General features: G+C 35.9%; 8 protein-coding genes across 9 annotated transcripts in view; 5 read left to right on the plus strand and 3 right to left on the minus strand.

The window, feature by feature from the left end:
• Positions 1–4,032: 4,032 nt before the first annotated feature.
• LOC132185635 (transcription factor HHO2-like) lies at positions 4,033–6,570 on the plus strand. The gene is made up of 5 exons (XM_059599396.1): positions 4,033–4,672; positions 4,809–5,095; positions 5,217–5,547; positions 5,669–5,745; positions 6,113–6,570. Exons 1-5 carry the CDS (start codon positions 4,534–4,536, stop codon positions 6,482–6,484), a joined length of 1,206 nt encoding a protein of 401 aa, XP_059455379.1. The 5' UTR covers positions 4,033–4,533; the 3' UTR covers positions 6,485–6,570.
• Positions 6,571–13,903: 7,333 nt separating this feature from the next.
• LOC132185816 (uncharacterized) lies at positions 13,904–18,350 on the minus strand. The gene is made up of 8 exons (XM_059599607.1): positions 18,025–18,350; positions 17,846–17,939; positions 17,625–17,750; positions 17,341–17,499; positions 15,733–15,851; positions 15,363–15,554; positions 15,178–15,268; positions 13,904–14,237 (listed from the first exon to the last, which is right to left on the minus strand). The coding sequence occupies exons 1-8, from the start codon at positions 18,177–18,179 to the stop codon at positions 14,145–14,147; spliced, it is 1,029 nt and encodes a 342-aa protein (XP_059455590.1). The 5' UTR covers positions 18,180–18,350; the 3' UTR covers positions 13,904–14,144.
• A 1,193-nt stretch (positions 18,351–19,543) lies between these two features.
• LOC132184389 (uncharacterized) lies at positions 19,544–23,926 on the minus strand. Its single transcript, XM_059598013.1, has 6 exons — positions 23,558–23,926; positions 23,312–23,479; positions 22,648–22,909; positions 22,392–22,558; positions 22,154–22,303; positions 19,544–20,506 (listed from the first exon to the last, which is right to left on the minus strand). Exons 1-6 carry the CDS (start codon positions 23,600–23,602, stop codon positions 20,159–20,161), a joined length of 1,140 nt encoding a protein of 379 aa, XP_059453996.1. The 5' UTR covers positions 23,603–23,926; the 3' UTR covers positions 19,544–20,158.
• Positions 23,927–26,627: 2,701 nt separating this feature from the next.
• LOC132183812 (mediator of RNA polymerase II transcription subunit 25) lies at positions 26,628–40,506 on the plus strand. The gene is made up of 15 exons (XM_059597247.1): positions 26,628–26,894; positions 29,140–29,170; positions 29,603–29,666; positions 30,662–30,792; positions 31,776–31,985; positions 32,121–32,186; positions 32,561–32,771; positions 33,419–33,486; positions 33,572–34,426; positions 35,321–35,374; positions 35,597–35,625; positions 36,191–36,259; positions 36,379–36,463; positions 39,236–39,322; positions 39,671–40,506. The coding sequence occupies exons 1-15, from the start codon at positions 26,797–26,799 to the stop codon at positions 40,187–40,189; spliced, it is 2,577 nt and encodes an 858-aa protein (XP_059453230.1). The 5' UTR covers positions 26,628–26,796; the 3' UTR covers positions 40,190–40,506.
• A 1,235-nt stretch (positions 40,507–41,741) lies between these two features.
• Positions 41,742–45,085, plus strand: LOC132184445 (lysine histidine transporter-like 6). The gene is made up of 8 exons (XM_059598086.1): positions 41,742–41,887; positions 41,962–42,107; positions 42,302–42,685; positions 43,751–44,144; positions 44,237–44,342; positions 44,476–44,567; positions 44,658–44,726; positions 44,805–45,085. The coding sequence occupies exons 1-8, from the start codon at positions 41,864–41,866 to the stop codon at positions 44,901–44,903; spliced, it is 1,314 nt and encodes a 437-aa protein (XP_059454069.1). The 5' UTR covers positions 41,742–41,863; the 3' UTR covers positions 44,904–45,085.
• A 2,982-nt stretch (positions 45,086–48,067) lies between these two features.
• On the minus strand, positions 48,068–53,562 carry LOC132184999 (GDT1-like protein 4). The gene is made up of 13 exons (XM_059598806.1): positions 53,063–53,562; positions 52,875–52,943; positions 51,947–52,006; positions 51,790–51,837; positions 50,776–50,864; positions 50,634–50,670; positions 50,509–50,556; positions 50,151–50,219; positions 50,022–50,066; positions 49,869–49,930; positions 48,977–49,049; positions 48,784–48,875; positions 48,068–48,292 (listed from the first exon to the last, which is right to left on the minus strand). Exons 1-12 carry the CDS (start codon positions 53,078–53,080, stop codon positions 48,804–48,806), a joined length of 690 nt encoding a protein of 229 aa, XP_059454789.1. The 5' UTR covers positions 53,081–53,562; the 3' UTR covers positions 48,068–48,292; positions 48,784–48,803.
• A 5,270-nt stretch (positions 53,563–58,832) lies between these two features.
• On the plus strand, positions 58,833–60,625 carry LOC132184151 (protein ASPARTIC PROTEASE IN GUARD CELL 1). Its single transcript, XM_059597664.1, has one exon. It carries the CDS (start codon positions 59,147–59,149, stop codon positions 60,605–60,607), a length of 1,461 nt encoding a protein of 486 aa, XP_059453647.1. The 5' UTR covers positions 58,833–59,146; the 3' UTR covers positions 60,608–60,625.
• A 2,440-nt stretch (positions 60,626–63,065) lies between these two features.
• LOC132184580 (uncharacterized) overlaps positions 63,066–64,036 on the plus strand; it is a 6,048-nt gene continuing 5,077 nt past the window's right edge. For both annotated transcript variants that reach the window (XM_059598268.1, XM_059598267.1), the window contains exon 1: positions 63,066–63,407. Coding sequence is in view for 1 of the 2 variants with exons in the window: in XM_059598267.1 (XP_059454250.1) it covers positions 63,342–63,407 (66 nt within the window). In the remaining variant the exon portion in view is untranslated. The remainder of the gene's footprint in view (positions 63,408–64,036) is intronic.

Genomic DNA, 64,036 nt, shown 5'->3' on the forward strand with positions numbered 1-64,036 from the left:
TATGAAAAATTGTCAAATATTTCTTATGTTTTTATTATAATTCGAAAAGCTAGCTACAAGAAAGAGAGAGACGGTGAAGATGAGCAGCTAAAGAGGAAGAAAGTATTTGAAAATAAAATACCTTCGAAGGTGAAAATAAGATCCAATGTAATTGCATGCTCATATTCCTTGCAATTTGGATTGATAATTGTGAAAGTACCCTTGATGGGCCCAATTGGGCAAGTGTTCGGATAGTCCGAGATTTGCTAAAACAAGGAGGTCCCATCTCACAAGTACCTACTCCACTGCCCGAGGGTGTGGGAGAGCGGTTAAAAAATGGTTTACAGTAAATATGAAAAGCACAAATCATTTTACTTCTTGCAAATGTTATTTTATCTTTTTGTTAACCAAAAAAATTTTCAGGTTAATCAATATTTTAGGCGGAACCAAACACCAAAAAAAAATTAAGAAGACAGTAATATAAATTAGGAAAAACACTAGTGAGCTAAAAGAAATGGTTGGTGGGCCATTTCTTTGATTGGAAATTGCCCGAATCTCAAATCTTTGATGGATTGCTCCTTAAACCATCCTGCTTCTTCAAAGGGGAAAAAAGGCTGGTAAAAAGTACAAGATTTGCTCCACTTTCGAAATGCTTAATAAGATCTATAATTAAGAAACCAGCCGGATAACATCATTAATTAAGGATAATTATATTTGCAGGAACAATGATTTTGCTCTCTCTCTCTCTCTCTCTCTCTCTCTCTCTCTATATATATATATATAGTATAGCTTATTCATAAATTCGTGAAGTAACTCCACTGTAATTTGTAAAAACCAACCTTGGTTAAAAATTAGGCCATGAGCTCAGGCAAATGCCTGAAGAGTGAAGGCACTCGAACTTACAACCCAAAAATAAAGGAAGGCAAGAAAGGAAAAGGACACAACTGTTGTTGAAGTGCATGCACTGAGGTCTGAGAAGAAAGTGAGAGAAAAGAAAAAGAAGAAAAAAAAAAGAAAAAAAAGAAAGGAAACTCTTTACTCTTCTCTCCCTCGCTCCCATTGAATAGTGTGTCCATTAATATTTAATTTATAATGAACTACATGTGGTGAAAAAGAAAGTACAAAAGCAACAGTAGCTCATGCATGGCTTGTTTAGTGAATTTGGTATATGAGGTGAGCTGAATATGGGAAAGACAGAGATAAGATTTCCAATTCTTCGTCTTGTACGAGAAAGGAAACTTGGAAAAGCAAACAGTGCCACCTGAGATTTCATGGCCGCCCTCCCCATGATAGGTCATACGGTACTTACTGTGCATCACTGCCACTCACCATTGACTCTCATTTTCCTTACCCCTCCTCTCCCCTCCCCTCCTCTCTCATTTTAATTCAAATTATCGCTTTCTAGTCAAGATTTTTTGTTTGACCCGAATCTATATGAGAATCACAAAACATATTTTTACTTTTTTTTTTTTTTTTTGTTTAAGAGTTGGGTCGTCTTCAAAGAGAGTTGCTGTGAATTGTGATCATGGAATCTTTCTTTGGTTTGATTTCTAAAATTTAAAGTCCTGCAGTATTTTTAAGATCACTGGTTTTGGGAGCTTTTTAAAACTAGCTAGGCTTGATTAATTACGTACACCAAAATCTAAATATATATGTTTAAATTCTTAAAGAAAATGAAGACCCAAACGTACACTAGATTTTATTTTTCTCTAAGGAAGTTGCTATTTTTTTTCCCCTTCTTCGGAGGCTATTTTTTGAGTAATGCTATATAATATTTACACCCATTTATCACATTTATTTTATATCGGTTTATATAACATGTGTTTATGTGGTTTTTTATTTTTAAGTGTTTACATGGAAAATTACTTACAATATAGCTAGCATTATTCATTTTTCTCTTATTTTTGGGGTCATATATATATATATATTCAAAGTAATGCTATTTTCTGCCAAAATAAATGTGAGGGAAAAACAAAGAAAGGGAATTATTAAAGTGCATGGACTGAAAACTAGAAAAGTCATGTTGCAATTGGTAACTGGACCACTTTTTGCATAAAGCGAGCCCAAGATAAGCCCACATATAAACTGATGAGGTGTAGCCTCATAGTTTGTAACACCCTGGCCCATTTTATGCCGTAGGATCTTCATGCCATAAGACGCCTGTATATATGTAGTCGTTATTTTTTTTGTTAGAGAATCCGAGTGTTCGTGTCGTTACATTTGATCTCACAAATATTATTTTTAAAAAATAATAATGTTATAAATTATATTTTTATTTCATAATTATTCTATAATGTTAATGTAGCAAGTTCAACCGACTCTTATATTAGTTCTTGTTTGTATCTCGAGGTAAACAAAAGTCGAAATGAAGGCCGTGTTTTTTTTTTTTTTTTTGACATGTTCTTACAAAAGGGAGAGGAGAAATTCAAACTAGTGATCTCTACTTCATACGTCGTGATTTCCAACTGATTGAACTACTAAGAAACAAGGTCGTGGATGTTTGTTTCCCCTTTCGTGTTCCATAGGCATGAGATTTCACAAACCATTTTGGTGGGCTTTTTTTATGGTTTTTTGGGCCCATGTAAATCCTGGGCATGTTCATCAATCATGATTGTTTTATGGAGCATCATCAAACTTGTCCCCATGTGAGGCGGTCCAATGCGTGGATTTTCGCGTGCTTCGTCAGACCATTTTCATGATGTCGATCCGCATGGTAGAATAATGTGGAGACCTGCCGAACTTGTATCTCATTCTTTTTTTTTCTTCTTCTTCTTCTATTATGCTGTTATTATTCAGTATAAACTATAAAGTCACAAATTATCAGTTGGGTAAAAATATCTACCATGTCTGAACAGGACACTTCAAAGCAAAACAAGAAGGTTTCCAGAACCATCCGATCGAACTTATGTCTAAATGATAGTATTCAAATGCATTAGTTAGAAGTCCCAATATTTATTGGGTTGGTTAAAGTCTGAATTCCAAAAGAATTGCTACTGGTGGTGTTACTTTGCTCAGACTCACGGTTGGACATCTTTTGAACGGAAGGAAGATTGCACCTAGGCTACTAAATTACACTCATTTTGATGCATAGCCTATATACTCTATTGCTTGCACTTTCCCTCGTTGATTTAAGCATCAGATGTGGTCTTTTTGCTAGTCTCATTAGCGAGCCTCTCTAACTTTCTTTCATTTTTCTTATAAATCTTTTGAATCTGTCGTTGGCGTGTAGCACCTGTATTAACATATTAAAAATGTAAATTCAAATTTGATTGGTTAAGTTGACCAGATGGGTAAAGTCACGAGAATTGTGGGGAAAAAATAATAAATAAATCTAATGATGAATGTGATAATCTTTTCTTTAATTTTGAAATGCTAAGGAAAATTGTTAAAGATATACATAAATTGTTATTCAGCTTGAGGCGATTAAAAATAACTTAAGATCATTTATAGACTTATAGTTTAAATGGACAAGGAAGATTATAAAATTGAAGGAGAGCTGGATTAGAATGATGAAGGCTGAGGTTCATCTCGCCATCTAATTAAATCTTAAAGAGGAAATCTATAGTTAGGAAAAATGCTATAAATCCTAATATTCTAATTCTAAATAAAGAGCGAGTGAGAAGGATGAAAATCATGAAATGATTACCCAAAGAGTAAACATACAATATATAGGGAAGAGTGGTGGCATAAGAGGATTAGGATTAAGATTAGGATTTTGCGATTAGATTAGATTAGGTAGATTAACTCTTAGTGAGCGTGAAAGGCCACCATTTCATTTGTAAGACTTCCCTTAAGAAAGACCTAATCATACGCGGCGTGGGCATGCGTGTGCACGCTCGCGAAGATTCCCTTCCCCTGGAACCCCGAGGAATATTCGATGGAGATGACAAAAACTAAACCCAATCAAATTCGTTTCTGTCTTCGACAAAACACCAGAGACTCAGAGAGAGAGAGAGAGAGAGAGAGAGAGTTCTCTTGATCTTATCTGATAGACACACACTAATAATAAAGCGTGTGTGGGTGTAGGCTGGCGTCATTGCCAGCCCACGAACCAAAAAAGAATCACCCTCTCGAATATTCAACCCCCCTCTCTCTCTCTCTCTCTCTCTCTCTCTCTTGAGGATTAACATATATAAAGATAGACCCATCAGAGATTCGTTTTGTACGCGACGCCGCGACTTTGAAATCTCCCCCAGAAACTCTCTCTCTTCTCTTTGGTGTCTTCTGCGCCCTCCGATCTTTTTACCAAAGTGTCCGATATTCGTTCTTTTTCTTTTTTCTTTTTTTCTTCTGTTGTTGTGTTTGGTTCTGCGAGTTTATTCCGTTTGGTGATTCTATTTAGATCCCAGATTCGTGTTTGAATAATATTACACAAGTCCATCATCTTCTCCCTTTGGTGGGATCTATAATATTCTATGTGCTCTGGACAAAATAGCCTTTGGTCTTGTTATATTACTCGCTTCCCTGCTTCTATTTCTTCTTCCCCTAGCATCTTCAATCGCAGACCCATAGAGCCTAGGCTCTCTCTCTCTCTCTCTCTCTCTCTCTCTCTGTATGGAATATTACACTGAGAAAATGCAGCATCATGGTGGGTTGGGATTCCGTGAGTATGTGGATGCTCTAGAGAAAGAGCGCACCAAGATCCAGGTGTTTGAGCGCGAGCTACCTCTCTGCCTAGAGCTTGTAACCCAAGGTATATATTAGCTTCTTCTTCCTGTTCTTCTTTTTCTTTTTGTTGGGTTTTTCTTTTTTAAGGTTGAATTAATGGTATTTGGTGATATCGATTTTTGATTATTTGTGGGTTTTTGGGTTTGTGCGTGTGTCTGTAGCTATTCAGACGTGTCGGCAACAGTTGTCGGGGACGACAACGGAGAACAACTTGCATGGGCAGTCTGAGAGTTCGGAGCAAACGACGTCGAACGAGGTCCCTCCTCCGGTGTTCGAGGAGTTCTTTCCGATAAAGAGGTCTACTTCATCAGAGGATGATGAGGAGGAGCAGCAGCTGTCACACAAGGCCAACAGAGAGACGATGGTCAGCAATGATAGTAAGAAAAAATCGGATTGGCTTAGTTCAGTTCAGCTGTGGAATCCAACCTCAGATCCACCACCCAAAGAGGTAAGCAAGGACCAAAAAAAAAGAAGAGCTTTTTTGTTGGACTTTGTAATTTTTGTCTGGTTACTGAGAAAATTTTGAGAAAAAGGTATGGGAAATTGAAGTTTTTGTGGGTGTTTTGCAGGATGTACCGAGAAAGGCAACGGTGATGGAGGTGAAGAGGAATGGTGGTGGTGGAGCTTTCCAGCCTTTCCAAAGAGAGAAAAGCGTTGGAAAGGGTAATGCATCAGTGGGCAAAGCGCCTTCTTCTCTGGCACCGGAGCCGGCGCCGGCGGTGGCGGTGGCTACGACGAGTTCATCAGCGGAAACAACCACCGTAGGGAATGGTGAGAGTGGTGGAAGTGGCAGAAGAGAAGATAAAGAAGGGCAGGCTCAGAGAAAGCAGAGGCGGAATTGGTCCCCTGAATTGCACAAGCGGTTCTTGAACGCCCTTCAACAACTTGGTGGTTCACAAGGTGTGTTTTTGAAAAAAAATTTTGATTGCTTTGAAATGAAATTTTTATTGTGATTTTGTGGGATTGGGTTGAATTGAATATGGGGTTATTGATATGAAGCTGTGATTGGGTTATATCGCAGCTGCGACACCCAAGCAAATTAGGGAGCTAATGAAGGTTGATGGGCTTACTAATGACGAAGTCAAAAGCCACTTGCAGGTTTGTAATTGCTGATTATCTTTTATTCGCGTTTATATCTTTGATTACCTTGTATTGGCATTGACCCAACTGGATGAAACTTCTGTTATGGGAAATTAATTTGTTTGAGGAAAACAGAGCAATTGGACAATTTGCATTATTGAGTTCATCATCCAAAAAAAAAAAACATTCTTGTTTTGCCTTTTTAGTAAAGTCTATTAATGTTGGCAATAGATCTAGCGTTTAAGAGAGAAATTTTGCCTAGTTGTCATATAAAGTTTATTTGGATTTCTTCTATGTTGAGACATTTATGATAGCAGAACCATAAACATATTTATATGCGTTGGAAGGATGGTCTAAAATCTTCATCATCTGTTGTTTGTATCAGAAATATCGGTTGCACACAAGAAGACCAAGTCCTGCAAGCCACAATAATGGCAACACGCAGGGGCCACAAGTTGTAGTTTTGGGGGGCATATGGGTGTCAGCGCCCGCGCCCGAGTATGCAGCGATGGCAGCAACGACAGCATCAGGAGAGGTAACCAGCGTTGCTGCAGCCAATGGAATCTATGCTCCAGTAGCTGCACCGCTGCCTACAGTCCAACATGCATCGGCATCGGCATCTTCATCTCAAATCCAAAGATTACAACAGAAGCAATCTGAAGAAAGGGTTTGCCATAGTGAACAGAGAGGCACTTGTTCTAGTTCCCCTGCTACATCCTCCTCCACCCACACTACCACCAATTCCCCTGTGTTTTGATTTTCATAGCATTACAATGATGTAAAAAATTTTGTAATCAAGTCTTGATAGAAAGTACTATGACATATCCTCATAATTCTGACTTCTATCGCCTTGTTTTCCTGTTGTTTCCGGGCTGTGTAAAATCTAGAGGTCATTGGATGCAAGGGATTGGTGACAGACAACATGTTTTAGCAGTGTATTAGAGAAATGTTTGGGGTCGATAACTTTTCATATTTGGCTCATATTTTTTTTTTATAAATTATTAATTATTAAATTTATGGAGTCTATTATTGACTCATGTGGAATACACATAAGTCGGTAAATCTAATGGTTTTAAGTTGTAAGATGAGATTAACCAAAGAATATTATACCCTAGTCTTTTTATAAGCCGATAAATCTAATAGTTTTGATTTGTAAGATAAAGATGACCCAAAGAATATTATACCCTAGTATTTTTTCGGTATATTATTATTATATCCTGGTGCTCATTGTTCATTCAATAATTGAGTGCCAAGGGCATATCTGTCGCAAAGGTTGAACGGTAGGTGCTCGGTTAGACTGCTAGAGAAGGTTCAGCTGAATAAACGCAGCCGTTGATGGGGAAATCATAGATGGTAAATTCCAAATATTGCTCTGAATGTCAACGAATCAGATGCTCATCTTGTTGGTTCTAATTCCAAATGAATCAGTATAATAGGAAGCGAAAATGTTTGGATTATTGCATTTTTATTGCAGTTTCTTTATAAACTGACATGATAATTGATGTGGTACTTATAATATTAATGAAAAATGTTAGGTGTTCTTCTAGTGTTCTCTCAATTGTGAGGTGACTTTTAAAATTATCGTTGAATTTGAAATTATCATTATTGACTTTTAATTTATTGGTGATTTTAAAAGCCACATCACAATTGGGAGAACACCATAAAAACACTAGAAGAACACCTACCATTTCCTAATATTAAATTACAATTAAATTTAATTGTTTAGTAATTAATTACTATTACATGAACTTACAAACTGACACGACAATTCATTTAACACTATCACTTGTCCCTAAGAGGTAGCTCAATCGGCTGGGACCACACTTAATGAAGTGGAGGTCACTAGTTCGAATCTCCCTCCCCCCTCTTGTGCGGACATGTCAAAAAAAAAAAAAAAAAAACTATCACTTCACCCATAACAGAATGCTTGAAACTAAATTTTTATTTTTTATTTTTACAATTATCTCATTATGCTAACGTGATAGTCTCAATTAATAATTTTTATTTTTTATTATTTTTTTCTAGTAATGTGAAATACAACCTATCCTATTGAGCTAATGTAAAAGTACTCATCAACCCTTGAATCAACCATTGTTAAGGAGAACAAAAATCAAGGATTAGTGGACATTGCCACATTAATAAAATGTGATTGGGGGGTGTAGTTTTTTTTTTTTTTAAAAAAAAAAAAAAAGCAGAAGAATAACGAATACAAGGATTGATTGGGACTGACACGTCAACATTATGAAATAATTGTAAAATAAAAATGTAGTTTCTATCATTACTCTACCCATAATCAGTTTTAATTATTTAGTAACCCAGTATTAGTTTATAAAAAACTTACAACAAAATAAAGTACTTATAATAGAAGCAGTAATATCCATTACCAATAATGCAACATAATATAAATAATGGACCCAAAACCATCAACCTTAGGAATAGTTCATGAATATCATGCTTGCTGAACCAGCCTGGATAGTTTCTAAAGTGGGAGAATATCCTAAATATCCTTGAGAACATTCTAAATCACACAATTTCAAATTTTATCAAAATGCCCAATGATTCCCCCCATCCCAATCGGCAGAGACTTCTGTGGCAAGGTTTGGTAAACAGGATTGTCAATTTGTTGTTGGCATGTTGTGTACTTTGTGGGATCCATCCACCTTTTCTTTACTCACAAGATATCTAATCAAATTGCTTCATCAAGGAACCAGTCCCAAGTTATTATCTTCTTTCCTTTTGGTTGTATTAATATGACACTCACAAGGATCTTGACCCTCACAAATCTTCCTGTTCAAGAAAATGTGCAACTATAGGTTTGATACCTAATGCATTCTTTTCTCAAACTTATCCCAAAATAAGAAAATTTTTCCTATTCCCAAAAAAAATACGGAATAAAAGTACTGAATTGGACAGCTATATTACACGGAATAAAAGCATAAAGTTGCAGGCAAAGTTAATGATACAAGTGTCCAAATTGTAAACGTGGCAGCGTGTTGATTAAAACAAGAAGACGCTTGCATGGCGGTCAGGATGTCCACATATGTTTGTTTAAACCCGGCGGCCTTTGAGAACCTTAGTACAGCAAGGCCTAAGCCAATTCCCAATTAGAATATGAGTTATGTCATTATGTCAACACAAACCAGTAACCACATAGGACAAAGGTTGTGGTTGGAACAATTTGTTTAATTACTAGAAGAGAACGACATAATAAATACAGTAAAAGGTATCAGAACCGAATATTCCATCTGCCCCTGAGGCATAATCTGAAATGAAAATAATATATATTAATGGGGCATTTAAGCAATCATGTAAATGTGCTGGCTAGCCTCTAGTATATTCTCCATTTGTTTAGGTTATCTTTGTAGGTAAGGAAGAGAGAGGGAGATATTCTGATCCCTTGAATCCGACCTTGTCCAAGATTCCTAAATCCTAATACACAGTATAAACAAACCCAAAGAAGGGGGGTTGGGAGGATGGGGAACCCACCATGCAATTTCGTGTAATAAAAGTTGTACTGCAAAGTTTATTAAAACTTGTAGTGCAAAAGTTTATTGTCTCCATATGGGTTTTTGATTAATATATATTGATCCTCTATTAAAATCTTGGCTATAATGTCCATCTGCCACGTGTACAATCCATTTGCAAGGACGACCAACTTATTATAATTATGTGAAATATTTAATTGAAATGAAAAAAGAAATGTGTAAATAAGAATTAAATTCAAGACCTTTACTTTGATACTATGTTAAATCGTGACTTATTCCAAAAGTTAAAACTTATAGAGGATGATGAATTTAATCACTTAATTTACATTTTAACATTCCTTATTATGTGGGACTCAAATTTCTTCTTATAACAAGTAAAGTCTGACACGTAAAATATTTTACTGAAATATAGGTGAATTGTGGAGTTAGTGCTTGAATGCATAGGACAATTGGTAGATAAAGAACAAGTTTCTAATTTTGAGTCTTGAGTTTTGCTTGAGTGACAAATAGGTATCCTCGTCAAATTTTTCTTCTTGTTTTTAATAAAAAAACTTGCCACATGTTATATTGTTCATGTCAAACAATTAAAATTGTGACACATGTATCCAAATACATGTCAACTTGTCAGATAGGCAATTGAATTAAAATAATAATAATAATAATAATAATAAGTGAAAGACCGTCTTCAAGGGGTAGCTCAATCGGCTGTGAACCACACCTCATGAAGTGGAGGTCACTAATTCGAATTCTCCCTCCTTTTCTCTTATGTGAACATGTCAAAAAAAAAGAAAAAAAAAACTGAAGACCCACACATTGCCACCCTCCATCCCATAGACAGAGGTGGTGAAAGGTGACTCCACCCCCTACAAAGGTGCGATAGGGGTGGCTCGACCCACCACTTCATAGAGGGGGCGGTTGCAGCATGTAGATGTGGTTCTCCACCCTTGTAAGGGGGCGAGTGTGGAACAACCTCCACCTTTTGATAATTTTAATTAGCAAAAGTAGAAACTCGGGTCTTCGTCTATAGCATAAACAAAACTCAAAAAGAATTATTGGTACAATTTCCCTTTTTATTTTAATTAAAGTGATTTGATTCTACATCTTTATTAAAATGACAAAAAATATAATCAACTAGCTAACCGACACGGCGACACGCAACACATTCTTATTCTTTTGAAAAATAGTTTCGATACCAGTTGTTAATAGCAATTAGTATTTCGTTTGAGCCAGTTGACTCTGTTAAGATAGACATAGATCCATGGATGGTGGAGCTAATTTGACTCGGGATTTTGTTTCTTTCTGTTCTTCGTGGAGGAAGAGAGTATAGCAAACGTGTCCCTTCAGTGAATCTAAAAGCCGAATGGCTCTTGCAATCCCTCAAAACTATCCCGATGAGCTGAGTCAATTTGACCAATATTAATGTCACCTTTGGAACTTGGGGGGAATATTCCAGCGATCTACTATAAAACTCTTTGGAAAAAACAAAAGCCAAGAAAAAAGACAAATATGGAAGAAAAGAAAATCAAAACTCTCAATTCTCAAATCTTAGATACAAAGACGTGTGTGACACCTGTAGTCAACATCATTTATCAATATTTTATTAGTAATTAATCTCTCCTTGCAATTCTGAGAGGCCTTCAAGTAGGTTTTACTGAGGATTTCTTGCAATTACTTGTTTGATTGCTATTTGCTGGGCATGCAAATGTTTGGAAAAGTATATATCTAGTTTTTAAGGCATTTTAGTACACTGTATTAATCGTTGATATACTATGCTCCCATTTCATTTAATTGATCATTTTTATTGCTTCAACATACTATTAATATAGTGGATAAATGGATATGCACACACACATTCTTTTTCTCTATTTATTGTATTAGACTGATGTGACAATGCTATAAGCCCTTGGATTAGGCCTTATTAAAAAAAAAAAAAACTCAAAAGTTGATAGGCAATTGAGTACTTCTACGTCAGTTCAATCGAATGAGATTATGAGAGTAATATGCAACATTACTCTTTATGCTATTTATAAAAGCATAAAGTTTTTTTTCAAACTTAATCTATTGAACGGTCACATCTCTTATATGCATTTTGAATACATATTTGTTTAATAGATTGAATTAAAAGAAGTTCTCTAACCCAATTTAAAAGAAAACTTAGCCAATATTCAATTGCCAATGTATTTGCTTTTGCATTTTTTTTTTTAATTTGTTCTAAGAATGAAGCATGAAAATTGAGGGCGGTATCTCTTTGCCAACTTTGACCTTAAAAATTCCATAATATATATATACATTTTTGGGTTTGAAAGGACCCAATGGGCTAAACTATATATAAAGAGCTATGTTGACTCACTTAATTTTCAATTACGTTTACTTTGTTATAATTGTTACAAGTAATCTAATCATCTCATTAATTACGTACCCATCTTCATCATAAAATTAGAAAAATACTAAAAGCAATCTAAAATCAAAGGAAATAGATTTTTGCTCCTTCAGTCAATGATTATCTTCTTCGGATTTCGATCTGAGTTATTTTTAACTTGAAAAAGCTAGAGCAGATCCATTTCACTTGAAATAGAGCGGATCCATTTCACGATTCGAATTATATTTTACAAATCTAATAAATGGCGACATTTTCCACATACGACTGAGTCAGCTCCTTAAAAGGATTCCAACTCATTCAAAGTCATCCTTGAATAAAAGAATCCGCATGAAATATCCACAATCGCAATGAGCCCATTATCGACGGTAAGCTAATTTCTTCTTTTGACAAGTACATGAGCTAATTTCTTTCATCAGGGCTGACGAATATAGCTTGAGAGTAATATTTAAAGCCAAAAATTGAGTCCCTAAAGGCCAGCAAGTCGTCCAAGTTCACTCATGAATCTTTCTCCCAACTCCCTTGATTATAGTGTATGGATCCTTTAATTATAATATTAGCACGTACAATTACAAACCCTAAATTCAATTCTTTCTTTTGGCAAGTAGAAACCCTAGAATTGAGCCCATTATAATAGATTGATTTCCTAGGAATTGAGCCTTCCAATCCTGAGATGAAGCTGATAGCATTTGACCAATCCTGTTTCTTCTTTCTAATTGTAACTTTATAGGAGAAAGCTTCATTCAGTTCCTAGACGCCAATTTGGTTAAATACATTCATGAATGCTTTTTTTAACAAATACAACAGTTATTAGTTAAATTTTTTATTTTTTGTTTTACGTTCACAAAGACAAAAATATTAACCAATAATAATAAAAATCACATTTATTTCACTTTAGAACACATTTTTAAATTAAAAACAAAAAAATAATATAAAAAACACGTTAACAAACAAAGTCGCTATTATTATTATTTTTTTTTTCCAAACAAGCAAGAGAAAAATGGGTTACATGATGAAACAAACACAAAAAGGGAGGACACCCCAACAACAATGCTTAAAAAGTAAAATGCAGTACAAATACAAGAACAAATTCAGGATGCAGTCCAAAATGACCAAACAGCAGGCAATGATGATTGCTAATGGTGCCAAAAGAACCATAAGCAAACCGAGTCTATTCTAGGGCCGCACAGAGTGGTTCAAATTGCAAAGAAACTCCGTGAAGAGTACGTTGCGATAAAAGCAACAACAAACAAAGTCGTCGCTATTGGTGTGTGTGTATATATCCACTAATTATAATATTTAGAATTTAGGTTTAAGAGCATTGGATATTTTTATATGAAAACTGACACTTTTTTTTTTTTTAATATTTTGATAAGGAAAGGTGAGAGAATATTAAGGAACATATTCCATATGATCGTAAATTATTGGTTTTTTTTTTGGGTGCAATGGCTCAGTTGACGCAACTCGGATCTCCCCATTAACCAAGCACCGACCCATCAAATTGGGGAAAAGGGAAGTCCGATCAAACCATTTTGTCATTAGTCTCCAAGGGACGCCAGCTCGTCTAAATTCATCCATGAATTGTTTTGCAACCATGCGTCTATACCAAATGCATTTCTTACATCAACCTAAACATATTTGTTCACTTTCATGAAAGGGGTGAAAACCACCCCTTTTTTTATTTTTTTTATTTTCGAAGAAAGGTGACTTGAATGGTTCGGGTGCGATGAACTATCAGTATTACATGTAATACAAGCAATTTATGTAAGGGAGAACTTGGACCTCACTTGATCAAACAAGTATTTGGAGAATCCGAGTAGGTGTCTCAACAAGTGGAGCCCAAATACTCTCTCACATAAGCTGCTTATATTGCATGCAATATAGATAGCTCATTGCACCCTATCGAGATTCAGATGACTCAATATTAAGTGCAACAACTATGAGCATTCCATTTATTATTGTTACTATTATTTCTTTGGATTAATGTTTGTGTAACAAATGAAATATAATAGCCTTATATTCTCTAATACAATGTCAAAAGATTTAGTTATATGCAAATATGAGTTGGCATAAAAATAAATGTTGGTTGTCGCCCTCAAAATGCCTTAAATGAAGGTTGTTGGGGCGACCATTTGTTTTGTAAAATCAAGAATTTTATTTCAAACCTTAATTCTATCATGTATTCCTCATTTCAATTAAATATTTTACACTTCTATACAAGATCATGATCAAGTGCTTCTATGGATTGCTTGAAATTGCTTCCATAGGTAACTATTGGAAACTCACGATTTACCTGCTGCTAGATAAATGCTAATTCACATAATTGGATCTCGGAATATTATCATCTTCATTTCATTTCAAGTGAAACGAAAAGGATCAATTTCATGATCAAAATTTTGTTTTGTTGCATCCAACGATATATATAGTGCCATGTCATACAAGTGACTATGGAAAAACTATCTGCATACTAAAAAGAAAGGAGACAAAGGATTTGGTATGTATATAGTTTGAATAAAGAGTAGTTTCATTTATACCCCCAAAAATATAAAGACGCACTAAGGGAGATCGGAAGGTGCCAGGACTTCTAGCGGTACACCAGGAGTAGGCTCTAATACCTGAGCATCTGGTAGTTCCTTTGACAATAGCTCCTGCATTAATAACCCGTTAAATTCTCAGTTGACTCTCACATTTGCAGGATAAACACGTCTAATAGTGCAAAGCTATAAGCAAAACACAATAAATAAGAAAATAGGAGAGAAATTGCTGCAATAATCAAATTTTGCGGCTGCATTTTTTTGGTAAGTAATATTAAAGCTTGGGGGGGACGGGGGGAATAAGCATTCTCAACCAATCACAAAAAAATCAGCAATTTAAAAATTAATTACCACACACAATGTCACCAAAATTAATCAAACACATAAATTTCAGTGACGAAATGGAAACTTTTTTTAAGAACTCTTAAAATAAAACCATAGCCAAACTCAAGAAACTCATCCACTATAGAAAAATCAAATTACACACTCCTAAAAAGGAGTCGCACAAATAAAACAGGAAGTCCAGAATTGGATAGAAATTTGGGCAAAGACAACTTTGAAACTCTGATAAATGGCATTAACTCTCAACTTTCACCAACTTGGCAAGCTTATCAATCATCTAGGAACACGAACTTGGCAAGCTTATCAATCATTTGGGAAGTCATATATACAACCACAAAGCACGCTTTGAAAAGAGGTTAGAAAAAGTTTCCATTGCTATTATGTCCAGGGCACCATAAAAGTTTCTTCTTTTTTTTTTTTTTTTTTTTTTTTTTAAAAAAAAAGAAGCAATAATATTGTTTAAAAGCACATACTACACTACACTGGTATAGTTCACCAAATTAAGAAAATGATTACCTTGGTACTGTGCAAGAATTTAAAAAGGGGAAGGCTATGCCAGTAACATTCACCTCATAGTATATGCATTACTTTTATGGTGAAATCAATACCATATGATGGATCTCTGTGATTTTCCATATGATATACATGTATATTAAAAAGAAATTATGCCTGTGAGTCATCTGTTCTTCAACATGAGTAAAAGAATGCAGACCTTAAATGATTCTAATGTTCCCTCAGCTTGTATTATACTAGCAAGAAGCCCTTTGCTATCAAGGTCCCCATTTTTCATTGGCACGATGAACCTACAAAATAAGGGAAAAAAGCCAATAAAAAAGGTTAATCACTAAAAGCTTATAATTTATAGCTGCCACCAAAGTTTAAGCAATTATTGTGTACTTGGCATGCAGAACCCTTGCAAGTTGAACTGCTTCTTCTTGTCCTGAAACCAAAGTAAATTTGGGCAAAAGCTGCTTTATGACTGGTGTGATGACAATGTCAGCCCTTTCCTTTTCCAGAAAATTCTTGTTGTATACACAGTGGGGTTCATAGTAAAGAGTCAGTTGGCCCTGCGGATAATTGACAAGATACCTGGCCACAAAGTACACCAAAGAAACAAACTTCTAGTAAAAGATCCACATAGTTAAGGTTAGAAACCGTATTAGAGGAAAGGGCATACATATAAAAAAGTTACAATTTCTTTGCAATCAAATCCAGAAGGTGTAACATTTGCATTCACAATGTCAAACTAAAGCACGACAAACTTTACCCATTCTCAGGTCGCTGCCACGGAGGACCTAGAACTGGTCCTGCAGTGGCCTGAACTCCAACTTTAGAACCATTTCTTGCTTCAATGACAGAGCTCTGACCAGGTTCTAGGTATGTGACCTGAAAAATTCTGAAACTAAGTTTGGAAGTGAAATGGAAATGCTTTGATGGATCAACACAGGAGCATGTACAACAGGAATGTTTATCCCATACTTTAGTACGACGTATTAAATATAAATTCACATTCAGACAATGTTGAAATAATCATGGTTAATGTTAATTTGGTCGGTGACTATGCTGTAAAAACAATTTTGGTATAACATTTGAACAAAATTTGGTCCACCATCTAAGTGTCATGTGTGATCAGCAAACTGGAAGATGACTTCTGATTAGAGGAGGACAAGGAACTCAAGCACAGACAAAAACCAAAGGCCACAAGTATAACCATCATCTCCGTAAGAAACACAATCATATATCCTAGAGAAGAACTGCAAATGTTGGGCGACAAGGTATGGCTCCTGTAATTGTAGCATACTAATCGCAAAAGATGGCAACTGAAACCAAATCAAGGGACACACCTAGCCTCTGACTCACTTGGGAAGAGAAGGCACAGACACACACGTTCAGCAGGCAAGTGCATGCACATATTCATACATGGAAAGAAAGAGAGAAAATATCACAGGCACTTCTAGATGGGAAGAATGGTCGAGTACCTTATCAATAGCATGCAATTTGCCTTACAAGTACCAATAAATATCAGTCTCTTGAAACTCCAATGGGGCTTTCTGAATGGGAGCTGGTAAATGTATTTGCTTGGTAAAAATTTGCTCTCCCTATACTGATGTCCAAATCCACTGGCATGGTAAGAAGGATCTTTCCATTTACCATCAGGAAGGATATTCTATGGCATAAAATACACAGACAGTCACTTTGCTTAAAATTAAAATTGCCTAATCACTTATGACTTTCATTGGCCAAGTTTCCTGTGAAAATAGCTGGAAACATTTTGGAAGAAGATGAAAGAGAATGGACCTAGAAAGTTTTCAGGGTCTTCATCTTTAACATGAAAAGGAAATCAAGAAACAAACCAAAATACTGCCACAGGGAACACTAGTTTTGTTTGGACCTTTTGCCTACAGTCACAGGCAGAGGGCACAGAATACAATGGCTGCCTCTTTCTGAACACTGATCCCCAATACACCCCTTGAATGGGACTACAGACAATAACCCTATAACAGAGAAAACAAAGCCCAATGCTACTGGGTCAGCTACAAGACAGCGCAATGAAACCTCAAGAATAGCAGTAAGCCTAACTCTGCATAGCACGCTGATGCTGTGGCTTCGATAAAGAAGGGTAGAGTTCAAGAAACACCACCAAAACAGGCTAGAAAAAAGCCAAGTTCAACAATTTCCAATATAAAGGATGACCAATTAAGTTTAACAAATATAACCTAGAATCATTAAGCCAATGTCCATGTGCTAATTTCTCTTAGGGCATCCACGAAGAATGTTCAATTCTTCACACAAAAATTAAACAAAATATGAATGAATATTGGAGAAACAACCAGCATTCAGCTGGCAAAAAGACCAAGATTGGATATATACATACATTTCTAAATAGAGGATCCAGCAGTGGCTTAGCATTGGGAGTTGCTATGACTCTAAGGTTTGGGGACTTTTCAGATAGCGGCTTCAAGGTCTTCAAATGGCAGTGATCATCAAGGCTTTGTGTAATCAGTAAGCAATCGATTTCAGGAAGATCACTAAGCTGCACTAAGTTGCATACCAATCAGAACAAGCTCATCAATGCGCACAGCAATTCTACAAAGAGAAAAGAGGACAACATATACATAACTGAAGGCACACACCAGGTACTAACTATTAAAAAAATACCTGGAAAGTCTTCAAAAACTTCTTGGCAGCATCATAAAGCCAGGGAATTCCAAAATCCAAATTACCCACCAAGATTGGATCTACCAGTATTTTCAACCCGGCAACCTCCCACAACCAACTATTCCCCTAAACAGAAAAAACAAATCTACATGTATATGTTAGCAGAACCTCTAAATGGAGCAAATTTATGGAAGGCCCAGATCAAGAAAACCAAAACCCACCTCTAAGTAAGTGAGTTTGAACACTCCAGTGCCAGAAGAACTCGACCCAACTGCGTTCTCTTCAGAAACCACAGCAGAAACAGCCCTACTCAGCCTGCAATTAAGCGTCACTGCTTCCACAGCTCTCAGTATAAACTATAAAGCTACACACGCATATCAGAGAAGAGAGAGAGAGGGACCTTGGGGTAGAAAGCTTCAATGTCTTGGAACTTGCACAAATCGGACTGCTCACAGTTGAGATGAAACGGATGTGTGAAACTGGGGATAAGGGTGGTTTTCTGGTTCTACATGGATTGCACAAGCTGTGAACACAGTTGCACTGAACAACGGCCATGGTAGTTAATCGTCCGAGTCTTCCCGCGAACGAGAGTGAAAGCGTCTTTGTGATATTTTAATCACCCAAGATTCCTCACCATGCATACCCAATTTTTTTGTTTACTTGAATAGATTTTGATTTTGCCACTTGGAACATGCTGACCCACTAGTTCAATGCGCTGGATTGAGGTTTCTGGCACTTCCTTGGAGACCTGCAATTCTAATCATCTAATAAACCGTTCATTCATTCAAAATGAACGGTCTAATTTAGCCGCATAAGATATAATAAATAAATAAAATAAGAAAAGTGACGGTAAAACCACCTATTAAGGTTGGCCATCCATTAAGTAATACAGCTAGAATTTATTGTTATGTCACTTTTGTGTCTCTTTAAATGATATAGTTTTTAAAATCATTATTGAATTTGTGATTGATTACTATTAGACTTTGATCAAATGATGATTTTAAAAGTCACTTCATTTTTAGAGTGACACAAGGGCGACTTTTAAAATTTTTCTTTATTAAGAGCATAACCAACTATCATTTTCCCTTTTAAGAGATAATAGGATTGGTCGATCACTCTCTTGAGGTTTGAGAATGGTCGATCACTTATTGAACCTTTGATTACCTCAAAAGTTCAACTCGAGTGGAGCGGAGGAGATTCCAACCACTGCCTCAATAAGTATCTTAAGCCACCTTGTTACCTATATTTTACTTATTTTGTAATTTTTTTTTAAAGGCTTATGTGATTAAATCCAAATTGTTCATTTTGAAAATTGTTAGGAATTGCAGGGAGTCGGGTACCTCAGTCCCAATGAGGCAATGAGCCCATATTTCTGTTATCTATCCTTTCGGCTTTTTCTGTTTCTCGAACTAGAGTTGCTTTGACATTGCTAGTTTTCCAATAACATTTTGCTCTATCCCAAGGGACGGAGCATTGGGAGGAGCGATAATCATGCAAAATAGGCTTTGTTGCTAAAATAATGCTAGAAAGAAGATTCACTGTCTTTTTCTCTCAAAATTAAGACAGATTTTTAAAATTACTACTAAATTAATGGAACTATAAATTGCGTGTCAGTTTTGTTATTCCTCCAATGGGTCATTGAGTGTCTAGTTGAAAAGATTGCGTAACTTTTTGCGATGGGTTTGTATCCTTACACATGATATGGATTCGATGGCTGAAATTGAAATTGATTCAATATTGGGAAATTCAGAAGGAAATAACCATCTAAGAAATATCAACGTTTCAACATCGCTTAATCACCGTATATCAATATAATTGAAAATAAAAATCTTTTGAAAACAAAGTTGATTGTAAGAATGCTTATAATGTGTTAGATAAGGAAAGTATATTTTACTGGATAAAATAATAGAATGAATCAATTTAAAAAGGTAAAAAGCTGCTTCTCCCTTTTGTTGTCTCTTTTCAAAATAAAAATATTAACAAACAATCTAAAAATAAAAAACACTTAAAACTACTCTCATGTCTCACATCAAAACACTTTCAAACAAAAAATATTAACAAACAAAATTTGCCGTCAGAAACCCCGCGCGTGAAATCCCTTCTAATAGCCAATGATGGTTTCATCATCTGCCACACAATTTTTAACAGATTCTATTCTTCAAAAACCATAATACATCAACAGTTGCAATTTGCATAGTCTTAGTCCATACAACTCCATGACCAAGCAAAGCCTTAGACCTCAGCCCCTCTTTCAATGAACAGAGACTCGAGAGAACATGTTTAGAGAATTAGAATGAGAAAGCCAAGAAGCTTGATAGGCTTCAACAGGGAACAAAGACAAGTATGTGTATAGAGTAATGCTGCATACCACATTCCTATTCTGCTAGCGTGGCAATTCTAACCAACCCATGAATTAATTTTTGTTAAAAAAAAAAAAATCCAAGAGATGGTTAGGACTGCCACGTCATTGTGTGATAGTTCAGGTACAAATGTGGCATATGGCATTACCCATTTGTATCACTTACTCTGTACATTTATATCTTGAAAGCAAGTTCTCTCTCCCATCTTTTGGGGCGGTACGGTATAATGCTCACAATTTTATTACCTTGGGGTAATGGCAACTCATCGCCCGAAGGGATCTTCTCATGCCAGACGAATTCATTCTCATACTCGAATTTCCTGAGCATTGCAGAAGCATCATCAATTTCCTTTCTGAACACTGATTTCCATAATTCTTCCCCTGGCATCGATTTTTTGGCATTGATCAGTGCTTGACCAAGAACTCCAACTGCAACCCCAACTTGGCCAGCAATCTTCAGACTTTCAGCAAGATATTTTTGACTTCTTAACTCATGTAATGATTTGCAAGACAATATAAATTCCTGCACAGACCAGAAAGAGTATCCATGAGAATATATTAACTAGATAGTGAAAAATATTACACAGTCTCCGCATCCATAAGAGGAGAAAGATCACACATATTGCTGTCTGCGTAAAAGGTTCTCTAATGTGTTTGTGTGCTCTAAATATAAGACCATGTGAATTCCACCTACAAAGCCAAGAAGTTTGTGTCTGAAAAGCATAAAGAGACTGCTCTGCCCCAGTTACTTTAGTAACAAGATTATGAAAATAAAGCACTGCTACTTTCATATGGATGATTAATACTATCTTCTTATTGGCTTCAAGTATGGGTCCAGCAATCAAGAAACAAAATCAGCACATTCAAAAAACTGTAAATTAAAAAAAATAAAACTCTCCCCTGATTGGCTTCAAGTATTGATCCAGCAATCAAGAAACAGAATCAGCACATTCTTAACAAATGAAAAACTAAAAATATTGAAAATATTAGAATCATCCCCCATGTGCAGATCAGAGCTTGTAATATGGTCAAAAACTAAATGGGGCTTTTAGTAATAATAAAATTCACGCAACAATATGTACCAAAGAGACGGATAAATCACCTAATAAATAAACAAGCTTGTAAGAAATGATGACTGAACATTACAGTCATTCTCATAAAATGAAATATATGCGATAATTTGAAGAATACTTTGCAGACTTATTTCATGGCACTGGAGTACCAATTTATCAAGTAGAAAATTCATTGCCAATGACGGTCTAGAGATTGTTATGGCATGATAGAACAGATACCAAGACCATCAACTTCCAATTTACACGTAACAAAGTTTAATGACAACAAACACCATGTATATAGGAAAAGCTATCCCTGCTTTCCATGGTTTTACTGCTTCCATATGCCAATGTTAACCCCTTTTTTTTGTTTATAAGTGCAAATGTTAACCTTCAAAGTTCTCCTTATATCCTACTAAAAGATATGGAATCTAGTATAATGCTTTAGGAATTGTGTAACCAGAGTCGGTGTAAATGCGATAAGTGTCAATCAGTGAAGACACACAATGACAAAGAGAATGCCAAATGGCGCCAGTAATATTCTATTTTAACCCACAAGGTACAGATCAAAACAAATCCAAACAAAAGTTGTTATCATAAAGTTCAAGTTTAAGCACTCCAGGTTATCATAATTTAACCATTTCTTGTTCTGGCTCATTCAATTCATAAACATCAACCCATTTGTCCAAGACTCAATATCCTTGCTCTCTTTCTTGCAAATCCAAAAGAATAGCACCCAGAGAATTCAAATCTAGGATATCTATATAATACCAACTGTTCGTATGGTCTATCATTTACTTCAAATTTTACATGTTTCAGTATGGATAGTTCCTGTCTTTATAATTGTGTTAAGACTTTGGTGGAAAACAGATAGCTTATAGTTACTTTGGACATTGCCACTCTGCCACAGTTCCTTCTGATATTAATCACAAGGTAAGGAAGCTAATTCTTTTTTGATCATCTTATTTATTTATTTGTCTGAGCCAGGTGCGGAAGACCATCTGAAAAATTAAGCTAATTAAAAACTTCTTCAACTGTGACACAAAAAGCACATAACCAATTTTCTGCCAAACCAAAACTAAATATAGCCAAGAAAACCGCTCAATATACATTCGTACCACAAAGCGTAATGAAATATCTCTGTACTCTCTAGTTGCTGTATTTAGAACGCCATCAGCTTCATCAAGTAACTGCATAACACCATGGTGCAACTTTGCCAAGAGGCCTATAGCAGTGCCTTTTTCTTCAGCCTTCCTTATAGTTACTGCCTATTAAAATTGTGCAAGAAATTTCCATCAATGATTCTCTGATGGATATCCAACAAGGCAAACAATAAGTGACAATGGAATCACTAACCTGGGCCTCTGCCAAACATATGAGGCTCATGACAGTGGACACAGATGAGATAGCTTCCAGTGGCCTGTCTGCAGGCAATGCAGGCAATAAAGAGGGGAGAACCTCATTAGCTAGATGATGATAAACTCCGGCAGCTTCTCTGAAGAAGGTGGCAGATTGCACCAAATCTATGACAATGAAAGTAAAGGAAATAATTAAAATACTATATACTGTACAAGTGTAACTGCAATAATAAGGTGAACAAATTATTGCATACCAGTTGGCAGAACTTCCAAAGCCCTCTCTCGAAGGATTGCACCATAGAGAAAAAGGGTCATACCAAGCTCAAACCGCAAGTTATCAATTTGATAAAATTTTGGACCCCTAAGGTTAAAGAAAGAGGATGAGCTCAACACACTAATCCATCGTATCTTCAGATCCGAAGTCCACCGTACCATCCGGCCATTGCTACTAATCAAATCCGTATGGAAAATCAAATTTTCCAGTAAAGGCAGATACTCTTCTAGCTTTTGAAGGTCCTGATGCGTTTAAAAAATAAATAAACAAACAAGTAAAATACAAAAAGTAGCAACCCACATAACTCTAGCAGAGACTAATTGATTGTCATCGCGTGCAAATCAAGCGAACAAATATAGAGTAAACAACACTAAATCACACAAAATACATAAGGTAACATTACCCCATTGCCTTAAGAGTCTAGGAAAATGGCTTAATAGACCTACGACAACATTAACATGCAATCACAATAGAAGGGATTTGGTTCCAAAATACCATTTCAACCAAAATGGAAGTTTATTATCATGTAACGCAGGGTCATTGAAAACGCCAACAAAACCATCAAAAGCATTCATTCAAAAAATCAAGTAGCGACACGAAAATGTTTCGAATACTATGTGCACAAATTACTGAACAGAATTTACCTGCTGAAGGTGAGATGTCAACCCTCCAGACATTTCTCTCGCAATAGCATCCGTAATGGAGCTGCTCTCATTGATGGAATCCTCGATCACTCTCCGCTTGGAGCTCAGCTCCTTCATTTGCTCAAGCGTTGCCGAGTCACGCGCAGCATACACCTCCTCAAACACAATCTGTAACCATTCATTCAAACAAATCCTAATCAACCATTCGTTTTTACCAACACTCACAATCACCACAATTCAATCTACCTTCTTAGTTTTCAGCTTCATCGGGTCCGGAAAACGCAGCATCATCTTTCTCAGGCTGACCTTCGCGTACGGAACGCCAAACGGTCTCTGAGGATCCGATTTTCTTTCTCCGCTTCCCGAATTTCACTTGGAATCGGTGAATCCAGACACAGGAAATCAAATTCCAGCGCTGTGAAACTACGAATTCCACAAGAGTTCCAACTCGGAAAAAGTTTGTGACCAATCCAAACAGCAAACGGAAACTTGTGAATTCTGAGCCCGAATACGGTTCCACTTCTGTGAGTATATCAACATCATTATTATTTTTTAATTATTATCATTTGTGTTTTTTTTGAATTTCGTGTCGTTTTCAACAACTTGCTTCTTCGTCGTTGCCGCTTCCTTCTTCACTAAGGTTAACCAGGATTCAGGAAGAGGGATAGATAGATCAATATGGGCCCGGCGGGCCGGGCCATGTCGATGAATATTTTTTAAAAAGTAATGGTATATGCAACATTTTATTCTACAACCATCATAAAATGCTAAAATACAATTGCTAATTAATCTTTGATTTTTTATTTTTATTTTTTACAATGACTTATTTAATAAGTTCTTCGATTATCATTGTAAAATTATTATAAGATATAAGTATTATTTTTTAAAATGTCTAACCATAAGGAATTTTCCAACCAAAACTCTCCAATCCCAAATAAAATAGCATTAAATGCTGTAATAGTTCTTTGTTTGGGACCATTTAATATTTAGTGGAATAATTCTAATTTGGACCGCATATTTTAAATGAACAACTTAAATAGGTGGCTTAAATTAAACTCTCTCCTTATGGTTGTCGACCCTTAGGCCTCGTTTGATTTGCAAATTGTCTAGTCCCTTTGAAAAATGATTAACTATCATTGAGAATAGGAGAGAGTGTACTAGATTAGTTATTCATATTTCTTTGTTTGATTGTAACGCTGTAATAGACTAACTAATTTTGTTCCTTCGTTTAGTACAATGCAATATGTTGGTGAATGGAATCGTATTGTGATCTTATTTCCTAAAATACCCTTATAATACAAATACAATTTATACTATTAAGGACCATTTTTTAAAAAAACATAAACAACTATACTATAATTTTATTTTTATTTTTAATTATGTCTGTGGGCTTTTTTTTTTTTTTTTTATATATATATAAAAAAATCACATATCATCATATCAAATCTGGTCCAAACTTTACTAAAAGATAAAATCTAACAATACCCATTTAGTTTTTCTCGAGCAAAACAAATATAGTTGGAGAAAACAGAATCAAACTAAATCTTAAATTCTAATGTCAATTAAACTCAATCAAGAAAAGTAAACGGTTCAAAAATTAAAAAAAAAAAAAAATAGAGACACGAAGAAATAGAATCAAAGAGAAACGTTATAGAGAATCAAAATAAATAAAATAATAATAATAATAATAAAGAACTAAGAAATGGTACAGAGAAAGAGAGACGGGGAAACATAATCAAGAAAAATAAACGGTATAGAAATTTAAAAAAAAAAAAAAAAACAGAGAGACGGAGAAACAGAATCAAAGAAACGTTGCAGAGAATCAAAAGAAATAATAATAATAATAATAATAATAATAATAATAATAAACTGAGAGAGAATGAAAAAAAAAATTAAGAGATAACGAAACAAAAAAACAAAAAAAAAACAAAGACTTACTTTGAGAGATGGAGATCGTAAGAGCCTCGTGAGTGTGAGAAGGATAGGTTTTTTTTGGCAATTTTACACGTTAATTTTAATCCCACAGTAATGGATTAGCTAAGTCACTCATTTTTTAGTGGTTTAGTTAACCCTGTGTGTATGAGATTAGTAGTCCCATAAGAATAGACTACTCACAGGAATAGAGTATTACCAAATAAAAGACTAACTATACCTAGTGCTAACTGATCCAATCAAAGAATCTAATTCGCGAACTAAACGGGGCTTTACTTTCACCATAACCACCGTCACTGCTGATCTCATAGCCACACTACTACCACCATTTTTTTTTTTCTCTCATTGTATACACAAAGAAGATGGTTAGCCACTCCTTAGACTACTTTGAAAATAAGCAAATCATTTCAATGAATAAAGGAATGGTTGGATCACCCTCAACCTTACCTTCACTCTTTTCTTATACAACAAGAGATAAATTTTTGGTGATAATGTAGTAAACGGATAGTAGCAATCTGCAATGAAGGTGGCGACGGCAATGATTATGGTTGTCGATAGTTGGAAATGGAGGGAGTCCCGATTAAACATATTGCAATTCATACAATATCTTAATTAAGTATTGCATGGGATGTCAACCCCTTCCTTGGCCAGCTATTAGAAATCGGTTTTATGATTTGTCACACATTAAAGAGAATCTCGAGGGAATTGGTAAGGAATTTCCCTGAAATTCCTGGAACTTTTCTTAAGGAGAATATTGGAGACCGGCGGACATTCTAACGTGCTAGCGGAATTTCTTGGGAAACTCCTGTGAAAATGTTCTGGTTTAATATTTTTCTCATTCTCGCATTTTTATTGTCCTAATTAGTAATTATATAGTATCAATTACTCATTAATTGACTATACCACCCAATTATATGACATGATCCTTCAAAACATTTTGTGAATAAAAATTAATTTTTTTTATTGGAAGTCACGCAACATATGTTTTGGGATAAACGGGAAATAAGAAGTAATATATAGTATTACTCTTTTAAATTACTCCAATTTAATAAATTGAATAAATTTGAGAAAACTTTGTCCATCAATTAAATGAAAAAATAAAATTTACTGATGGTGGTAAATGCTATTAGAAGTCGGTATCTAAGTTGGGCGATGATATCTCTATTTCATTTGAAATATATAGTATGTATTTTAAGATTATTATTAAAAATATACTATGCTGGTAAATGCTATTAGATGACAGCATCTGAGTTTAATAAGGGTATCTCCATTTCATTTGATTTTATAGCCATGATTTAAAGTCGGTCCATAAAATGATGCACATTATTTAATTTATAAAAAAAAAATGTCAGCAGTGACATAATTTATATATTTGCATTTTTAAATGAAATGGTATTCCTTTGAGTAAGAGTTCAGAAGAACCCAGTTGATAATCAAGAATCAAGATTATCATAAGCGTTACCATGTAGCTGGAGAGAAGCAGAGTCAGATTAAGAGCATCGGGTTTTGCACGATATCAAGATTAGTCACATCCTCCAATCGCGAGCGACGCGATGGCGGAGAAGCAGCTGATCGTGGCCGTTGAAGGCACTGCGGCTATGGGCCCCTTCTGGCAGACCGTTGTTTCTGATTACCTTGAAAAGATCATTAGGTCTGATTGCCTCGCTCCCATTTATTTTATTTTTGCTTGTGCTTAATTAAAATTTATGGCTTTTAATCGGTTTTGAGGGTTTTAATTTGCAATATTGCGTAGTTTATTTATGATGGAAGTTTTGCAATTCACGTAGGGAATGAAATTGGTTTGTTTGATCTGATAGTTGGCCTTACGATGCGTTTGATATCGCAAAATTGGAGTTCAGTTTCTAAATTTCAGTTTATGGTTTTTGAGTATTTTGCTTTGGATTTGGTGAATTTTTTTTTTGTAAGTAGTTTTGGTGGAGTTGGGTTCCGTAGAATTTTGGTTTTAATTTTGAATCCATTGGCTTGGGAAGCTGAAAGTGGAGTTAAATATCCCATTCTCTGCAACCAAATGCAGCCTTACTGCTTTTATGGAACTGCTGGAGTTTGAATCTGGCTTGACCAACAATGGAACTGCTTTTTGAATTTTGAGTTATTGTTAGTCGTGGCTGTGATTAAGAAAGTAGTTAAATGTTATATGTTTTTTTAATAAATAATTCAATCTTATTAGAAAGCTCAAAGGGGCGTAAGTCCATTGATTAAGCTGTAAGTTTGAACAGCCAAACTAAACGAAAGACTCTATCTTTTCCATTAATCAGAAGGCAGGAAACGTTGCAGTTGAGTGGCAGGAGTGAGCCTCTACCTAAAATACCGTCCTTGAAAGTGGCATCCTCATATCTGCTCTCATTATTTGTACTTCAACGATCTATCTCTCATTTTCTAAATGTTGTCAATGATGGGTGGTTAATGTACATAGCTTAGCAAGTAAGGTTTGCATTTCCCCTCGACATGTCAATAAGTAGAGAAAAATAGAGACAAGGGTTTGCATTTTCCCTAATTGCATCAATAATTAGAGAACATGGACATGAGGTTGTCAATGAGACCTACAGGCAAGCACTAAGTTACTAAGAGGACCTGAAAAGAGGAACCCAAATTAAACCACTTGGCAAAGAGTGATCTTATGGCTGAGAAACTGATTTCCAGTGTCAAAGGGACTGCAGCTATGGCTCCCTTTTTGTACATTGTTGGTGCAGACTACTGTAAGACTAATGGCTAAGTTTTCCTACTTGCCAACAGCTGGCCAAGGTCAAGAATAGGTCTCTTAGCCATCTATTGGCCTCAAGGGAAGGTTGTATCAACCTTTTGAGGGTTAATGTCTGGCTAAGGTTCAATTGTAATATTTTCTCAAACCTTGATGGGCCATACTTTGCCCTACAAGGCCAATAGTGAATACTTGGGGTAAAGGCTGCTAATTCCAGCGCATGGAAAGTTTTAAAGTGAAACATTCTGGGTGGGATTAGAGATTGCCAGGATCCTGGGTAAAACAGAAGTTGTAAAACTCTAAGTGGGATGAGGACAAAGAAGGCTGTAGGACTGTATGGTTTTCTGCTGAATGATTTGTATTTTATGATGGATGATGCATTTGTTGGTAGACTGCATCATTCACATGATCATGAGAAGGCTAAGAACGGCAGTTGCGTGAAGAAGTGTAAAGTGGTGTCTATGATGAAATAAAGGGGGACTCTTATGCTTTGTCATTGGTGAAGGTGTCCCTTTTGTTGAAATAGTAAACTGAGGAGAAAAGGTTACGAAGTATTAATTAGGCTTCATACTCAAAGGGATTGGCCATGTTAACCACTTTCTTGATGTGGCTGGTGGAGTGATTTTAGGAGAAAATTGGAGACCACATTTGTTTATTTTGACTCAAAGGCTTTTAGAGTTCTGGAAGCATTTGCATGTGTGCAATGGTGCGCACTTTACCTTGGTTATGGTTCTCTATTTTCTTTTAGTCACCTTATAGCAGTTTGGCAGGCAGTAGCTTGAAGTCAATATTTTACCTTAAATACTGGCACAGTTGAAATTACCCTCATTATGATGGTGTAGCTGATGAATTTTATCATCTTCATTCTCACTTATAATTGCTTTCTTCTCATTATTAGCTCTATTGTCATGCTTAAGAATTGTAAAAGTCTGATAGATGCCAGCTGTTATAGCTTCTATGCATCAACATTGATCTTGGTAAGCTTAACAATGTTGACTACTTTACCTACGTGTGATGGAACTTAAAGGCATGCATGAATTTATGCACATGTACATAAGTCTGTGTGTGCACTCTTATTTCCAATTATTTAGGTATCATTTAACTAAAAAATAATTACTTGGATGACATTATGTTTAATATCATATGCGAGTTCTGATATTTTGTGTTACAAATGTAGGTGCTTCTGTGGAAATGAGTTGAATGGACAGGTATTCCTCTGTTTGCGATGATGCAGTTATTAAAATTTAATTAAAATCTGTTTCTTGCATTGAGAACTCTTTCTACCAAACTAGGAATTAAAGTTATAATCTCTGCTTATGACACCTGATCAGAAAGGCGTATGCCAATTATTCATCTAATTCCTTGGAACAAATCAAGCACACTGGACTTCCAAAATCAGGAACAAATCAAGCACATGATAATGTCCTTGTATGGATATATCTTTTTGTTCAAGCATGAGAAGATGCATCTGTTCCAATATGAACTTTAAACTTTAAACTGCTATTGTTCTATTTTCTTGTTAGCTAGTTTGAGATCTCAGTTGCAGAAAGTGTTTAAAATTTTTCTGCAAGCTTTGGATTTAAATCTTTTTAATTATTCTTTCTTCATGCTGACGTGTTTATTTACTTTTTGAAATACAGAAGCCCTCTACTTCTCATACTGAGCTTTCCCTGGTCACTTTTTATACCCATGGATCTTATTGTGGTATGTATTTTTCTCATTCTTCTTAATCTATCTTATGCAAATTATATTTTGGTTAATATTTTGTGCACCTTAATGTTGAAAACACATCTTCTTTGAAGAATAAAACACGAGGCTATATTACTACCAACCAGCCCCTGGTTTCCTCCACTACCACTCTGTTACAAAATAGTAACTCCGTTAAGAAAAATGGTTAAAATGGATGGAAAGCGGTCATATGTGTGTCATGTGACCACGTTGGTGTCTTTCTTCCTAAAAACGCCGTAAATTTAAACCGAAAAAGTAAAACTAAAAGAAAAAAGTAAACAAAAAATAAAAAGACCCAAAAAATTTAAAGTGTGGTCGAACTAGGCTGAACATGTGGTGATTCGGCCACCCCAAATGAAAAAGGTAGGTGTGATGGCTGAACCACCCCCGACCCACAGACTGAGGGGGTGGTTCGACCACCCTCCAAAAAAAAAAATTTTATGGTGGTTTGGCAACCCCTTGTTTTTAATTGGTTTTTTTAATAATTTTTTTTTTTCAAATTTTTTTTTTCATTAATTATAAGGGTAATTTGTTTTCAAGGGCAATTACAGTATTTTATAATAAAATTTGGGGTATTTTGTGAAGAAAGATGCTAACATGACCACTTTTCCATTCATTTTAACAGTTCTTGCTAAAGGAATGGCCTTGTTATATAGGAGTGGTTGTTTAAGGTACCCAAATGCCAGTTTTTGAAGTTTGGTGGTGCAAGTGAAAAAGTGGTGGTAGTTCAGGGGCCACAATATATTTTCCCCTTTTTTTCATAAATCCTTTGATTTTATATTGAAGCTGAGTAACCTATGGTAGGTTCTTAAATTTAATTTCCCTTTTTTTTTATTCAAATTTTCACTAGTAAATGAAGATTTTTTTGTTAAAATGTTATGAAGCTTAGATTGCACCAAGCTTACAATATGCAGGAACTTCTGTGTTTACATGTCAGTTGCAAAGTGTATATTTCACCTCCCTTCATGCAGGTTGCCTAGTACAACGGACTGGCTGGACAAGAGATGTTGATATTTTCTTACAGTGGCTTTCAGCTATACCCTTTGCTGGCGGTGGTTTCAATGATGCTGCAATTGCAGAAGGGCTTGCTGAAGCTCTGATGGTGTGCACTGGATTGTCTTAACTTTTTTTTCCACTTCCATATTTTCAGTTGCATTTAGCCATTATATGGTTGTCCCTTTTTATATATGTCTCTGCTTTTCTACAGAATTTTAATTGTAAATTTTTTAAGCAATGGGCTTAAAGTCATACACGCTCCAGGCATGCTCTGAGTCTATTGCCAGAGATGCCACATGGTTTGATGGTAAAATGTGGCAGAGGCCCTGGTTTAGGTTTCCATGGAGCTTGAAAACTTATTGTTTGCCATAGAAAAGGAAGAGAATCGGTTCTAGATTTTTCTGACTTCCTCCAGGTCTACCAAGAAGCTGCTGCTAGGTTTATTGATGATGATTGTAACCGACACCTGGTAGATTTTGTGATTGCGTTATTGTGATTTCATTGCTTCAATATTAGGTTGTTGCTTAAAACTCTCATCACTTGTTGGCACTTGCTATTAGACAGCTGGAGGCATTGACAAGTTTACTATTTATAATTGTTAGTACTTTTCATCCAGTGTACCTGAGGTCGCCTTACACTTTTAATGATATTTCGATTACTTATATATAAAAAAAAAAAAAGTACTTTTCATGACTCAATTTGTACTTATGCATGAATGAGAGACTTTTGTGCATCTTGAAAGTGATTATAACGTTCTCTTCATCCTGTTGTCATGATCATTCTTCTTAAAACAAAAAAGCCTAAAAATGAAAGCAAGGCTATTAGGTGCTGTCTACATCAATCTTTTCACCACTTTGCTCCATCAAAGGTCACATGCTTTGTTAGATAAAGATGCACACAATTTGTTAGATAACTATTGGTCCATGACCATAAAGATGCACACAATTTGGTTTAGATGCAAAATCCAAATTGCAAAGAATATGCCTTGTAATCTCCGAATAAAAGTTAAAAATTTGCTTTGTATTGTCACAGTTTCTTATGCACACCCTTGAATTGGATATCGACAATTTCTTTTGATGCTTTTTTCAGATGTTCCCTATTCCGCCAAATGGAAACAAAACCCAGCAAAACTTGGATGCTCAAAGGCATTGCATTCTTGTTGCTGCTAGTAACCCTTATCCCTTGCCCACACCAGTTTATCGGCCGCAGGTGCAAAATTTGGACAAGAGTGAAAATATGGAAGAACAAACAGAAAGCCGTTCATCTGATGCCGAGACAGTTGCTAAATCATTTGTTCATGTACCTTTTAGCACTCCTATCCTAATTTATTAGTAGTTGTTTGCTTCTTCTTCTTCTTTTTTATTTTTTATTTTTTTATTTTTTTAAATGAAGGTTGCACATCTTGAAGTAACTGATCTTTATTTTTCCATGCAGTGCTCTGTTTCTCTGTCAGTCGTTTGTCCAAAACAACTTCCTAAAATTAGAGCAATATACAATGCGGTAACGATGATAGTTCTATTCAATTTCTTATCTTATTGTTGTTTTCTGCTTTGAGGTTGCCAAAAGTTTATACCTAGGCCAGTCAGCACCTCAGCTGAACTTCTCACTGTTCACCAATTACGATCTCGAGTTTAGTGCAATTTTTTATTTATCTGCCTACCCTTGGTTTGTACCAAAACATTTAGTGTATGTTTGTTAGGTGATGCTTGTCTAAATAAAAACACCGACTGAATCTATAAATCAGCTTAACCTACATAGTAGGCTACAATCTACACTGTGCTTTATTTTTTGGTGAAAAAGAGAGGGAAGCACTGAAACATTTTTGCTCACTGGAAGCTGGGCATGTTACTTACTACATTAATTTGTTAATTCAGGGAAAGCGCAATCCCCGAGCAGCAGATCCAGCAGTTGACAATGTCAAAAACCCTCAGTTTCTTGTTCTTATCTCGGAGAATTTTATGGAGGCCCGAGCTGTTTTAAGTCGTTCTGGAATTACAAGTTTGCCTTCAAATCAGAGTCCTGTAAAAATGGACATGTCTTCTGTTACTTCAGTGACAGGGCCGCCTCCAACTTCTATTTCATCAGGTTGTTTATGCACTTAAACCTGCGCATCCCTTCTCCCATCACATGCAGTTGCCAAGTTCCAACTAGTTTTGTGTTAGAAAGAAAACAAAAATAGATTAATCAAGGTTTTCTTCATATGGTATCTATTCCACCTATGTGCTAGTAAGCTGGAATTTTTAGTCTACAAATTGATCACAATAAGACTCGGATTTGTAATTATGGGTGATAAGTTCTATCATATTTGCATTATAGAGGAAGCAGTTCTAGGTTTTGTAGTTGTAGTGACTTCTGATTCTTATAGTATGTTATTATTTCCCTATTGGTATTGGAGGACCAATTTGAAGTACCAGACTGAGTAAGACTCGTTCATTAGTGGCAAAATTTAAAAAAGTAACACTATTTGCATGATTCGGTTTAAAAAATGAAACACATAGCAATTTTCCTGGTAGAAAATTGTGTTTGTGCAAGAAGTTTGTACTATTATTAACTGTAATCCCTAAACTTTTAGCTGTTTTTTGGTAGATTGTGAATTTTAGCCACAGTTCAAATGGCAGGTATATGCCCAAGACATTTTGGCTAATAGTTTGGTAGGCTAATCACGAGTAATGGTTAATTCTTGCTTCATATCCTGCTTGGTAGCGGACTTACTTTTCCCTTCTTGATTTCAGCGAATGGATCTCTCATGAACAGGCAACCGATATCTGTTGGAAATGTTCCTCCTGCTACTGTGAAAATTGTAAGAAGAGTGTGTCCTTCACTTTAATTTGCTGTTCCTATTATAGTTATGCAGATTGTCATGAATTCATAATGTATTTCTTCAGGAGCCAAGCACTGTACCTTCCATGGCACCTGATCCTGCTTTTTTTCATATTCCATCTGTTGCACGAGCTGCTTCTCAAGCAGTCCCAAGCTTACAAACTTCTTCACCATCTTCTGCATCTCAAGAAATGATCACAAATAATGACAATATGCAAGATTTGAAGCCTATAGTGAGCAGTGTACCACAATCTGTACGTCCTGTTGGTCCTGCTCCAGCAAATGTGAACATTCTGAACAACCTCTCTCAAGCACGACAAGTAATGAACTCTGCAGCCCTAACTGGAGGATCCTCTATAGGACTTCAACCAATGGGTCAAACTCCTATATCCATGCATATGTCAAATATGATATCCAGTGGAATGGCATCTTCCGTGCCTGCTTCTCAAAATGTATTTTCATCTGGACAATCTGGTAATACATCAATAAGTGGGTCTGGGGCTCTTACAGGGACTGGACAGGTTGCACAAAACTCTGGTCTTGGTTCTTTCACTTCAGCAACTTCTAATGTCTCCGGAAATTCTAACCTTGGGATCTCTCAACCAATGGGTAATGGTAATCTCCAAGGAGGTGTTAGTATGGGTCAATCAGTGCCTGGCATGAGCCAAGGGAATCTTTCAGGAGCACAAATGGCCCAAAGTGGAATTGGCATGAACCAAAACATGATGAGTGGCCTTGGGCCATCAGTTGTTTCTTCTGGAAATGGAACAATGATTCCTACTCCAGGAATGCCTCAACAAGTACAATCAGGGATGCAGTCAATTGGTGTAAACAACAATTCAGCAGCTAATATGCCTTTGTCACAACAAACATCAGGTGCTTTGCAATCAGCACAATCCAAATATGTGAAAGTCTGGGAGGTAAGTCTAGAGTATGTCTTTGGAAAAGATTGAGATTAAAATTTTCGAATTGCATGTGGTTAAGTTTTTAAAATTTCACTCTCATAGGCATCATTTATCTGCAATACATGATTGTGTTAATTGCTTAGTTTTTCTTTTTTTTTTTTTTTTTTTTTTTGGGAGATATCAGGAATTGACTAACATGGATGTGAACGGATCTGAGATCAGTGCCTCCTTGATCTATTTCTGTTCTTGAATAAAACGACCAAAATGTGCCATTTTTTTTAAAATTAGCGTAATATCCTTGAAATTTTAGCTTTTTTAGAGATGGAGTCTCATTGTTTTCCAAAAAAAATAAAAATTATCATTCTCTTTTCCCATCCAAGCCAATAGAACAGAGAGGATAGTTTAAGTATTTCCACTAAAATATCCCATCTCCTGCCATAAAGTTGAGAAGGTCAAAACACCCTTATATATTCTTTTCCCCTTGAACGCCTCCGCCTAAGTTACTGTAATGCTATAAAAGTTTTTAGGTCAATAAATTTCCTTCTTGTTTCTCACCAAGTCAAAAAAATCAAAACCCCCTTTTCCTTACTTAGTACACTCTGAAATATTATTAAATGGTATTATCAATTGCAAGATAATATATCCTAGTTTGCAATATTATGTATTTACACAGCTCTTTCTCTTGTGCTTTGGTTGAGGAAACAAAAGAAAAATATATCAGCTACATCATCTATGCCTTGTGATTTGTGATTATTTTTTTATAATTTGTTGTTTGTAACTGTGGAGTCCAATTCAATGCAAACATTGGGGGAAGGTTTCAAACTTATCCTTTTAAACCATGACTTGTGGAAGTCTCTTCATAATGTAATATGGTGTAATCAATAATTTTTTTAAACAATGAACTTGCAGGGAAATTTATCTGGGCAGAGACAAGGACAGCCGGTCTTTATCACCAGACTGGAAGTATGTTTGAAGCACTTCATAATTTTTCGTTAAATATTGAGGAACATGTTTTTTGGCAATTGTTGTAATGTATAATGTTTTCAAGCGCCTAATAAAAATTTATGCAAATATAAGGCTTTTTCAAAAAAATCTTTTTTCATTTTTTACATTTGCTCTAATCTGTTGGGATTCTATGTTATCTTATAAGATTCATAAACCTTATAATTCAATTCTTTGTGACAGGGTTACAGGAGTGCTACATCTTCTGAAACGTAAGTCCAAGAAGTATCATATTATTTCTGCCAAAAAAGTCTTGAAATTCTTAAAGTTGCAGTCACACAGTGTCATTAAAGTTAAAGACATTAAAATCAATCTTTATTTTAGACTAAACTCAAAAAGAAACGTTCATTAAAGTGTCTCTAATGCTACTTGCCTTTTAACTCCCTTACTAGAAATAAATTATTTGATTTATGGTCAGTAGAAGACTATTCTTTAATTTATTAATCTATAAATTTTGTGCTCATCACACAGAAATGATGATATTTTCAGAGAGAGCTTATTAGTCTCAATTATATTGTTTGCATTTAGAAGTAGTGTATACTACTTATCGTAGGCTTTGATATTTTGCTAACACCTGTAAATGCATTATCTAGTATTTCTAGTCATGATTAAGGTGGATGATTGGGTGATGCCAAAAAACTTCTAATCTTTTTTCAATACCCTGACATAATTCGAAAAGAAAATTTATTTTGGCTGGAAAGTTTTGGATTCCTTGTTTAGAAGTCCCTGTAAGACTAATCTATGTTTACTGGGATGTATATTTCCTGTGTTTTTCAGGCTTGCTGCAAACTGGCCGCCAACAATGCAAATAGTTCGGCTTATATCTCAGGACCACATGAATAATAGGTAATTTCTTCTTAGTGAAAAAAATTCAATTTGTCTACTTATGTTTGCATCTTTGTTCATTTATCTGTCTGGATTTGTTATATTTTTTAGCTTGTTAACTTCATTGTGTTGAATATTAGGCAATATGTGGGAAAGGCAGACTTTCTAGTTTTCCGTGCAATGAATCAGCATGGGTTTCTTGGACAACTGCAAGAAAAGAAGCTAGTAAGTTTTTAAGTCTTCTATTTTTGTTTGTTGGGGGGGGGGTGGTGTGGTGGTGGAAGTGTTCTTTCTTGGATAAGTCTATGCCAATTTTCTAGTTTGAACCGGTTGAGTTTGTTCTTGTCAAAATATGAGTGCTGAATTATGTGTTATATATAGTATCTTCCTATTATGCCCTCAAACAATATATGAGTAAATGTATTAAATTATTTTTCCTCTGTTGTTCAGCAGTATTATCTTGTGTGGATCTAGAGATTTCTTTGTTATCATATTTGTGCATCTACCTGGGTGTGGGTCAGTAGGAATTCAGGTGAAATATGATGCTATAATGGGGATCCACTATAAGTTGGTATAGAAATTGGGAATTTGTTGAGGAAGTCGACTAGGCATTTAACAGACTTTTATGGGCAAATATATAGCAGGCTTAATGGTGATTATAGTCCAGATGAGCTTTCCCCCTTCTCTCCCATCAATTTCCTTTAGAAAATGCCCAACACTTAGAGGTAGTGTCTTGGCTATGTTAGCCTTAGGGCAGATGGATGAACAAGAGAAGTAAGATGACTGTCACATAGCGGATATATGGGCTATGTTTGGTAATGGTTTCAAAAAGTATTTTTCCTTTTAAAACCAAAAACAATTTTCTCAAAACATTAAACAAACAATTCACTTTTCAAAACACAAAACACTTTTCAAAAAACAACACATTTTTTAGAAAACTTTTCACACATTGTAGGAATATTTAAAGAAAATAAGTGCTTAATTTTTCAGGTATAGGGGTATAGGGGCTGACATATTATTTATGAAAATATTAAAAAGAGAGAAAGAGGCTCCAACAAAGGAGAGGGGAGTTGTGCAGCCACCAAACTAGATAGGGGTGGTAGTGTGGCCACCTCTCAATTAGTCAGAGGTTGTTGCACGACCACCATTATAGGATAGGGGTGAATGTTTGGCTAGGGGGTGGCCACACAACCACTTCAACCGAATATGGGTGATTATGCGACCACCTCTCTCCTCACTAAGAGCCACTCTTTTTTTTTATTGAAAAAAAAAAAAAAGTGTAAGTAAGAAGTCAGCTCCACTCCTTCTTGTGTTTTCTTATAATAAGCATATTTAGTATTTTTCTTTGAAAACACTAAACACTTATAAAAAAGTTTGCGAAACAATTTTCTTTAAGTGGACCCCGCAAAAAAAATTTCCTTAGATGTGGACCCCACCAAAAGCAGATCTCTGCTTTATATCACATCAAAACTGAAAACCTTTTCAAATCAAAGCACAAGAAACACTTTTCGAAACCATTAACAAATATACCCGTGGTTTTCTATCTTGCTACGCATTGTAACACATTTCAGTTTAATCTCTTTACTAGGAGAAAGATAACATAGATTCTTAAGACAAGAAAACTTAGGGCTCGTTTGGTAACATTTTTTAGGACAGCTTTTTGTTTTTCTAAAAAGCAAAAGCATTAACAAACAACTCCAAACATAAAATGCTCGCAAAACACCAAAAACTGTTCTCACCTTTCTATCACGTCACAAGTAAAAAGTAAAAAATGCCATCGAAAAAGTTTTACCAATCGAACCCTAATTTTTTCACGGCTTTTTCATGATATCCCACAGAGACCTTGCATCAAATCCTGCCTTCACCAAGGATGGGAGACTGTCACCTTCCTTTGGGTACTCTATGGCCCAAGTGGCCCAGACCCCAAAAAGTAACAATAATAATAGTAGTGACTGGAAGATACACCTATAAAACACCTAGGTTGTTCTTCAAGTCTTGTCTAGTATACTTGTTTGCTAAAGATGTTTCTATCTATAACAATCTTATAGCTGTCATGGCTTAGTGTTTAGTGTGTGACATCAACTGACTACTCATGATAGAAATCACCTCGGTGTTATTTAACTGTGTAAAACAAGTAGAGCTGAAGAAGTGTCCTTGAACTATATTGACATGTTTCTTGCTTCCTTTTGTTTGGCTGTCTGTTTATCCAGTCAGTTAATTAGGAGACATGTAAGTTGACACTGAGCTTTGTCAAATCTGCTATTAGATATACATTCTGCAGTTAATCTGGTGTCAGAATTAATTTGAGTTGCTGTAAAGTTTCCCCAAAGAGGAAAACCAAGGGGTTAAACCCTCGTGTCATTTGAACTTTTTTAACTATTAGCGTTTGAAGCATGTCAATTCCCAAAATTATGTGTGTGCACGAGTAATGCTATAAGTCTTCTTAGAATCATCCCAAATGTGATGTGGCTTTTAAAATTACCATTGAATTTGAGATGTGATTTATTTACTTTTGATCTATTAGTAATTTTAAAAGTCATATCACATTTAGGATGACTCTAGGAGGACTCTAGGAAGACTTATAGTATTACTCGTGTGTGCACATATGTACATTTAATAAGAATCTTCCAAGATTCTCAAATCCTTTTATTAAATCTGTAAATTCTGAAGTCTGAAAAGGATAACTGATCATATTCTTTGGCACTCTCAAATGAACCTTGTGAAATTAGTAACTTTAGTAACAAAGCATATACTGCAAAAATGCTTTAATGAAAAATTACGTAATTATCTATTTATTTATTTAGGCTGGATAAGGGGGTTTTAACCCAGGCCTGTTCAAACCATGTTAGGGAGGCTTTACCACCTACCTAGATGCGTCTTCCGTTCAATTTGAATTTTAAATAGCTCAAGATTGTCTCCAATTTTGTAATGTGAAACCATACATTTATGTTTGCTGGGATCCTTTAATGTTGAACTTTTCAATTTTCTTTTCTTTAGTGTGCAGTCATTCAACTGCCATCTCAGACGTTGCTGCTATCTGTTTCTGACAAAGCCTGCCGCTTGATTGGAATGCTTTTTCCTGGGGTATGATTTTTGGGAACTTCAATTATCAATCAGCAGAGATTTTGTTCAGCATAACCTATCAGGAAAATCTTTCTTTTATGGCCACTTACTCTGAGCTCTCACATTAACAACAAATTTGAAATTTCTGTCAAAATCGAAAGCAACATGAAAAATAACAAGTGACCTTTTTTCTGCAAAATTCTGGCATGTGTAAGTTGCTTTTACATCAAATGGTTCCCTTTTCATTTCTTTTTTCAATCATTAATGTTGAATCCAGTGAGTGGAGGCTTTAAAATAAGTTTGTGGAACAACCATGTAGAATTACTCAGACTTTGCAATTTAATTAAGCCATAATATCTGTGGAATCAGGATATGGTTGTGTTTAAGCCACAAATATCCAGTCAACAGCAACAACAACAACAAATGCAACAGCAACAACATCAGCAGCTGCAACAACAACAGCATCCGCAGCTGCAACAACAGCAACTTCCTCAACTGCAACAGCAGCAGCTTCCACAACTGCAGCAACAGCAGCAACTGCAGCAACAGCAGCAACTGCAGCAACAGCAGCAGCTTCCGCAAATGCAACAGCAGCAGCAGCTTCCACAAATGCAACAGCAGCAACCACTCTCGCAGATGCAACCGCAACAACAACTTCCACAACTGCAACAGCAGCAATCACTCTCACATCTTCAGCCGCAGCAGCAGCTTCCACAACTGCAGCAGCTGCAGCAACAGCAACAGCAACTTCCACAGCAGCAACAAATGGTTGGGACAGGAATGGGTCAAGGTTATGTTCAAGGTCCAGGCAGGTCACAACTAGTTTCACAGGGACAAGTTTCATCCCAAGGGGCGCCTAACATGCCTGGAGGGGGCTTTATGAGTTAATTAGAGCATCGACTAGTCTGGGACGTAGTATTTTAATTTAATTTACAAAATTTCATTAGCCATCAGATAGAACCTCTAAGAACAGTGGATCTCATCAAGCTATTATGAGCACTAGAGTAAGTTATAGACAAAAACCTTGCAGGGTTACATAGAAACTGATGTTCTTATGTCGAAAAAACCAGTGCGAGTTCATTTTAGTAGATGCTTTTCTTCTGTGAATATGGTTGATTTTCTTGAAGTGATCCACAAATTACACTCATGTATCATATATTTATTCATGGTGACAAATAGTTTGTGGTAATTATACTGTTGAGCTATCAGCTTCAGAGTTTGGACCAATCTCATGGTCCAATCACAAGAATTGAGTTAATGAATCAACGATGAAATACTCATACATCATATTTCATAGAATGCCTTGTCTCAGGAATTCCACTTTTGGGAAACCGCCATTTATTGAAATTGAGAAGAAAAAAATGATGTGGCAGGCTAATGTAGCAAGAGCTCAGGCAGGGTCTGCAGACTTTTGGTGAAGATTCCACAAGAACCAGGAAAGCCATGAACTCCAACCCTTTAGCTATGGCACGCTTGATAGGTTTTGTAAACTCTCAAATTCCCACCAAAAAGAATTCTAGTGGTCTGCCAATAAGAAATGGAAAATTAACAAGGGAAGAAAGTAGGTGAGTGTTAAATTAACTTGAATCCATGCTTACTGTATGTGATGTGTATCTGACGACAATGTCAATGTAAGATTATGCAAATTATGATAATTTATCTATATTTATTTTTGTGGTATGCAGTGCCAACCAGTCACCTTTCGGCCTCCAAAGCCACTGGGGACACTTCGGAGGGAAAGAATAAGACCCCCACCAACTTTGACATAACAAAACTGCTTCCTGACTTTAATCATTATTCCTGAAACTAATGGCCCTTTTCTATAAAGCTACTGCTACAAGTGTAATGATTAAAGGATGGGATCCAATTCATCAACCAACAAAATTCCCCATGATTGGTTCTAGTCCAGAAATATGAAATTGCCATCAATGTCCCCCCTATTCCCTGACAATCAAGTAGGTGGAGTATTTTCACAAAACCTCATTACAATGACTCAAAAGCTAACCCTCGATGACATGATTCTTCACATGTTATAGATTACTACCATGTAGAAAGCCAGGATTAATGGGTAGATGCAATATCAACAGAAGAAGACAGTGCTTGGCAATACTTCACGTCATCACACTGTACATAATTGGCTAGTAGGCTAATATCATGTTGCCAAATAATTTGCTATTTCAACAACCGACACTTTCAGGGAAAGAAAATTTCATTAGTAATTCAAACAGTAAATATGAGAGAGTTAATATGAAGCATACCTGTTCAAGTAAATTTTAGACTATTCTCTCACTTACTTGAACACGTGAGTTTTATAAGAACTCTCTCACATTTACTACCAAGATTGCTAGGAATCTAGATCCCACTTAAGTTTATCCTCCATTACTGCTTTTATTTGATAATGACCTTAAAAGAGGAAAAGTGGGGGGACTAAGCAATTCAAAATTCCCAATTTTCACTTTATTCCATCACACTCTGAGGCACCAACCACTACATATACATGAAGATCATCACGGAACTCCCATACTGAAAGGGTCTGAGAGTCCTTTAATTTTGATTGCAGAAATGGTTTCAGCTTCTTCTCCAAAGGTAAGCAACCCTTGATACATCCACACCCCCACCTTGTTATTTCCTTAACTAGACTCCTTACTGTTGTCTTGCAGGAAGTTGCTAATTCAGACAGCAAATGGATAGAGGAGGAGGACACCTCTCGCCGTGCCAAATGGTGGTACTCAACCTTTCACACTGTCACCGCCATGATTGGTGCAGGAGTGCTCAGCCTCCCTTATGCCATGGCCTACTTAGGATGGTATATATATTCGAACTCAACTCAACATATATAATCTTCCGCCTGCTAAGGAAATTCACGTAAAACATTTTCGAAGATCGAAAATCAGCCGGCTAGCTGAAACCATTTTATGTAGAAACAATGGAGGCTAAAACTAGTACTAGTAGTGTAGAACAACTCTGTTTTTATTAATATATGACGACGTCGTTTTTCAGGGGTCCAGGGACAATGGTTTTGGTGATATCATGGTGCATGACCTTGAACACAATGTGGCAGATGATACAACTCCATGAATGTGTTCCAGGAACTCGATTTGACCGATACATTGACCTTGGCCGACATGCCTTTGGCCCAAAACTGGGGCCGTGGATTGTGCTTCCGCAGCAACTTATCGTCCAGGTCGGCTGTGACATAGTGTATATGGTCACGGGAGGAAAGTGCCTAAAGAAGTTTATGGAGATTACCTGCACCAATTGCACACAGCTCAAGCAATCCTACTGGATCTTGATCTTTGGCGCCATTCATTTCTTCCTGTCTCAGCTTCCCAATTTCAATTCTGTTGCCGGTGTTTCTCTAGCAGCAGCAGTCATGTCACTAAGGTACCTAGCTACTTTTCTTTCAGTCTTTACTAGCAGACTTAAACCACTTCTGGGAAAGTAATTTTTTTACTTTTCTAAGCCAAATAAGCACCCAAAGATAAAAAGAAAAAGAAAAAGAGTTGAAGGGAAAGAAAGTTTTATGATAGATTGAGAATCTTTGGAACCCCTCTGCCTCAGAATTGAAGTAAACACAACCCAAGTTTGTTTAAATTGTTGTAAACTTACCAAAATTATACTAAAAATAATTGTTAGCCAAAGCTTTGAATCCTCATAGAATAACTTAGTGATTATTGTGGCCTTGCTTCATTCAGAGGCATCTAATCTAAATCTAGATTTTTGAGGCAAAATTTGCCAGCTTATTAATCCACCTGATTATAACTCCTTCAGTATACATGAGCTCATAGATCATGCCTCCCCAGACCTATGAAGTATCTATGAAGTTGAAATCCAACCATCTACAGTACTCAGATACCAGATAAGGAAACCACTGTTTCGGCCATAGTTTTTGGACTAAAAATAGAGTTTCTCTTAACATGGACACTTTATGCTTCCTGTCTATAATTTCTTATTACTTCAGTTGGTACTTATCGTTCTGCTAGCCTCATCACCTTTCAAGGATATAAAAATATCACCTTTGCTACAAAAGAGAGAGGTTAATTATGAACTTTTGGAGAACAAAGCGCAACGAATCATGAAGCACTCCAAGAAAAGATCGAGTGGCCGGCAAAAAGATGCATGTGATCCATAACACTAGACATACATGGTCTAGAGCAAATTTTCTATTAAAATTTCCTGCTACTTTGTAAATCAATTTACTGTAGAACACAACCATGTTGAATATTGAAAGATTATAGATTAAATATATCTTGGTCCCGCACAGGCAGCTCGAATGGAAGAGCCTTGTGTTTAAGCAATATCTATGGTTTGCAGGCGAATGCAAATATTCGGGAGTTTACTCTGTAAAAGTGGGTTTGAAGGGCTCTGCTTTAGAGTGACTCAACATTATTAAAAAAAAAAAAAAAAAAAATTATTATTATATATCTTACTCGGTGGTTCTGATTGCAGTTATTCAACTATAGCTTGGGTGGGTTCCTTGAGTAGAGGGCAGATAAGCAATGTGAGCTACGCATACAAAAAAACAAGCTCAGCCGATTCAATGTTTCGTGTGTTTAATGCACTGGGTCAGATCTCGTTTGCATTTGCTGGGCATGCAGTGGCACTAGAAATTCAGGCCACCATTCCATCAACTCCTGAGAGGCCTTCAAAAGTACCCATGTGGAAAGGTGCACTTGGAGCCTATTTTATCAACGCAATATGCTATTTCCCGGTGGCCCTTATTGGATACTGGGCTTTCGGGCAAGATGTTGATGACAATGTGCTAATGAATCTCCAGAAACCTGCATGGCTCATTGCCTCTGCTAACCTAATGGTGGTCATCCATGTCATTGGCAGCTACCAGGTGCGAATTCATGCTTCTTGGTGTTTTATATGATCATATACATATATAGTAGATGAGAAGTGCAGCATAATGTAATGAAGAAGATTTTGTAGGTCTATGCTATGCCTGTATTTGCTTTGCTGGAGAGGATGATGGTGAAAAAGGTGAATTTCCCACCAGGAATTTTACTCAGACTCATCACTCGATCTGCTTACGTAGGTGAGGTTCTCCATTGCCATTTCAGGAACAGAATCTGAGAGAGACAGAGAGACACGTACAGAGAGGTTAACTGTTTTATTTTCAGACACTCCATTAATTGAAAAATACTAATTAAGTTCCTCAAATATTGCAGCATTTACATTATTCGTTGGAGTCACCTTCCCTTTCTTTGGGGATCTTCTTGGTTTCTTTGGCGGATTCGGTTTTGCTCCCACTTCATATTTTGTACACTTCAATCCTCTTACTTTGTTTCTTTTTTAACTAAATTACACCCTGCACTACTGAAAGAGTAAATTCAAATGAGCATTGTTGCAGCTACCCAGTATCATGTGGCTGGTGATCAAGAAACCAAAGAGATTTAGCACCAAATGGTTCATCAATTGGGTAAATTTAAGCATTCCTTTCTTCTTTGGGTGATCAATCACTGTTTATTTTTCACTGACACAAGTTTTTGTATTTCAGGCTTCCATATACGTTGGACTTTTCATCATGTTGGCATCCACAATTGGCGGCTTCCGGAATATAATTGCTGATGCCTCCACATACAGCTTCTACACATAAATTGTGGTGATTATGTTATTGGATAGAAAATGTTGTTGAGTTGACTAAAAGTCTAAAACTCATTCTACCGATGACTTTCTCTATGTACCTTTTTAATATTGAATGTTAAATTAGTAATTGTACTAAAAGCTTAAATTAATAGGAAGATGTTTATTTAATTAACATTTTATCGAACCAGATATCACGTGAAATATTTTAATTGAAATTGAGGTAAATTGTGGAAGTCAGATATCAAATTCACAACATCTGCTTTCATACTATTTTGAATTATTAATTGTACTAAAAGCTTAAGTTAAGAAGAAGATGTGTATTTAATTAGCATTTTAACGTTGAATTAATAGAGTAGATATCCATTCTCCATGATCCATTATATGCCATATGAAAAACATAGCTCAATTTCCATGGGATGTCAATAACAAATTGGGGATGAATGGGAAGAACACCTAAAAGTTTTCTGTGTAAAGATTCTTTTTGTAAAAGCAAAGAAAAAGAAAAAGAGAAAGATACTACAACTTTAAAAAGGCTAGTTTTTGTTTGGTTGATGAAAAGTACATGAAAAGAAAAAGGACATTCATTGATATATACTTCATTTATAAATTTTTAATATTGGATTCCATATAGTTAAAGAACATCTTTCCGTATAAGACTAACAGGGCCGGTATCAATTTGGACAGGCAAACTCTATGATCAAGACCCTTTCTCATTAGTTATCTAAATTGACTGTAATTCGGTCACCATGTAAGTAATAATCTCGCAATTATAGAAAGCTTACACAGCTAAACACTTGAGATAACATGACGTGACAAGATTGACAAGCATTAGCGCGAAACTATATATTACCAAATCCTTCAAAATATACAGACATTCAAAAAGACTTTTTTTTAAGCAAGATAACGATAATGTTAATAGAAAACAAAACTACAAAAAGAGGGGGGAGGTAAGGACCTCACAAACACCTTATGACCATGTTTGAGATTGCATTTGAGGAATACAACTTTTAAGTCAAAAAGTACTTTTTGGCAAAAGTTTCATTTTTAAGTTTTTATCAAAAGTGCATTTTAGTCATTTTTAGGTTTTTTGGACCTTTAAAAGTACTTTTAATTTTTTTTTACCAAACGACTACTTTTTCTTCAAACAAACTTTTTGAGTGTTAAACGCACTTTTATACCCTAATACAGTCATAATAGTGTAAAATTAAAAACTAAACAAAAGTAAATTCAAAATATCTGATCTCATAATTCCTCTGCCAAAATCCTCCTTAATCAAAGTGACTTAGAATAACTAAAGACAAAGCTTAGGACAAACGCATGCTTATTTTTTAATGCAACCCCTTTTCATTTACCAGTAAGATTCTTAAAGAAACAGAAATAAGTGGTTGTGGAAAGTGATCGATGCGACCCAAGAAAGATGATTGAGGATAATTTTTTTTATTTTGAGTAATGATAATCAAATTCAAGCTTCAGGGTCCAGCTCAATCGGGGAAGAAAAAGCTTAGGTGTGTCATGTATGGGTATTTGTTTAACATACTTTGGGTTGGGCTTGTAATGATGAATGTTCAATTTTCAAACGAAGTTGGTTCAAAGCGACAACAAATGGCTGGTTAATGGAAGAAGATTCGGATTCTCACTAGTTTGTTGAATTATTAGCTAAGCTAGCAATTCAACAAAGAACTATAAAGACTCACATATATTATTGGAAACATCAAAATTATTAGAGAAATCTATCCGATTAGACAATATATCTTCGCGGCCACAAAAAATAACTTTTTGAGGAGACTGACGTTGGCAGATGGGTGGCCCATCGGCCTTTATTGTACACACTCGTTTCATGTCACAAATCTTATTGAGTTTATTGGATTGGGAACACTGGAACAGTACTTGCACTGCATTACAAAAAATGCTGAAGAAAGTCTCATCAAACATTTATTACCCAACTGACCAAAAATTTTCAACGAAGTACCGCACGTAGTGGAGGAGAAAGCCACTAGAGAGTGCTATCACGTGTTGGTGTAGGGTCTGCTGCTTATGTGTTGTAGTTTTTAATCTTATTTTTAAGGGTCTAGATTTAAACAACACGACGCCCCATTTTACAACTTTCGTTTGAGTTAAAACAACATGTATTCTTTTAACTCCCTCTCTTTCTTTTTCTATGAAAGCTCTTTGCAGGTGTCGTCAATTGGGGGAACTGAATACCCATTTGAGAAAGTAAGTTGAATTCCGATAAGAAAAATGACAACAAATGACAAAACATGAGTACGCATTTTTCCTTTCTTTCTTTTTTCCTGATGTTTCTGAGGAACCGAACAGACAGAAAAAAAGCTCAAAAGAATATGTAGGTCCACTCAACATTTCTCATATGGGTATTCATGTTTTTGTTTTATGTTATATCTCTTTTGTCCTGAGTGAGTTTTCTTTTCCTTATTAACAGAAAGTTTCTCTCATGGAAGAGGTGGAATCCAATGTCTATTAAACATTTGATCTGAATCCAATGTTTTTGGGTTTCCCGATAATCAGTTTTTTTTTAATCCAATGAAATGATATTATATACACAGTTGGATACAAGAAAACAAAATCTTTATCATGAAAAATAGATCCTCTTTCATTTAACATTTTTTTTTTTTTTTAGCAACATAACCAGTACATTAAAACAAAATAAAACTACAAAAAGGAGGGAGAAGGGACCCCAACAAACACCCCAAAAACAGCTATCATTTTGACATGGTATAAGATCAGGAAATACTTGTACAAGATTTAACATTTATTCAAGATGAACTTACAGGAAATACTTGTCATTTAATACACGCGCAGGATATTCACGTGGGCAAACAAGAAATATAAAAATAGAAGATGAAGAGAAGGATATTGGCATAGAACGAAAAGGGTTGTCGAATATAATTCTCTGTGGCTCAAAACGACATGCAAACAAAACATGTTTGTTGTATCAACATTCATTACTTGCATAGATGCAGCAACGTAAGATATTTTTACAATTTCACAAACAAAAACGAAACAATAATGATTTAAGGACGAAATTATAATCCGACTGCATTTTCAATGAACAAAGCCGTACTTTTACCTGAATTTTATTTTATTTTTTGTTTCAAGCAAATCTCAAAATTGTATGCATAGTTGAAAACTCATATAACAACTTAGGAAGTGTAAACATAAAATTAAAAGAGAGAATTCATATTTAATCTACTCATACCAGGTATCCAAATATGAAAGATTTATTATCATACATAAAGATCCCAGTGATATATCATTGTCAAGGGCTAGAGTATAACAAATGTTGCTGCCCGTAGCTTCATAAAAAAATCACAATCGTCAAAGGATAAATCTGAGACATTTAGCAGCTGCCCTAACCACTGGCAGAAAATCTTTGAATGTTACCTGCAACACAAATAACAATAAATAGAAATTTTCATAGCAGAGTACAGGGCACATAACTCCCTATGATCATCTACTTAAGAAGTACGACAATTTCTACAATTTACTATTCATCTTAAGAAAAAGATCATTGTATAAGACCTCAAACAAAAGTATCCCTCTGTAAGCACATTGCGTCACAGAAATCCCATAAGGATTCAAACTGAACTTCAATTCCCAAGACTCAAAACAGCAACGACTACAATTTGATCAATGAAACCAAATTTTCAATCCCCTTCACGAAGTTGAAAGAAGAATAGAATGCTTCAAAAGCCTAAACTGTTTTGGGGTATAAAATGGTTAAGATCTTGTCATCCCCATGCTATTAGGTCTCTCTCTCTCTCTCTCTTTCCCATGTGGCCAAGCTAGGAAGGGCAACTTTTCTCCCACCATACCAATCTAGGCATATTTCGCACCTAAATGTGTAAGGTAAATGCATTAAGAATATTACTAACCATTAGCAAGATCGTCAGTGTCATGACTCAATTGTAGAAAGGAAGGATTGAATCCCAAAAACAATGAAAAGAACTCCACCTGAGAGTGCAACCTGCAAAAAATATATATACATATAATTTGGATCTTACAAATTGCTTGCCACAACCATGACTATAGTATGAAAAGATAAGCAGATTCAAGTTCAAGAATTACAAATTTCTCAGATATTTGAGATGCCAAGCTCTTTCCACCAATGACGGCCGCAGTAGTACACAATGCTTGTCCTCTGAGAGAAGGAAACACCATCACTTAGATTTACTAAGAATAAATACATAGATTTAAATCACCCCATATCTCGAGACACTAACAAACAGCTCAATTATACAAAAGTTCAATTTTCTTCTTGTATACCCCAGTGCCGAAAAGGATGTATGAGTAACATAAGATGCTTGACATTCCTCCCCTTAGTGAAATGTCCAAACTAATAAACAAGGCTTATTGTTAACACAAAAAATTAGGAATACGATCCTCACCTTGCTGGAGCAACTTGTTAAGCAAATACGAGAGAAAGAGGCATGTAAAGATATATCCCACACCCATCCATCATATTGTGTTGGACATATATCCCATACCCATGATCATGTTATATTATGTCAAACACAGACACTCCGTATTTAGAATGTCTTTGAGATATCATACCAGAATAATGAACATATATCTTTGAATAAAATATGGCCAATCCAGGAATGATTTTGGAAAGTTTACATCGCATACTATTATTCAGACCCTCTGTGTGCCTGATAGGATTAAACATCTGAATTTTTTATTTTTTTTCCTCTCTAAAACATTGTTTGAAAATATTCCAGTTTCTAAGAAATTCAATCATTTGACACTAGAACATAAACAACAGATGGGGCACTGCACGATGTAGATATTGCAAATCACATGTGCACATCTTCTATATGCGCACGCACACACACACACACAGCTAATTACATGGATAGATATAATAGAAGAAAAATGATACAACTGGAAAGAGTTTAAAACAACAAACTATCAGCAAAGCTCCAATAGATACATGGACAGATAGATAGGCATAACTTACATAATTCCACCAAGAACAACACCAAATGGGTTCTCATCTGCAGCCAAACCAATGGTAGCTAGCTGAAAAGACAGTTAGACTCAGTACTATATTGTTGATGAAGTAATGATGATTCACAAACACACCCAACATGCTTTCCTGGGCAATGCTTACCTGGCTCTTGTCACCCCATTCACCAAAAAAAGTAATAGAAAATGCCTGCAGTATGATCATGATGAAACTGGTAAGGTGTTAGTTAGCCATGCTAGTTTTGCATTTAATAATCCATAGAAAAAATATAACCTTTAAAAAGATTGGCGAAAAGAATTGTGAAAGAAATGGCCGTTTCTGCTTTTTCAAATCATCACCATCCTGTGAGGAAAGACAAAAATGTTACAAATTATTCAAACATGAGGCATGATGCATCTTACAGATTATAAGTCAAAAAGGCACCAGTTAGTCACCACAATGACGAAATTAAAATGTCCCAAGACAAATCAAACATGTTAAGAGTACAGAATCTTCTGAACATTTCATCACATTGTCACCATTTTTTACCAAAATGAAACACATAGCAGCAGTCACTAAAAAGAAAACACGGAGGAGGCGAGAAAGGGGAGATCATTTTAGGCCAAATGCAAAAGATTGAAATATGCCATACCTTACTACTCTTTTTAGCGGTTGCTGTGTCGGCCTTCCAATCAGCATCCTAATCAAACCATAAAGGTAAAGTCAATAAAGGCCTCAAGTTAAATATTAGGCGTGAATTAACAGAAGAAAACCCACCAATTTTGCTTCGACTTCAGCCAACTCCTCAGCCTCCCTGTGGTGAACAAGGATTAGACTCCAGTATAAATATTTTAAATGAGATCTCTTATTCATGCAAAGGCAGCAAACAAGTGAATGAATGAAAGAAACAAACCATTACCCTTCCTCTGTAAATCCATCCCATAAAGACCATAGGCCAAACCCAAAGAACAACAATGTTGTTATGTGATGAGTCCATTTCCGAGATATCTGCATGATTTAAGATTTTTCATGTACATATTAAAACAAAACAAAAAAAGTAACACAAGGATAGAATGAGGACCAGTTTCACGTTACTTTAAAAGATACATGCATTTGACCACATGCTACCAATCAATCATAACAACTGAACTTAAATTAACGTTCTACATCAAAATGTTCAACCAACATGAATGAAGACTCAAAAGTTCACCAATATCAATTATAGCATATAACAACACTAATTTTGTACTAAAGATCTTGCAGGCTACACTATATACCCTCAACTGTTGTGGTTTATGTACATCACAACTTTATTAGCCTAAAGGAGTCACAAAGAAACAGAAGCTAATGCCACCTCATGTTTCAGCAACAACTGTGGAATCGTTGGGCTGTTTTTTGGCAACACCATCTCAGTCAGCTGGTTGATTATGCTAGTATTATGGCATAATCACCAAACTGATGGCATAACTGAATATCACCTCCAGCATGATGAGGTGTTGATGATGGCCACCATGGGTTAAGATCTGTATGATATATGAGGGAGAACGGTTACATATGACCCTTGTTAATCATGACAAAAGACAAGTCTAATAGACTAATACCAAGCAGCTTTTCAGAAACTAGCCCAACAGAAGAAAAATCAAGTTTACTTGCAGCTATACGGGTTAAAAATATTAAATTCAAAGCACCAAAAAACTCTGCAAAGAAAAACTTCAGATGTAGACCATTATCTTCTATTCTTGTATTAGTTTTCAAAATATACAATTTTCAATCAAAAATAATGGATGCAAATATCACCAATTATCTAATATTGGTTGACATTCTACATAAGACATGAAACATATCCTTTATACCATCAGGATCAACTTTTCTACAAGCATCAAAAAATTTAATCCACAAGGACAAGCAATTTTTACAAAGACAGGATCCTAACCAAATTTGGAGCAGCCCAGCCAACAAGAACAGAAAGAATAGTCATCACCTAAGAATCAACAAATGTTTCCAACACTGTCAGGCCTTAAAAAGTGTATCAGATATCAGAACTAAAACCAAATAAAAATAAATGTATCAGATGCAAGAAACACACTTACAATCAAAGCTGAAAGGCAACCGAACAAGACAAGTCTCCTAGGATGACGCATAGCCAGGATCTTAAAACAAACATCATAATGTTAGAACAAGTGCAGCTGTGTTTACATCATTTATGTCAAAGGAACATGAAGTCTAGACTTCATTTTTCACTCAACGTACCCTATCAAAGGAAATTCAAGAAAAAATCTACAAACAACATGACACTCGGCCCAGAAGTTAACCAAACAGGAAAGGAATAGGCACTTAACGAGTACAAACTTCAACATCAAAATTGATTGCCACTAAAATGGCAAACATCTACATCAAAAATTTAGACGCTTTAAAATTACATATCCTTGCAAATGAAGCATCTTCTAATTGTTTTGCATTTCTTCATTTGTGAACTCTACCAGCAAAAAGCATCATAATTAGTGCGACCTCGCTGCAAGTAAAGGACAAGCAGAACGGGTTGCAGAATCACAAGACATCACCTCAGAATACAACTTTTCTACAAAACCGCCATGAGAGGTAGTTTCCAGGTGAAGTGTTCACCAATAGAAGAAAAATTGATCATCCAAGAATCAATAGTATGATATTAATCCTCATGCCATCACATGCAGTGGGCTCTATTGAGCCCACCCAACCAATCAGGGGTACTTAGCTCCATAGTGTACTGCTTCATAATTCTCATTCACAATACCTCTCTTGCCAGCGACTTTATAAATTAAAATAAACTGACTAGCTTTGTGTTCACGAAACAGTATATTACAGTAATCTCTAAAATCTAATTAGAGTTACTTACAATCTTGTACAATAGACAATTTAATCATATATGTAACTAAAGCAAAAAATAAAAATCAGATTCCAAAAGAATAAATAAAAGTGACTACGAAATCAACAAAAACAAAAAAGAAGACAAAGATCAATGAATTTGGAATAGATGCTAACCGCGGCGGCGAAAAACGTCTTGTCGCCGATCTCGGAGAGCACAGTCATGGCAAGCGACTTGGTAAAACCCTAATTAACCGGAAAAAAAGCAGAAAAAAAAAATCTCATTACCGAATACTCATTACAAATCCAAACAAAATTGGGACAAACAATACAGCTTGATTAAAATCAGTTAGAAGCCAATGAACCTGCACGACTGTGCTCATTTTTGCTGAATTGCAGTGAAGGAGCTGAAGACGAAATCAGAGAACAGAGAAATCCAAGCAGGAGTGTCAGAGGGATCAGATTCTCCCCGACTCCTACTCTCCGATCTCTCTCTCTCTCTCTCTGACTCTGAGTTTGGCCGAGTCGTTGACGTTGTGAAATCCGCTTTAAAGGAGAAAAATAAAAAACGAGAGACCGTGTCCATCCGTATCTGTGCGAGTGTGCGCGTGTGAGAGTTTTTTTGGCGCGTAGGATTCGATTCGTAGAGTACACAATTAGCCTTTAGGAAAGAAAAGATGCTTTTGAGACCTCGCACTCGCAAGGGATCCAGATCCCTGGGATCGGGGGCATTTTCGATAATGCATTTACTTACGCAACACCGGGTGCGTGGAGGACGGATTTTAATACAGGCGCAGCGCCGGGGGTTTACCGTTTACCTGAGGCTGATGTGGTTCGGTGACGCTTTGCTCGTCTGTTTGGGGGTGGAATCAAATGATAGTGCACGTGTTATGGCGCTCAATTTCAGCAGGTTGGGTGTCACTCGAAGAGTGACGAGTACGACGAATCTCAATTCTCATAGTATAGGAGATATGCCACCTAATTTTTAATTAATTGAAGAATCATCCCACACAATGACCTAATTAAAAACTATATAAAACTTCACTTATTTCCTCTAATTGTAATGGATTCTGCAATATCATCACTAAATTATTAAAATTTGTAATATGCTTGTTCAATGTTTTAGTATAGTTTTTTTTTCTACTTAGAATGGTAGATCGGAGAGACTAATTTTAGTTGTTCTATTTAGGTATGACTATAGTAATACCTACTCGTTAGAACCCGCACAAAAATAACATAGACAGTAAGAACCGCATGCGCTTCCTCAATATTTTAGTATAGTTAATTATAGACATTTACTTTTCTTTTTTTTTTCTTTTTTTCTTTTCTATTCCTTATAAACATTTACTTTGATGAGTACTAGGTACTTTAGATTAGATAGTGTAAAAAAAAAATATATATATATATATATATAGATAACCATGTGACGTCAAAATGAAAAAAAGATAGCTAGTGAGTTAGAATATATGATAAGGATTGAAATTATTTATTATAAATGAAGATTTATTTATCTTAGGGTTTAGTTTCTTAAGCTTTTATTTATAGTATTAAGTTAATAGACTGAACCATATAATTTTTTATCTCTTTCTCTTCTTCCATATCTTTAGTTAATTATAAGTTTTTTCATTGCATGCAATTATGTTATGTATCCATTCCGTCCTCTTTCTTATGTAATTTTCACTCCTTTTTCAAGAAACTTGGTAGGTCTCTATCCATCCATTTCATTGTCCATAATGAATCATATTTATACTGAGATCTGAAGGTGGATTTAACAGACAAGGTTATTTTTTTTTTTTTTTTTTTTTTTTTTGTCTTTATAATGTTCTCTTCGCAATAACCCAGGGAGGGATGTTTTAATATCTTTCATCAAAGCAGAGTGGCCACAATCATTCCACTAAACATATATAATTATTGCTATTTTATTCGAGTATAAAAAACTTTTGTACCGAATAAAAAGAAATTAAGAAAACAAACCTTAGATGGGGTTAGTATTGTATCACGTTTAATTTGATGCTAAATTCTTTGTCCCTTTCAGCTCAATCATCATGACCTAAAGACATAATAAAATAAAATAAAAAAATAACCAAACGGAGCCTTTTGTTATCCGGCTAAAGTTTCCAATTATTTAATGTATAGCCTACCCGAATAAATATCTGTCATGTAACCGGTGGTTCTAATTGCACTTAGATCGGGTAGCTTTTACAAAATGGGAGTTTGCACATATGCACCGAGCTAGTGAGCTACAAGCCTCCTTTATAAATACCCGAATAAATATCTGTCATGTAACCGGTGGTTCTAATTGCACTTAGATTGGGTAGCTTTTACAAAAGGGGAGTTTGCATATATGCACCGAGCTAGTGAGCTACAAGCCTCCTTTATAAATACCCGAATAAATATCTGTCATGTAACCGGTGGTTCTAATTGCACTTAGATTGGGTAGCTTTTACAAAAGGGGAGTTTGCATATATGCACCGAGCTAGTGAGCTACAAGCCTCCTTTATAAATACCCGAATAAATATCTGTCATGTAACCGGTGGTTCTAATTGCACTTAGATTGGGTAGCTTTTACAAAAGGGGAGTTTGCATATATGCACCGAGCTAGTGAGCTACAAGCCTCCTTTATAAAGGGCTGCACACACAATTCAGACAATCAATTATAAAGAAATCTAATTTATCTTAGTGTTGCTCTCTTTAATGAAAATTCCCTTGTAGCTATCCCATATCATGCTCACTCACTAGGGATGCTAGATTTCTTAAAAAATAAAAATAAAAAATTCAAAAAATTTGGTTCTGCGTTACCGTCTCATTATTTTATAATATTAGTCATTAGATGGTTGATAATCAATTTTATTTTTTTTTATAAACTTTGCACTTCTTCTCATATCATTGAGCGAATAAATCATAGATGCCAGCTCATAACAAAACAAAACCCAAAAGTCATAAATGGTAAAGATTTTTGTGTTGATGACTTAGGATTGACAAAATAGATATGTGACAAATAAATAGGTATTCATTTATCCTATACATGTTACTATTTTTTCTGACGCTTATATGAACCTTATTATAAAAGAACATGCATAGGATAAACGGGTCGTAAATAAGTCATATCATGTACCTGTTTTGCCAGCCCTAGTTGATGTATTTGTAATTTATTAATCCCTAAAGTAAAAAAGGCTTGAGTCTTTCGCAAGTAATTGAAATTAAACTTAACTATATAGTATTTAATCAAAAACATATGAGTAATTATATAAAAATGACTAGAGTTTTCATTGTGTTATCCCAACTTTTAAAATTACTATTAAATTTGAGTTGATTATTATTGAAGTTTGATTTACTAATAATTTTAAGTCACGTCATATTTAAGATAAAGTCACATATATATATATATAGAGTAATGATTTTTGGCACATCAGCGTACTTGAACAATAAGCACGCCGGTATTAAAATATTATTTTACTAATATTTTATAATATTTTAACACCGGCGTACTTACTGTTCAAGTATGCCGGTATGCCAAAAATTACTATATATATATATATATATATATATATATATATATATATATATATATGCCTTCTTCCGATCTGTCATCAACTATGCTTTATCTTCCAAGTAAATATTTATAATTAGTAGAATAATTTAAACTGTATAAATAATATTTATAATTAATTAAATTGACAAGCTCATTTTATCATTCATAAACGGCCAAAACCTATTACCATCCGAATCAGACAAGAACAATTATTTTATAGAATAAATACGACAGTCTTCCCCACGTTCTGCGCCGGGATATTTCCAACAAGTGCACCAACCCAATGACTTTCCACCCATTTGACCAGTTCTACGTTTCGTACATGCAACGAAGTCTCCGAAGAGATGAGGACAACAAACAAGAGCCGTATGATAATGTTAAATTATTACCCTCTCAAAAATTAATTATTTAATTAATATTTTAATATATTTTTTTACATCTAAAATTAAACAATACTTGAATTATTTTAATTAAAATTGAATACATTATAATACTTTCATATAATACTATTTAAATTATTACTAATTCCATAAGTTAAGTGAACAATAATATTTTTCAATTGATTTGTCCCTATTACACGATATTGAAAGTGGATGCTCAATCATGTGATGAAATTAGGATACGCGGGGCGTAGCTATTGGGGAGGAGGGATTAAATTTTATAAAGATGCATAAGATATGATGAGAGAAGGGTGTAAAACAGGGGACAAATAAGGAGTTGTCAAAGGGGTTGGAGGGCGTTTTAGTGGGTTGTCTTTATTAACTGCCATGGGTTGTTTTCTAGTGGGTTGTCTTAAACAAGCCAATGGTTTTGTAATATTTGGCTGTTTGTAGGGCCTAAAATCTCCCTTTCCCTCTCACGTCTTATGTCTAATTTGTAAAGTAGATCTTCTGTTTATGACAATCTCTTTTTCTCTTCATGAAATGACAAATGGCTTTAGGAAAAGATTCAAGAGTAATGCCATACAACTCCTCAAATCAATATCAAGCTCTTATGTTATTCTGTCAAATAGAAAAATAATAAACACTACACCCTTATTTTCACTCGAATTTGGATCATCTTCGGTTTAAATGAATTGGAGTGAATCCAATTAATTTTATTTAAAGGGTAAAATTGTCCACAAAAAAATATCATCACGAAGTCTCTATTGGAGGGGAATCATTTCACTTTTATTCAATTGAGTTGATATAACAGTAGTTATATGTTGGTTTTTTTTCTTAACAAGAGTTCATCAAAGGATTGATGAGCACAATTACATCAACATAATGAAATGCGGGTAGGATATGAGTAGTGCTAGAAATCTCTCTTGTGTCTCTCTTGTGTCATTCTAAGAATTATATAGTTTATAAAATTATCTTTGAGTTTGTGATTGATCATTATTGAATTTTGATCAACTGGTGATTTTATAAACCATCTTATTTTTTGAGTGACATAAGAGGGATACAAGAGTGACTGATAGAATTACTCGTAGGATATAGATATAGTATGTAACATTACTCTTTCATGGGTTTTAATATCTAATATGTCATTAAGTACATCTCTCAATTATATTAAGCATTACGCAATATGCAAATGAAGCATATGTAGCATAAAATGGTCAAGATTTATTCATCAAAATTGGAATTTTCCATCTTGAATTAGATAGTATTTGTCTTGAGTCTAAATACGAATATGGTAATTCCATTCATTTTTGTTTATATATATATATATATATATATATATATTTTGACATGTCCGCACAAGAGGGGGAGGAGAGATTCGAACTAGTGACCCCCGCTTCATGAAGCGTGATTTCCAGCTGATTGAGCTACTCCTTGAGGACATTTTTGTCCATAATTTTAACAAAGAGACAAGTCAAATTAATTAGCAATTGCCATGTGTTTTATATGTTCCATTAATATTATTTAAAAATTAAAAAAAAAAACAAAAACAAAAACAAAAACGACAAACCAAAAAATTGGGCTGGCTTATTTAGACCCAGGAGTGAAAAAGACCGGTGTATATTTACTTAATATTTTGAACTGCAATTTGGGCCGACGATGAGTAAGTGTTAGAGGGCTTGAAAATGTTCTGGCCCACTCAAAATAGTGAGTATTCTTTTTAGTTGGGCAATGTTGTGCTCGGCCCTAACCAGACTCCGGACTAGACGGACTACAGCCCGTACCAAATGAGGGACAAAAGGCTAGTTTTGACCTAATGATTACATCCACCCCACTTTGCAAGCATAATTATGAAAACAGAATGTAGGAGCGCACGATTACAATCTTATACATAAACCAAAATCATGGATTAATTTGCTTCAGTGGGCGGCCTCCTTGAGAGTACTTTTTTGAGTCCAAGCTTACCTTTTGACCTGGAATGTTCCCAAGATGGTCACAATCAAGTTGCTTTTGGGCAACCTCAACTTAAAGGGACGACAACAATAGGTCCATGAATTATCAAAAAGAGCACAAGTAGCGTTTACAGCACTATACCCATTAGAATAGGGATAAGGCTCTGACAGGGCCCCTCTCTCTCTCTCTCTCTTAACCCCTTATAATTTTCTCCGCCTATCTTATAAGAGATCAAAATGTAATAAGAGTAGATTCTTACCGTACTAATACATAGAAAAGATTACTAAGTAGAGGAAGAAGCAAACATTAGCTAACATGCAAAGGCAATGACACCCAAAAACACATTGTGAAAAGCATTGGATTATGCCTCAAGCATATTTTACCCAAGATGTAACGTACATCAAATCTAAATCCCCCAAAACGTCCTTTACGCCCTAAGATTTGGTGAGGTAAAAGAGCATTCAAAGCTCCTCTCCCACCCTATACCCTTTTGTTTTGCTCAATGTGCTTGACGTGAGTCACTGTAAATAAAAAGCCCACAGCTCCCAAAGCTTTTCTCATACTCTCCGATTTCAGTGGCCAAAATGAGGTTCCTACTGCACATTATCTTCTTCGCCTTGTTTTACACTTCGGCGACGGTGGGTTTTGTTCGCTCCCGGAGCTCACCTCAGAGCCCCAAAACGACCATCCTCGACGTCGCGGCTTCGATTCAAAAAACCCAAACCGTTTTTGCAACGCAAGCACTCTTCAACCAGCAGAAACCGAGCTTCTCAGCCAAGTCTTCGCTCACTCTTCAACTTCATTCGAGAATGTCAGTCCAGAAACATTCTCACAGTGACTACAGGTCACTGACTTTGGCGCGGCTCGAGCGCGACTCGGCCCGAGTCAGATCTTTGACGGCGCGGTTAGATCTAGCGCTTAGAGGCATTGGCCAATCAGATCTCGAACCGGTGGATACGAGGGATGGTCAGGGGTTTGCAGCTGAGGATATACAAGGTCCGGTTGTTTCAGGGACGAGTGAGGGAAGCGGCGAGTACTTCTCACGCGTTGGGATCGGCAAACCGCCGAGTTCCGTGTACATGGTGCTCGACACAGGCAGTGACGTCAACTGGCTACAGTGCGCTCCCTGCGCCGACTGCTACCAGCAAGCCGACCCGATCTTCGACCCGGCTTCATCCGCTTCGTACGCGCCGCTCTCGTGCGAGGCCCGGCAATGCAGGTCCCTCGACGTGTCCGAGTGCCGCAACGACACGTGTCTCTACGAGGTGTCCTACGGCGACGGCTCGTACACAGTCGGCGACTTTGTGACCGAGACCATCACTCTCGGCACGGCTTCGGTCACCAACGTAGCGATCGGCTGCGGCCACAACAACGAAGGTTTGTTCGTTGGCGCCGCCGGCTTGCTTGGCCTCGGCGGTGGCTCTCTCTCGTTCCCGTCTCAGCTCAACGCCTCGTCCTTCTCATACTGTCTCGTGGACCGTGACTCGGACTCAGCCTCTACTCTCGAGTTCAACTCACCTCTCCCTCCTAACGCCGTTACCGCTCCGTTACACCGTAACCCCCAACTCGACACGTTCTACTACCTCGGCCTAACCGCACTCAGCGTCGGCGGTGAATTGCTGCCGGTTCCGGAATCATCCTTCCAACTCGACAGTACTGGAAACGGCGGAATTATCGTCGACTCGGGCACGGCCGTGACTCGGTTTCAAACGGACACCTACAACTCGCTCCGTGACGCCTTCGTGAATGGCACACGAGACTTGCCGTCTACTAACGGCGTGGCGCTGTTCGACACGTGCTACGACCTGTCATCGAGGTCCAGCGTCGAGGTCCCAACGGTGGCGTTTCATTTTCCAGACGGGAAGGTGTTGCCGTTACCGGCTAAGAATTACCTGATACCGATTGATTCGGTCGGAACGTTCTGTTTCGCGTTCGCTCCCACTTCCTCGGCGTTGTCAATCATCGGTAATGTCCAACAGCAAGGGACACGTGTTGGGTTCGATATCGCTAAATCTGTTGTTGGGTTCTCACCCAATAAATGCTAGTACGAATTAATTCATTTTCGTATATGATTGAGCATGTTTTAGGTCTTGTTTTACGATTTAACCCCAAGGGATTTTCCCTTTTTTTTTTTTGAGTGGATAGAACATCATCTAGTTGGGACCGTTGCAATGGTGTCGTTACTGTTGTCGGAAGTTTTGAGAGATTCGTAGCGATATGGTATATACGATAACATAACCGTTTCTCGTACGTTCGACGATGAATAAAACAGTGAACAATGATGGATTCAAGATCTAAAATTAAAAATCCCTCTATACCAGTAGCAGTATCTAAATCTGATGGGTAGTTGCAGACCATGTTAATACGGCTACAAGAACTCCATTTCTTTTTCTTTTAATCATAGTGTTAGGTGGAGACATCTTTGACTTTCCATTACCCTCTTTCAATTATTAATGGTTAAATCGTGGGTTTTGTTGGGCACTTTTGATGCGGTCCAGGGCAAGTAATTAACTGGATTGAAACTTGAGAAAAGCTGCACCCAGAATTGTGGCCAAGCCTGCCTCTCTCTCACTCTCAGAGATAATGGCATTAATTCCCCCACATCGTTGGCGTGGAATCATAGCTTCCTTCAGACAGTCCCTTTCACTGAAACTACGAAGAAATGGACAAGAAATAAGATATTAATATATATAAACATCACAACCTAGACACGGTGCGTGTCTGTCTGAAAATTCAAAGAATCTGGCCAAGAATAGGAGGCATGGAATAATATTAGATTATCCAACGGGGTCCAGCTGCCTTTAATTTCATTTTATCTCTCCAAAGATGTGCTATTATTATCATTGAATAGTATTGAATATATTTTGAAAAAACTAATATTAAATTTTGAATTTAATGATAAATTTTACTTAACACATTAGTATTTCTCTATATATTTTCATGCCTTTCCCACAGCGAGCATTTAGCGCGTCCCATGCATGCCCATTGGAATGGTAGCCGGTAGGTGCCTAGTTGGCGTGCTGACCCAGTTGAGAATCAGCTCATGCATGGCCCTCACCAAGTAATCTAGAAGGCCACCAAGAACGACCAAAAGGGGAGACAATGACCTAAAACGTATGGAATTCTTCTTCCAAATTTTCTAAAACTTGTGTAAAAAATAAAAGAGATGATTTCGGTCCGTGGTGTTTGGGTGGTATAAGGTGTAGAGCTTATATAAGTTTACACCAGTCTTTTTTTTTTTTTTTTTGTTATAAAATGAGAGTAATCTATTATCTATGATAATTTGACATGTATACACATTCACACATACATGTGCTTTAATTGTGAATAATAATGAGAAGGTTTAATTTATGACAATGGGATTAAATAATCTAGTTTTAGTCCATCAAGCAGTCCATTATTCTTCTCATTCTTTCTCTTCATGAATATGCTTTTTTTTTTTTTCCACCCTAAGAAAAAAGTTTATTTATACGTTGTTCATTTCAATTTTTGTTTCTTAATTTTATTGGATTAAGACATATGTTTAGCAATTCCAACTCATGATTGGTTTTTTTATTTTTAAACGAAAATCTGAGGATTTCATTGATTAAAGATCATGAGCATAAAGTTCTTATAGAGCAAAGCAGAAAGCTCTTACAGCACAAAGTATAAAGTTTTGCAAAAATTATAGCCACAAGCTATGATGTTACAAAATTATAGATACAAACAAAAATTCTTAAAATTAGGTGTTATCTATAACTTCAATATTTCGCTAACCCATATGTACAAATACAGTTAAAAGAGTAGATATGCTCCGAGCATACTAGATTTAAGACATAAGTAGTCAAATTTTTCAACAAAATTTATTTAAACCGGCCGTGAGAGATAACTCATCACACCTACTTATCTAAGCCGTGAGAAATAACCCATTACACTTAATTATTCATCTTCATTCATGAGAACAGATTTAGAGAGAATAAATCTCTTATTCAAAACAAAAAACACAAACAAACAACCAACAAGCAACAGTAGCAGCCGGGAAGGAAATGGACGGTACAATACAGTGAAAGGTGAACTGACGCATAACGAAGAGGCCAAAGTTATTAATCTGATAGGAGAACACCTACAAACATAAAGAAAAAAAGAAAAAAAAAAAAACAGAAGAGGAGGGGGAGAGTAGGAGCGGGGAGTAGAAGGGGAAGGGTACGGCCACATCAGTCCAATTAGATGCAATGTTATATGTATCATTACTCTATAAATATATGGACTCTTAATTTTTGCCTAAATTCCCTCTAATTATACAAAGAACATCTTAAGATGGCAACTCAATCCAACCTCAACCAAAAAAACAAGAAAGTGTTTTTAATGGACTCTTACAAAGTAACCTGACAATTCAGGCAGTGCTTAACAAATTAGTTATTAAATAATTAAATTTATCTAATAATGTTTAAATTTTAATTTTTCCACCTATATAACACCGCGTGGCACGGGAAAGGGGTCGTAGTTAAAAAGAAGAAGAGAAAACTCGTGGCACCGTATCTTCACCTCCAGTAAGACCACGGAGAAAAACAACTGAATCATGACATTAACATCTCTCCCTCTCTCTCTCTCTCTCTCTCTTAACCGTTGAGTTTCAGTTCCCACTCCATTTCGTGTTATTTTAATCCAAAACCCTAGAATTCTCCTACATTGACCGCTGCTCTTAACGTTTTCGCTCTCTCTCTTGACCATTCGAACCAAAAGCAAATCCCCAATTCCCCAACTGCTCCGTACTATGTTTCTCAATCGGTCCCTCACACCATGAGCGACTCTCAGAGCCCCACCTCATCCTCCTTTGACTCCGCTTCCGGCTCCGCCGCCGATCAGGTTCTCCAATCACTCCCCCTTATGCACAACGCTTTCAGTTTAATTTTTATCTGGGTCAAACTCTATTCCATTTACTGTGCAATGACTGAATGCTTTGATTATTTTTTTTGCAGTTCTTGCTTGCTTCGTATCAATTGATTGTCCAAAGACTCAAAATTTTCGTTGACTTTTGCACTATGTTTTCGCAATCTATAATACGTTCCCAACCTGATTGCAACTTTTGTACATTTGATTTTGGTGTTCAAATTACAAACAATTTTTTTTTTTTTTTGAAGTTTATTGTTGTACAATCTTTTTAATTCTTGTGTTTGAAAAGTTGAAACTCTTTTGGCCCATTTTATTAGATTTTTTTTTTTAATATCAATTTTAATCCAATTCAGTAGGTAGTGACCAAATCTCTCTTTCTCTTTTTTGTTTTTGTTTTTGTTTTTTTAGTTTAGTTTAGTTTTTGTTTTTGCTTTTGTTTTTGTTTTTATTTTTTTTTATTTTTATTTTTTATGATATCTATGTGTATTCTCTCGTTAATTTTCTTTAATTTGTGTTTAAATAGATATGATCAACTTCAAATCCAATAGAGCAGCCACCGGAAAATCTGTGTTTATATATATATATATATATATATATATATA

This window comes from Corylus avellana, chromosome ca6 (genome assembly GCF_901000735.1).
Source record: "Corylus avellana chromosome ca6, CavTom2PMs-1.0".
Lineage (NCBI taxonomy): Eukaryota > Viridiplantae > Streptophyta > Magnoliopsida > Fagales > Betulaceae > Corylus > Corylus avellana.

Bases quoted from the DNA above. Each gene is read 5' to 3' on its own strand.
- LOC132185635 (XM_059599396.1), top strand. From the start codon at position 4,534: ATGGAATATTACACTGAGAAAATGCAGCATCATGGTGGGTTGGGATTC. The intron at 5,548-5,668 runs GTGTGTTTTTGA...GTTATATCGCAG, and splicing joins ACAACTTGGTGGTTCACAAG to CTGCGACACCCAAGCAAATT. The intron at 5,746-6,112 runs GTTTGTAATTGC...TGTTTGTATCAG, and splicing joins AAGTCAAAAGCCACTTGCAG to AAATATCGGTTGCACACAAG.
- LOC132185816 (XM_059599607.1), bottom strand. From the start codon at position 18,179: ATGGCCGTTGTTCAGTGCAACTGTGTTCACAGCTTGTGCAATCCATGT. The intron at 17,751-17,845 runs GTGGGTTTTGGT...TTTTCTGTTTAG, and splicing joins TCAAACTCACTTACTTAGAG to GGGAATAGTTGGTTGTGGGA. The intron at 15,555-15,732 runs GTAAAGTTTGTC...CTTTGTGGCCAG, and splicing joins TGGCAGCGACCTGAGAATGG to GTATCTTGTCAATTATCCGC.
- LOC132184389 (XM_059598013.1), bottom strand. From the start codon at position 23,602: ATGATGCTGCGTTTTCCGGACCCGATGAAGCTGAAAACTAAGAAG. The intron at 23,480-23,557 runs GTAGATTGAATT...GAATGGTTACAG, and splicing joins TGAAGCTGAAAACTAAGAAG to ATTGTGTTTGAGGAGGTGTA. The intron at 20,507-22,153 runs GTACGAATGTAT...TGGTCTGTGCAG, and splicing joins ATATTTCATTACGCTTTGTG to GAATTTATATTGTCTTGCAA.
- LOC132183812 (XM_059597247.1), top strand. From the start codon at position 26,797: ATGGCGGAGAAGCAGCTGATCGTGGCCGTTGAAGGCACTGCGGCTATG. The intron at 33,487-33,571 runs GTAAGAAGAGTG...GTATTTCTTCAG, and splicing joins CTCCTGCTACTGTGAAAATT to GAGCCAAGCACTGTACCTTC. The intron at 36,260-36,378 runs GTAATTTCTTCT...GTTGAATATTAG, and splicing joins CAGGACCACATGAATAATAG to GCAATATGTGGGAAAGGCAG.
- LOC132184445 (XM_059598086.1), top strand. From the start codon at position 41,864: ATGGTTTCAGCTTCTTCTCCAAAG. The intron at 41,888-41,961 runs GTAAGCAACCCT...GTTGTCTTGCAG, and splicing joins TTTCAGCTTCTTCTCCAAAG to GAAGTTGCTAATTCAGACAG. The intron at 42,108-42,301 runs GTATATATATTC...GTCGTTTTTCAG, and splicing joins GCCATGGCCTACTTAGGATG to GGGTCCAGGGACAATGGTTT.
- LOC132184999 (XM_059598806.1), bottom strand. The intron at 52,007-52,874 runs GTTAGCATCTAT...GTTTGTTTTAAG, and splicing joins AGACGTTTTTCGCCGCCGCG to ATCCTGGCTATGCGTCATCC. The intron at 51,838-51,946 runs GTAAGTGTGTTT...GTTGATTCTTAG, and splicing joins GTTGCCTTTCAGCTTTGATT to GTGATGACTATTCTTTCTGT.
- LOC132184151 (XM_059597664.1), top strand. From the start codon at position 59,147: ATGAGGTTCCTACTGCACATTATCTTCTTCGCCTTGTTTTACACTTCG.